This window comes from Melanerpes formicivorus, unplaced genomic scaffold, assembly GCF_026170545.1.
Source record: "Melanerpes formicivorus ecotype bairdi unplaced genomic scaffold, bMelFor1.0.p_v2 SCAF_57, whole genome shotgun sequence".
NCBI classification, from domain to species: Eukaryota; Metazoa; Chordata; class Aves; order Piciformes; family Picidae; genus Melanerpes; species Melanerpes formicivorus.
In genome coordinates, this window is record NW_027142409.1 from 2,219,269 (window position 1) to 2,291,357 (window position 72,089).

Below are 72,089 nucleotides of genomic sequence, written 5' to 3' on the forward strand. Positions count from 1 at the left end.
TGTTCTGACCATTGTGGGTTTTGAGTTGCAGTGAAGAACTGTGGTCGGTTGACGTTGCCCCCTTAAGAAAGGGAACATGGTGGACGGAAGTTGGTAAACGGAAGGAATAGTCTAAACTAATTTCATTGGACGAGTGGGAGGAAGCACCTTCTGAAGTGGGAGTGAAGTGGACATTTCCAGCACTTCTCAGTGAGTCTTGCTTCCGTCTTTGCTTCGTGCAGCAGCTTTGCCTGTGCTGGGCTTTCTGCCAAGGCCTCGGCCTTGAAAACCAGATAACAGGCCTGTATACTAACTCCCTTCCAATTAACACGAACTGCTTCTAACTTTTTTTTCCTCTCTTTCCTTTCTCTTTCTATCCCATTCTGGGGAAAGGGGGGGAGAGAGGGGAGAGCGGAGGTGGGGGACCCCTCTCTGCCGAGAGGGGTTACTCTCATTTCTGTGTTACTCTGTTGTATATCTTTGTATATATTGTAGATATTGTAAATTTGTAAATAATCCCCTGCAAACCCTACATCGCTTTGTAAATATAGCTCCACTGCTTTGCTAATTCAGCTTGCGAGTTTTTTTTCCTTTCCCTTCAATTTTTTTTCCCTTTTACTTTACAAAGGGGGAAGGGAGGAGGCTTCTTGGCCTTGCCCTTCCATCCCACCACATTTTTTTTTATTGGCGTACCCAACGTGCAGCAGATAATTAGTTCAATTTATTATTTGATTGATTTAGTGTTTTCTAGCTGAATTAGCAAACATGAAGGTATTGTGGTTTGTGGAGCGATTATTCTTTTCAATTTTTGGGGCTCTGATTTACAGATATTGTTTGGGTTTGATTTTGGATTACCTGGGCAAATATTTGGTGCGGACAATTTATATGTGGGTTATGTATAAAGTTAAATTATGGTATGGAAAATGTATTAATATCCTATGGCCAGTGAGATACAGGAATGTTACCTCCACCACTCTCCCAATTGAGATAAAGGGTTTTAAGATTCCGCCTGAGGAGAGAGTAACTTTAGGTGATGCCTGGGATCCAAAGGTGATTTATCTCATGTCTATAATTCTGCTGCTGGTGATAATTATCGTGTATCTCCTGATTTCTTTGCGGCGAGAGAGAAAGGTGTCCAGAGCTTGTTTTGTTATTAAAACTAGATCAAAAAGAAAACGCCGTGGCTCTCGATCAGTCCCAGAGTCATCTAGTGACGAGGACTGTGGAGAACCCGTGTCAGTTAAAAAGAAGGCTAAAAAGTTAATTGGTAAAGCAGCTCTAAATGACTTTGCTGATTCTGGCAAGCAGCCAAGGGCATCGGCTGGTATCAACATGGCACCTACTCCTTCTCCCACTCCTTCTTCTCCCTCTTCTTCTCCGTCGGCCATTAATGGAGCAACATCACTTCCACCCACTCCCTCGGTGGGACCGGAAGTCACTGCCCCAGCAGCTGATTTATCTCAGGACCTGTCAGCTTCTATTAAGGTGGCTGTAAATTCAAACACAGCTCCAGTTAAGGTGGCTCCTTTAAAGACTAGAAGTGGAAAGGCCCAAGATGGAGAAGAAGAGGTGGAGACTGATCCTGGTGAGGGGCCCTCTACTCTAAAAGATCCTGCTCAGGAGGAAGAGAAGGTTTGTTTTAAAGATCTAGCTAACCTAGTGAGATCAAAGCAGGATAGAGATGAAGCTAGGAAAGCAGCTGGCAAAGGTGGTTCTCAGCTTAAAGAGATCCTTAGGAGAATGACAGCAGGATTTTACGGGCAAAGAATTCAGGGAGATGAAGATCAAGATGATATTACAGACTGTTCGTCACCACGGGAGGAATTGCGAAATGTCCGTAAAGATTTCACCAGGGCAGATAAGGAGCCAGTTCTAGCTTGGCTTAGTAGGTGTTATGATACAGGTGCTCCAGCTCTAACAGTTGGAGACAAGTCAGCAGCTCAGTTAGGAACTCTCTCAAGGGACAATGGAATAGATAGACATCTAGGCGAAGCTCTCGGTAAGGTTAATCTGTGGATACGCCTTTTAATAGCGGTTGCCCTGAGATACCCTTCCCGAGACGATCTTCCCTGGAATCCTAAACCCTGGACTACCATAGATGAGGGAATTAAGCGCTTGAGAGAATTTGCTGTTAGAGAGCTACTCTATGCTGAACATGAAACTCTGAATCCTGATGATATTCCTGTGGGTATTGGTCTTGCTAAAAAGATCATCAAACTTGCTCCTTCTAATTATGCAAACATTCTGGCAAGCAGAATTGTGTCAAGAAGTTATGGTGGAGCTTCTCCTACGGTTGGCCAATTCAGTGATCAAATGAGACAATTGGAGGATAGCATGACACGTGGTTCTTTGATTTCGGCCATCAAAACTATGTCTGGTGATATTCAGAATTGCATAAGAGAGTTAAAAGATGAATTTAGAAATTCCATATCCCAATTGGCACAAGGGGATAGTTTCAATTCTTCCTCCAGGTGGGTACAAGTCTCATCTGTGAGGAATACACGTCCTCCAAGGAGGTCATTCCAAAACAGGACATTCCAGAACAGGTCATTCCAAAACAGGTCATTCCAAAACAGACCACCAAGGCAATCACGTAGAACTATTTGGATAACTCTGCGTGATCAGTTTGGTGAGAACATGAACCGCTGGGATGGCCAACCAACTTCTAATCTTTTCAGGAGACTGAGGGAATTGCAAAGTGGCAGAACCCAAGGTAGCAATACCAGAAGAGTAGCTGTTGCTTCCACAGTTCCCCAGAACAACTCTTATGGCTCCAACAGTGGCTCCAGTTATAACATGCAAAGTTATAACCCTGCACAATATGTGCAATGCACATGTGCGCATGTTCCCCATAACTAGGGGTGCCCTGCCTCCCGCCAGGGGGAGGAGAGGGATAACAGAGATAATAGAATCTATTGGGATGTGTACATCCAGTGGCCTGGCACTTCACAATTTCGGAAGTACAGGGCCTTGGTTGACACAGGAGCTCAGTGCACCATAATACCATCAAATTATCAGGGATCGGAGTCTATAACTATTCTGGGAATCACTGGTGGATCTCAAGAGTTAAGTAAGGTAGAGGTTAATATAAGTTTAACTGGTAAACAATGGAGGAAGCATACAGTTGTGACCGGACCTGATGCACCTTGTATTTTGGGAATTGATTTTCTGAGAGAAGGGCGTTTCAAAGACCCTAGAGGTTACAAATGGGCTTTTGGAGTAGCTTCAGTACTGCAAGAAGGGGGCCGCTTTAACGACCAATTTGATCAGCGGATTCCACTTTATTGAGCATCAGACACATCTTATATACAGTTTGCTATAATTATGCCCACTTGGCAACATACTATTGGTTGCTCTCTAACAGGTTACATCATTGTTTTCACAACTCTGTGGAATTCTTCTATCCGGCCTAATTGCTCTCTTTCCCAGATCTCGCCTCCTCCTTATCTTGCTTGCCTCCCATCTCAGGGGCAGCTGGACTTCAGCATACCAAGCAATCAGCACTTTCTCACATCTCCTCTCCGCCAGTATATTATCAACAGAGAATTCTTCAAGGCCTGAATTGCACAGGTGTTCCTGGGACCCATGTCCCCTCTTGTCCGACAACAATTCCCCCGTTTTTCTTTTGTGCAAGTAAGGCCTTGGAAGTTATTCTTTGAACACTTTGCATAATACAATTATAAACAAGTTTAACAATAATCAAAATGAGTACAATGATACCTAAGAACCTTAAAACTTACTACTATAATTAACAAACATATTTACATTAAGTCTGGGTATCCCTATCAGACATGTCTGAAAAAGTTCAATCAATTCATTATTACCTGTTATGTTGCATCTTTATTTTCTCTAGGATGGTCAAAAAGCATAATTTGTTTAATGGTAGCAAGATTTCTTTAATCTGTAAAGGTAGATCTGGCCAGGCTCTAGCTTCACAGACAGAAAACTTGCAGGCAATCAGCAAGAGCAAAAGAGCTTCATTGCTTTGCCCAATATAAAATTACCCATAATAATGTGTTTTTGGTCATCCTAGTAATACTAATCTCTTATTGGTACCAACTTCACCCAAAAAGCAACCTTACAATAGTTTTCTTCATCTTATATAGTTTCATCATCTATATAAGCAAACTTATGCTAAATAGAAGGGAGGCATATGATAGTCTTAGAATAGGTGGTCAAATCCCTTCTCCCTACATTCAGTGTGGTAAGGGTCAAAGCATCCACTTTCACACATGCTCAATTGTGCAGGCTTCTTATCTGAAGAAAACAAATTCCCAGTTCTGAATGTTTATCTTTAAGACAGCTCCTTCTCAGCCGTGATGTCTCCAATTAACCAGACAGTGTCCTTGCAAGTCTGCAAGAGAGGTTTCTTTCTCTTTATCCTCTAAACAGGCCTCACAAGATCCTGACCCTTAATCCCAGTGCACTCTAAGTCTTACAATTTTAACACAAATCACCAGTATATTCATCACAATTCCCCCTTTTTTTTTTTTTTTTTTTTTTTTTTTGGTCACCATTGATTTGTGTTAAAATTTCCAGATATTTCAGAACCTTCTTAATTGGATCATAATTAAGTTCATCTGTTCTGATCACATTCTGATCATAACCATTTGCTTGTAACTTATTGGCATAAACAATCTTACTTAAAGGTCTTAGTATTTTGTAACAACAATTGCAGAGTATTATGCATAGTAATATTACAATTATTCCAACAATATTACAAACAAATGTTTAAGCCAATTTAGATTTGGTAACCAGAAAGTTAACTTATCCCATATTTCTTTAAATCCACAAGAAGTATCATCTAAAGAAATCTGATGTAATATCTGATTGTGGTTTACAATCGCCTGTAAATCTGTTTTCACTCGCTTATCTAGATTAACATAACTACAACAACTTACATTTATGACTACACATACACCCTCTTCCTTAACATATAGAAAATCCAAAGCTAATCTATTCTGAGTAGATATTTTCGAGAGACTATTGATTTCAATTTGCTGCACTTTTATTGCATCTATGCTTGCATTCATCATGATTTCAACTGTAGCAGAAAAATTTACTATTGCTTTTTCAAGTCCAAGTCTTTTCTCTCCGGTCTGATCAAGATTCCACACATGGGAACATGGTTTTTGATTTCGATTGGACTACTTATGTACAAATAGGGTTAGGATCAAAATTAGGCTCCACCAAGTATATGTGAACTCTGCCTCCTCGGCCTGCTGGGGTGCAACCAGCAGCCGGGTGTATTTTCTTCTCGGCAGCAGTTACATTCTTCAGGAGCCCTACAGATTTTTTAACTCCTTAACCCACTTCAAAATTCCATTTGGAGTCTCTTCTCTATTTCCTTGGTTAGTTTGTTTACCATTTCCCATTGTGCTTTTGTTATTTCAATTCCTCTGCCTTCAAAATCTTATGTCTCTTACTTTTCCTTTTACTAATCCTTTTAATTATTCCTGAGATTTCCCAACTAAAATTTCTCTAGTCTTTATTTCCCACTTATGCCAATCCCTTTCAATAATTTTCCATGGGGATTTAAATCCTTTTTCTCACCACAAAATAGGTTTTCTGTATTTACCAGTCCAAACTGCCTATTTTCAAATTCAGCATTCAGGACAATTTTTTTTTTTTTTTTTTTTTTTTTTTTTTTTGATTGATGCTTTTGACCCCAGATTATCATAACAGTTATTGTGATCGATGTTCGACTTCATGGGAAATGCTGTTTCCTCTCAGTCTTGGTTCTTCTGCACATTAGTGAAGGAATAGTTGTTAAAATTAATACCTATTTACTACAAACCTTAACTTATGCTAATACCAAAAAATCCTTAAAACCTTAAAAAACTATGTTAAAATTAATCCATCAAATCAGTGTCTAAAAAGAAATAAAATTGTTACATTAACTAAAAAACACTTTCCAAAATTAAAACCTGTTTATACATTCCTTAACTATATTACATGGAGCTCCTTTGAAATGCCTAGGCAGACAACTAAGAAGGTTCGAACCAAAAGAAAATCTTACAATTTGAACTCTTAACTAAGTGCATACACCTTACTGCAATTACTATGTACTAAGTACTTATAAATACCAAATGCTTCCTTATTCATTATGCTTATTAGAAAGACTTAACAAAACTCTAAATAACAAATCTCTGAAAGACGTTACAATCAGAAATGACAAAATGAGTACTGTTGCTTTAAATCAAAACAGAGTAGTGCGGCTAAAGCCGCTGCGGGGGAAAGGGGTGGGGGCTGCTGCCGTGGCAGCTGCTCCGCTGCTACTGTCGGTGCTGTCGGTATCGGTGGTGCGTCAGCCGGTACCGCCTTGGTCGGAGCCGTCGGTATCCGCGGGGGCCGGCAGGGCTCGCGGGAGGAGAGCGGTGGCAGGAACGCTGTAACCGCGAGCCTCCAAGCGCTCCATTTTTTCTAAGAGGGGCCGTAAAGCAAAGTCGGCGCTGTTTGAATTCCTCGCTGCCGGTGTTATCTTCCGAGTCCGAGCCGTCGCTGGCGATGTCAGAGGAAGGTTCCCCGCTGTGTGCAAACGGCAGTGGTGACGGCTGGTAAACGCGGTGTGGTCGCCGCAAGATGTATCGGGGGCGGCCCCGGTCGATCGGTCGACAGTTCTCAGACACATCTTTCAGCTGCAACTCAGATACACCTGGCGCTGCATCTCGTCCTGACAAAGTTGCTCTAACTGCAGCAGCCATTCGCTGTTTCAGTTCGTAGGTTTTAACACAGTTCATGCATTCTCGCCACGACTCTTGCAGCTTTATAGCAGTTTTATCACCATCTATAACCAAGTCCCACAACTTGTTCCTGTATTCTCTCCAACAAGCTTCATCAAAATAACTATCTCCGCTAGGGAAATGCCCTAAAGCGGATCTATTGGCCAAAAGTCCAGGCATTACTTTAGATGATATCTCCGCCTTACGCTTTTCGATGACACTGTATTTCGTCTGATGACTGCTTATAGGGTCGGCCTTGCCCTTTCGAGTCTGTGCGCAAAGGTACTAAGGCTGCCATAACCTGTTGACTATGCTCAAGCTGTTTTGTCATTGTCATTGACAACACCTCAGCCTGTTTTTGTAATCCCTTATCAATCACCTCCGTCAGCATGGCCATCGGATTGCTTGGCAAGTCCTGAGCCCTCTGCAACAATTCGGCTACCGTCCATCAAGGATCTGCTGATGTAATAAGCTGCTGCGTCTGCTGGTTCCCATTCTGCATTAAACACTGCCTTAAAATTGCCTCTCGGATACCTTCTCCTACGCTTGCTGCTCTAAGTGTGGCAAGCAACTTATCCACAAATTCGCCAAGAGGTTCCTGTCTACCTTGCTTAATTCCCATATAGTGAGGATTTGCATTTCCATCCTTCTGCTTTTCAAAAGCCATCCTCACTATCTGGGCTGATGCTTGCAAAACAGGCAGCTGTAAAAGTGCCTGTAACTCTGGTCTCTCGTACTGTCCCGTTCCACACAACTGATCTACTGTTACATCAAATAGTGGGTCGTTTTGCTGTCTTTGTACTCCAGCTGATTGTCTAGCTAGGTGTTCCCACTCATTCAAAAATGTCATAAATTGAGATGCTGTTAGGATCAGCTTCATAACATTATAAGAATCTCTAGGTAACATATTATAGTTCATATAAATAAAATCAATCATCTGTCTACCTGGTTCAGATTGAACCCCAAATTGACTCGCAGTCTGTCTTAATTGAGATAACAATTTCCATGGCAATTGGGTTACATCAGCCTGAAAAACATTTTGCTCCCTAGGGACCTGTGTATACATTACTGGAAAAGCTTGATGTGAAACAGCCAGCTGGCTAAGCCCTTCCTGATCTCCTTCGGCGTTTAAGTGCTCTGCAACCTTTCGCCAATACTCTGTGTGCTTTCTTGCATGATCTTTAACAACACCTCCAGGATCTATCACCCTGTTTGTCTTCTCTCCCTCACCTACTTTCTTGTCCTGTACAATTTGCTCAGCTAAAAGAGACGGGGAAGGCTCCTCAGCAGAGTCCTGTGTTACAGATTGTAATTCAACTCTGCCACCTAACCCTTTTACACACGCAGCCTTCTCCTTTCTTAAATAATCCTGAACCTCTTCTGACAAAGGCAACCCAGCATGTGTAACACTTGCTCCATTTGGGTCCGTATAATCTAATCGTACCCTGGCTCGATAAGCTGTCATTTGCTCAGCACGATGCTGATCCAATGCTGTCATAACCATCTTCCACCATTTTCCACACTCCTTTGCTCGTTTTTCATCATCTAAGCCATGCAGCCACAAGTCTTGTCCAGACTTTTTCCACTGCAATTTTTCAAACACCTCATTTGGGTCCTTAAAATATCCTAACTCTTCTGCATAGCTTAACAGCGGCACCAACTCCTTTGTAAAATTTAACTTACACTGTCGCTTTTCTAAAAAGCATATAAATAAATCATACGCTGCCTGCCTATCCATGTCCGTATTTAAACGTTAATACCTGTGCGCACAGTCCTCGTTTAAGCAGTTTCCGGCTCTACAGCGTCTTCGGCTTCAAGGCTGTCTTCCCTTTTCTTGCAGCCTCCGGTACTGCTATCCCGGGCCGGCCGTCTTCTTGCCTCCCGGCTTACTGCGAATCTCCCAACGTCCCGAAGAACTTCTTAAACCCTAACGTTTGTCTTCATTAGGGTCCCTGTTCGGGCGCCACTTACTGCAAGAAGGGGGCCGCTTTAACGACCAATTTGATCAGCGGATTCCACTTTATTGAGCATCAGACACATCTTATATACAGTTTGCTATAATTATGCCCACTTGGCAACATACTATTGGTTGCTCTCTAACAGGTTACATCATTGTTTTCACAACTCTGTGGAATTCTTCTATCCGGCCTAATTGCTCTCTTTCCCAGATCTCGCCTCCTCCTTATCTTGCTTGCCTCCCATCTCAGGGGCAGCTGGACTTCAGCATACCAAGCAATCAGCACTTTCTCACATCTCCTCTCCGCCAGTATATTATCAACAGAGAATTCTTCAAGGCCTGAATTGCACAGGTGTTCCTGGGACCCATGTCCCCTCTTGTCCGACAACACTTCAGTAGAAATTGATGGACAAAAATTGAAGCTGTCTGCCAGACCTGAACTTTCTGATGAATCTGCAGTTGTGGGACAACATAAGATACAGGACATTAAATTGCCGGTTGCTTCTCAGACTGTGCATCACAGACAATACAGAACCAACCGTGACTCTTTGTTGCCCATTCAGAATCTGATTCGTCAGTTGGAGAGTCAGAAAGTCGTCAGCAAAACTCATTCACCTTTCAACAGTCCAGTGTGGCCTGTGCAGAAGCAGAATGGAGACTGGCGTCTGACAGTAGACTACCGAGCCCTAAATGAAGTGACACCACCTATGAGTGCAGCAGTACCAGACATGATGGAACTACAGTATGAGCTGGAATCCAAAGAGGCCAAATGGTATGCTACCATAGACATTGACAATGCATTTTTCTCTATTCCCATAGCAGAGGAATGCAGGCCTCAATTTGCTTTCACCAGGAGAGGAATCCAGTACACTTTCAACAGGCTGCCAATGGGCTGGATCCACAGCTCAAGCATCTGTCATGCAGTGATCCACGATGCTCTGGAGAAAGGAGGTGCTCCAGAACACATCCAGTTCATCGATGACATCATCGTCTGGGGCAAAACTGCTGAGGAAGTCTTCGAGAAAGGTAACAAAATCATTGACATTCTTCTGAATGCAGGTTTTGCCATCAAACGAGACAAAGTGAAAGGACCTACCACAGAGATTCAGTTTCTGGGAGTGCGGTGGCAGGATGGACGCCGACACATTCCAGTGGATGTGGTAAATAGACTCTCTACCATGGCAAGTCCCACCAACAAGCAAGAGACCCTACGTTTCTTGGGGATAGTGGGATTTTGGAGACTACACATTCCTGGATACAGTCAGATTGTGAAACCTCTGTATGATGTGACTCGAAAGAGAAACCATTTCCACTGGGGACCTGAACAACAAGCAGCCTTTGACCAGATAAAGCAAGAGGTAATTCAAGCAATGGGTCTGGGACCTGTCCGAGATAGTCCAGACATTAAGAACATTTTGTACACGGCTGCAAGTGACAATGGTCCAACCTGGTGCTTGTGGCAAAAAGCTCCAGGTGAGACACGTGGACGACCTCTTGGTTACAGAGGTTCAGAGGCTAATTATACTCCAACAGAGAAAGAAATCTTAGCTGCCTATGAAGGAGTGAAAGCATCTTCTGAAGTAATTGGAACTGAATCACAACTTCTTCTAGCTCCCAGATTACCAGTTTTGAATTGGATGTTCAAAAGCAAAGGATCCACACCACATCATGCCACAGACTCAACCTGGTCTAAGTGGATGGCTCTGATAACACAGAGAGCTCGAATGGGAAATCTTGAAAGACCTGGTCTAGTGGAGGTGATCGCAAGTTGGCCTGAAGGTATCGACTGTGCTAAACCTCCAGAGGAGAAAGTAACTCATGCTGAGGAAGCTCCTCCTTACAATGACCTTTCTGATGATGAAAAGAAATATGCTTTGTTCACAGACGGTTCCTGTCGTCTTGTTGGAAACAAGCGAAGGTGGAAGTCTGCAGTGTGGAGTCCAACACGCCGAGTTGCAGAGGCGAAAGATGGAGAAGGAGAATCCAGTCAGTTCGCAGAGGTAAAAGCTGTCCAGCTAGCTCTCGACGTGGCTGAACGTGAGAGATGGCCAAAGCTTTATCTCTACACCGACTCATGGATGGTAGCCAATGCTCTATGGGGTTGGCTAAAGAACTGGAAAAAGAGTGGTTGGCAGAGAAAAGGAAAACCCATTTGGGCAGCCAACCTATGGCAGGACATTGCTGATCGAATCGAGAGAATTCCAGTGAAAGTGAGACACATCGATGCTCACATTCCTAAGAGCAAAGCTACTGAGGAACAGCAACACAACCATCAGGCAGATCTAGCTGCAAGAGTTTCTCAAGTAGACATGGACTCTAATCTTGATCTCGACTGGAAACACCGAGGTGAGATATTCTTAGCTCGGTGGGCTCATGATTCGTCAGGACATCAAGGCAGAGATGCAACATACCAATGGGCTCGTGACAGATCCATGGACATTTCCATGGATGCTATCAAGCACGTCATCCATGACTGTGACATTTGTGCTGCTATTAAGCAGGCAAAACGACTTAAGCCCTTGTGGTATGGTGACAGATGGTCCAAGTACAAGTATGGTGAAGCTTGGCAGATTGACTACATCACTCTACCACGTTCTCGTTCTGGTAAGCAATACGTGCTTACTATGGTAGAGGCAAACACTGGATGGTTGGAAACTTATCCAGTTCCACATGCAACTGCACGCAACACCATTCTTGGTCTGGAGAGACAGATCCTGTGGAGACACGGAACTCCAGAAAGGATTGAGTCAGACAACGGAACTCATTTCAAGAACAACCTTGTAAAGAACTGGGCAAAAGAGCACGGTATTGAGTGGATATTCCACATTCCCTACTATGCACCAGCTTCAGGGAAGATTGAACGCTACAACGGTTTGTTGAAGACCACTCTCAAAGCCATGGGAGGTGGATCTTTGAAAAACTGGGAAAGACATTTAGCACAAGCAACCTGGCTGGTAAATAGTAGAGGTTCAGTGAACCGAGCTGGACCTGCACATTCAGATTTGCTACGGAAAGTAGAAGGCGATAGAGTTCCTGTTGTTAGAGAAAAGAATCTGTTAGGTAAAACTGTTTGGGTATTTTCACCCTCAGGAGAGGCTAAACCTGTCCGAGGGGTGGTTTCAGCTGAAGGTCCGGGTCACACTTATTGGGTAATGCAAGAGAATGGTGAAATTCAGTGTATTCAACAAAGAAATTTAACTTTAGCTGAAAGAGGTTAACTTTGAACTGTTGTACAGCTACATCGCGTCCAAAGGAAGAATCAACGAGGAATCTACGGTGCACGAACCCTGAGATCCCTGAGAGCTCTGAGTCAACTAAGAGACCCTGAGAATCCCTGTTTCCCTTTTTCTTCGCTTCGTCGGCGAAGAAATGAACTGTTTTCCATTTTTCTCATTTTCTGATTTTCTTGGACTTTTGAATCATCTACATCTGAGCATAGCCGGAATGGACTATGAACTTTACTCACGAACTGTAAATATCGTTTTGGATTGGATGGACAGTATGAACAGCCAATGAAATTGTTTAGAAGGGGTGGACTGTGGCCGGTTGACGTTGCCCCCTTAAGAAAGGGAACATGGTGGACGGAAGTTGGTAAACGGAAGGAATAGTCTAAACTAATTTCATTGGACGAGTGGGAGGAAGCACCTTCTGAAGTGGGAGTGAAGTGGACATTTCCCGCACTTCTCAGTGAGTCTTGCTTCCGTCTTTGCTTCGTGCAGCAGCTATGCCTGTGCTGGGCTTTCTGCCAAGGCCTCGGCCTTGAAAACCAGATAACAGGCCTGTATACTAACTCCCTTCCAATTAACACGAACTGCTTCTAACTTTTTTTTCCTCTCTTTCCTTTCTCTTTCTATCCCATTCTGGGGAAAGGGGGGGAGAGAGGGGAGAGCGGAGGTGGGGGACCCCTCTCTGCCGAGAGGGGTTGCTCTCATTTCTGTGTTACTCTGTTGTATATCTTTGTATATATTGTAGATATTGTAAATTTGTAAATAATCTCCTGCAAACCCTGCATCGCTTTGTAAATATAGCTCCACTGCTTTGCTAATTCAGCTTGCGAGTTTTTTTTCCTTTCCCTTCAATTTTTTTTCCCTTTTACTTTACAAAGGGGGAAGGGAGGAGGCTTCTTGGCCTTGCCCTTCCATCCCACGACAAGAACGAATGGGCTTACTGTGGCATTAAGTTTAGGGTTTCAGTTTTGTAATATTTTTTATTTTTTTAATTGTAGTATGGAGATTAAACTGGATATGAGGACCTCTTACAGGGTGTATTTGTTGTGCAGAAGAATGTAGAGAGGTGGTACAAGAAATGAATGTACAGATACTTTCCTCATTATTTTTTTTCTGTCATTTTTCCTTCTAGAGATGCTGAGTTGTTGATAAGAGGGCTGAGGTGTGGTCTGAATGAATCCGTCCATACTGGTATATAGGTGAGTAAAAAGCAAACCCGGTTGTTCAATAGATTGTGCAGTTGTGGCTTTGTCAGCGTAATGCTGTTATTTGGGCTGTGAGAACAGGCAAGCAAATGATGATGCACAGATTGTTTTTTATTTCTTACGTGTTTCTGCAACCAGGGCTCTGAGACTGATTTTATTTAGATTTTGGGGTTTTTTTGAGTGGCTGGTGGTTTTTTTTGGTGGTGGTGTTTTGTTTTGTTTTCATTTGGTGTTGCTTGGGCTCTTTGTTTGACTTTGTTTTGTTTTTGAGAACTCGCATAGTCTTCATTCTCTACCTTTCCTCTTTCTTGTGTAACATCTCCTCCTGAGATGTTCTGGTAAGCTTTACAGTTTAAGTGCAGGGTTTTTTTTTTCTGTTTGTTTTGTGGAACTGGAGTAATCAGGATCAATATTTATCTGCTCACTGCTTCACAGTTTTTTTTTTATCACAAGCATGTATTATGCCACTTCAGTTGAAGATTTTTATTTTTGCAGGCTGAGGAAGATCTTGCTTTAATAACTTTCAATTTCAGCTGTAAACTGAACTTTTAGCTTTATACATTTACATGTTTATGAAATTGTAATAATAAATCAGGCATATGCTTTGTCCAGTCTATCCTTTATATCCTCTGTCTTTGCATTTTACAGATATTGTCTGTTTCTAATTGCTGTGGTAGAACAGAAGTTTATTTCATAGAATTGCTTGATTAAGTTATGGGCATGTACAGCCTTTTAAAAGATGCGAAATCATAGAGCCTTTGACAAATCTGAATGAAACTGGAAGCTGATCTTGAACACCAGAATATAGATGAAGGTCAGAGAAGTATCTGAAGGGTTTGAAGATACTTCAACTGTCAGAATTGATGTGTTGAGACAATACAAAGCACCTAGCAGCATCATTAGCTGATGAGCAGTACAGGAATGTTGAAGGTAGATAATATGTTCTTATAAAAAACTTAGTGTGCTACATCTACACATTATAGTGTATGGACAGCCAAGTTAAGTAAACAGTAAAACAAAGAGCTATAACATGTCACTGATTTGAAGTGATGTACACAGAAAAATCAGGATGAGTAAGGGGAGAGTCCTTGGTCTTTCTCATAGCAAAAAGGAGAGAAACAGACTGGAAATAAGTCTGCAGGTAAACTCTCCTTCTAAGTACCAGGTCTGGTGCAATGAGTCACTGGATTGGATATCCTTTGGAGAGATTTGCAGTTAAATTTACTGGATGCCAGTATGTGCTGGGTTGAGGCAGCCCCCTTCCCCACCCCTGGCAACAATAAACACTCAGACAAACGGATTGCAAAAGTGATGGAAAGTTTAAATAGAAAGCAGTGAACTTTTACAGAAAAGCAAAAGCAGAGTGACAAAGAAAAATCCCAAAGCAGACCCAGAGAGACCCCATCCCCACCTGAGGGTACATCCGAGACCCCCAGGGCTCCTTCTTCCCCCTCCCACTGCTAGGCTAGTCTCAGCTGGCCAGATCTGAGACTGCCCATCCCCCCGTGGCCTTGGGCCTAGCCAGGCCCAAAGCCAGGAGACATCTCCCCAGTTACCGGCTGACGGAGGAGGAAGAAAAGAGATAGTGCTAGACTCCGCACTGGATCTTATAGTGGTGCAAAGGATTGTGGTATGAAATACTACATAATTTCCTGTGTCCACCCCTGGGCTGGATTTCTGGACACAGGAAGTAAACACTGCAGGGGGGCACCCAGCTCAAACTGTAACATACCACCCCTTATTTCATACCATAATCTTTGCACCCAAACACATCATTAAATCAGAAATCTTCCGATGATATGTTCGGCGAAGTCCCTATCTTCATCTGGGCGTCCACCCAAACGGTCTGTCATTCAGGCTCTAGTGTCCGTCCATTCCAGTTCTTCTTCCCTCATCTAGTAGAACCTCTCAGCGATGCAGAGTTCACTCTTCTGCGGTGCAAGCTCTTCTTGGATCCGTTGGACATCCTGGTCACCTGGAAGGAACCTCACAACTTCTCAACCAAACCTTTATTCCCATCTCTATTTACTCAGCGGCATGTTTCCACCCCTGGGGCAAGCCAGTCAGAACAATCAGGCTCTAACTGCTTCTCCACCCCTCCAGGAAAACAGCACGCTGAGCCTTTCACAACCCTGCACGGACCTATCCCAAACCCAGTGCTGACCGCTTCCAGCCGCGGCCCGAGGCTCTACAGATGCTTATCACAGTACACCGCCTTCCCGCTAGGCGTTCGCGTACCGAGACGTGACAGCATCCAAAACACAACCCTCCCCTGGCGGAGGGAGGGGCTGCACCACAACCTAGTGAGAAGAAGGGAGGTGGAGCCAGGTGCTCGGCGCCATTTTCGGAACTCGTCCGAAAAAGTCGGGGAAGAGACTAGGGCCGGCCCCGCCGCCGCTCCGAGCGCACGGCTGTGCTCACCGCCGCCGCAGCCCGAGCGAACGGCAGGTCCCGCCGCCACCGCAGTTCAAGTGGACGGCCGGGGACCGCCGCCGCCGCTCCGAGCGCACGGCCGGTCCCGCCGCCACCGCAGCTCAAGCGGACGGCCGGGGACCGCCGCCGCCGCTCCGAGCGCACAGCAGGGCTCCGCCCACCTCTGCCGCCGCGGTACAGAATCAAAATCGCCTCCACCCCTCGGGCATTCAAACGCCTCATCCAGCAAAAGCCATGAGCACGTCCTCAGGGCCCTTGAGAACAGCTTTCAGCTGGAGTCCCCGTTCGCCCATAGGGAGTCGAGCTCGCCCGCTCGCCGCGGCTGGCCCTACCCCGCAGCGAGAACGGACCTGACTTTGATCTGCTCGCCACTGCTCCTCCCCCCCTTCACTCCCTGCCGCTTTTACCGCTCCGCAAAGAATAAAGGTGGGGGAAGGCAGGTCCCGCATTCTCAAGCGGTGCCCCCATTCCGGTGGTTAAGAACCACCCCTGCTTGGAATAGCAGGAGAGACTCTCTGCCACCGGTCACGCACCAGGAGTCCCACTGCAATCCACAAGAACTTAACACAGTCGCCCCAACAACAACACGAGCCCCCAACTGCCAAAAAACCAAACCGACGCCCAGAACTAAATTTAAACTCTCTTATCTTTTGCAATCTGATCTGCAGAGTAGCCACAATAACCAACTCCTTCTCCTGGCTGGCTCGCCAAGAATGTAAAGGGGTTGGGGGGCAGATACTCTGCCCACCTCAACCATCCTCTGCTACCAAGAATGTGCTGGGTTGAGGCAGCCCCCTTCCCCACCCCTGGCAACAATAAACACTCAGACAAACGGATTGCAAAAGTGATGGAAAGTTTAAATAGAAAGCAGTGAACTTTTACAGAAAAGCAAAAGCAGAGTGACAAAGAAAAATCCCAAAGCAGACCCAGAGAGACCCCATCCCCACCTGAGGGTACATCCGAGACCCCCAGGGCTCCTTCTTCCCCCTCCCACTGCTAGGCTAGTCTCAGCTGGCCAGATCTGAGACTGCCCATCCCCCCGTGGCCTTGGGCCTAGCCAGGCCCAAAGCCAGGAGACATCTCCCCAGTTACCGGCTGACGGAGGAGGAAGAAAAGAGATAGTGCTAGACTCCGCACTGGATCTTATAGTGGTGCAAAGGATTGTGGTATGAAATACTACATAATTTCCTGTGTCCACCCCTGGGCTGGATTTCTGGACACAGGAAGTAAACACTGCAGGGGGGCACCCAGCTCAAACTGTAACACAGTAACTTTTGTGAGATGAGCAGTGATTGTATAAATTACATCAATTTGAAAAGAGTTACATTTGTCTTCCTGGTTGTCTGGCCTGTCCTGTTTAACATCCCTGCTTGTCTAACCCTCTGTCTTTTGTCTACCTTCTATCTGTTGTCTTCCCCATGTCATCTCTTTCATTATGTGTGTTACTCTGGGAATAGCTTTGTGATAATGAATCATTGTCAAGTGATAAAAATAGTCTGTAGCCACAAGAGCAAGTCTAAAGGTGGTTTGTTGTGTGGTTTTGTCCCCCCCACCACCCCAGACGTTACCTGAACGTGTCTTTACAAACAGTTGTGGAGTGTTATTCCACTTGCATAAAATAAGACATTGTTCAATGTTTGGTATGCATTTTATATAAGTGTAATTGTGTTTATTACAGCATTTTGAGAACAATTTTTATATATGGAATTAGTTCACAAAAACCATGGAAAATTATTAGGTTGATCTTGCTTCTTTTCATTGCAGACAGGATGGATTCTCTGACTTTCTCACCAAACAGAGTAAATACAAATCTGAAGATAACTGGTGTAGAATGCCATCCTGAATCTTTGGTTATAGTATTTCAGGGTCAATACAAGGCAAGATGTGAACTTGACTATTACATACTACAAAATTAAATACAACGTGTGTTCAGTCAGGGGTAATGTTTACATTGGTGAATCTTGTTTGGTGGAAGATGCAGAAGGAACATGGCATAGTTCTGGAAAAGAGTAAGAATGGCTATGAGGTTTATCTTATAGATACTGGACAAGCACTACTTGTTGAAGAAACACATCTTGCTTCTGCTAGTGATGAATTCTTTCAGCTGCCTCCAAAGGCGGTTCTGGGTGTTTTTGCAAGTGTACTTCCTCTTGGAGAAAAATGGGATCCAAAAGCTGTTAACTACTTTTCATCTCTGGTAGGATTACAGATTAGAGGTCATGTGAAAACTGTTATGTCATGCCAACTGTTTATTCTAGAAGTGCCAAAGATCATTAGTGACATTGTTGAACTGAAGCTAGGAAAGCATATTGATGGAGATTCATTTTGTCTTATTGTAGATATGTTAAGAGCATTTCCTCAATAAATGCTTTGTAAGAGAGTGCCACAGGTGTTGCAACAGAAGTATCCAGTCAAAAGATTGCTTGCTTTCAGAAATTTTGAGAAACCAACAGATTTTTGGCTAGTTCCACATAATCTCTTTCCACGTCTGCCTGTTGGCAGTGAAGAAAATGTAAAAATAACTGTTGAAATAAGCCAGAACAGATTTTACTGTCAGATTCAGAAATGGCAGAAAGAGCTGAAAGATTTGACAGGAGCTATGCATTTGTACTATGAAGCAATCAATACCAAAGATAAAAAATCTGTTGATAGTTTAGGGCTACTGTGTGCTGCCAAAAGGCAGACTGGACAATGGCACAGGGGAGTGATAAAAAAAGTTTTCTCTGATTATATGGAAGTCTGGTTCATGGATTTTGGCAGTAGTGAAGTTGTGCCATCTAGTTGTGTTCAGAAACTTAAAGCAGAGTTCACGGCATTACCGATTACTTCCTTTCCATGTTCACTGTCTTGCTTCAGTAGGTGAGATGAAAAAGTGATTAAAATTCAGCTGAAAGAACTCACACAGGCTTTGATAAGACAAACTTCTGTTTGTATCCGTATTGACATATTCAGTGATGTTAAGCATTTGTATTACATTACGCTGCAAAATCAAAAACTTGCAATTAAAGCTGAACATCCAAAAAACCTGGATGAGGTAGCTGTACCATGTGTCTCTCTTTCAGACAAAAAAATCACAAGTATTGCTGAAAGCAACAAACCCTGTCCTGAGCAGTGCAGTTCACTTAAGAATTGTAATGGAAATAAACATGTAGGAAACCGCTTACCTAAGCAGGATATTCCTTTGTCAAACTGTTGCAGAAGAGCTGAAATGCGAATGAATTCTTGATATACTGCTTCTGTGGTACATGTCATAAATCCGTCTGACTTCTTCATTCAAACATGCGAATATCAGAATGAATTTCAAGCTTTGATGAGAAATATTGCAGACACGTATACCCAATGTGGAGCTGATGAAATGATCCTTAAAAACCCCAAACCTGGAGTTCTGTGCTGTGCCAGGTATACCAAAGATATACTTTATTATTGAGCTGTTGTTATTGAAGTGCTTCATGTAAACATTATTGTTTATTTTTTGGATTTTGGAAATAGAGATAGAGTACCCTGTTACAAAGTGAAAACATTGCTTCCAGAGTTTTCTTGTTTACCAGCTTTAGCTACGCTATGTGTTGTACGCTTGCTCATGTATTTCCTGGTGATCATTGTTGTGGGTTTGGGAGGAAGGCCAAGCCTTCTCCCCCCCACAAAGTGAAGGAAAAAAATTACCACAGCTAACCACAGCCAGAGGAGCAAAAGAATACTGTATTTACAAGCAGTTTTAGGGACCGCAGGGTATATATACACAATTTACAGTATTTACAATATATACACAGAAATACAGAGCAAAGCAATACAGGAACGAAATTCCCCTCCCCCTGCTGGAAGAGGGTTCCCCCCCTGTACCCCCTTCTCTCCCCTTTTTCCCCAGAGAGGGTTAGAAAGAGAGGAAAGGAGCAGTTGTTAATTAAAAGTAGTTATAAATTAGAGCAAAATGTTAGTAGGTTTGCAGACCTCACGCTTATCAGTCCAAGGTCAGTCTGGCAGAGAGCCTAGAAGCGGGCAAGGAGGAGGAAAAGTGAGCTGAGGAAAGTCTCAGCTGGACTCAAAACTTAAAGTTGCTTTCTACCAATCTACAAATGAAATTCATTTAGACCTGTCTTTTGTTGATAAAACATTCAGCCATAGTGTCCCTTTCTTAAAGGAACAGCCTCAAACGGTCACAGTCCAGCCCTTCTAAACAATTTCATTGGCTGTTCATACTGTCCATCCAATCCAAGACAATATTTACAGTTTGTAAGTAAAGTTCATAGTCCATTCCGGCTATACTCAGATGTAGATGATTCAGAAGTCCAAGAAAATCAGAAAATGAGAAAAATGGAAAACAGTTTATCTCTTCGCCGACGAAGCGAAGAAAAGGGAAACAGGGATTCTCAGGGTCTCTTAGTTGACTCAGGGCTCTCAGGGATCACAGGGTTCGTGCACCGCAGATTCCTCGTACATTCTTCCTTTGGACGCGATGTAGCTGTACAACAGTTTGAAATTAGACTCTCTCGGCTAAAGTTAAATTTCTTTGTTGAATACACTGAATTTCACCATTCTCTTGCATTACCCAATAAGTGTGACCCGGACCTTCAGCTGAAACCACCCCTCGGACAGGTTTAAGCCTCTGCTGAGGGTGAAAATACCCAAACAGTTTTACCTAACAGATTCTTTTCTCTAACAACAGGAACTCTATCACCTTCTCCTTTCTGTAGCAGATCTGAATGTGCAGGTCCAGCTCGGTTCACTGAACCTCTGCTATTTACCAGCCAGGTTGCTTGTGCTAAATGTTTTTCCCAGTTTTTCAAAGATCTACCCCCCATGGCTTTAAGAGTGGTCTTCAACAAACCGTTGTAGCGTTCAATCTTCCCTGAAGCTGGTGCATAGTAAGGAATGTGGAATATCCACTCAATACTGTGCTCTTTTGCCCAGTTCTTTACAAGGTTGTTCTTGAAATGAGTCCCATTGTCTGACTCAATCCTCTCTGGAGTTCCGTGTCTCCACAGGATTTGTCTCTCCAGACCGAGAATGGTGTTGCGTGCAGTTGCATGTGGAACTGGATAAGTTTCTAACAATCCAGTGTTTGCCTCTACCATAGTAAGCACGTATTGCTTATCACAACGAGAACATGGTAGAGTGATGTAGTCAATCTGCCAAGCTTCACCATACTTGTACTTGGACCATCTATCACCATACCACAAGGGCTTAAGTCGTTTTGCCTGCTTAATAGCAGCACAAATGTCACAGTCATGGATGACTTGTGTGATAGCATCCATGGAAATGTCTATGGATCTGTCACAAGCCCATTGGTATGTTGCATCTCTGCCTTGATGTCCTGACGAATCATGAGCCCACCGAGCTAAGAATATCTCACCTCTGTGTTTCCAGTCGAGTCCATGTCTACTTGAGAAACTCTTGCAGCTAGATCGGCCTGATGGTTGTGTTGCTGTTCCTCAGTAGCTTTGCTCTTAGGAATGTGAGCATCAATGTGTCTCACTTTCACTGTGTGGCCGGTTGACGTTGCCCCCTTAAGAAAGGGAATATGGTGGACGGAAGTTGGTAAACGGAAGGAATAGTCTAAACTAATTTCATTGGACGAGTGGGAGGAAGCACTTTATGAGCTGGGACTATACTGAGTTTCTCCAGCACCTTATCTTCAGTCTTGCTTCCGCCTCTTCTTCAGGCAACAGCTTTCTGTCCTGGGCTTTCTGCCAAGGCTTCGGCCTAGAGGCTGATAAGATACCAGGCCTGTATATTAACTCCTTTCCAATTAACACAAAACTGCTTTTAACTTCTTTCTTTCGCTCTCTCTCTTCTAACCTAATCTGGGGAAAGGGGGGAAAGAGGGGAAAGAGGAGGTGGGGAACCCCCCTCTCTGCCGAGGGGGTCACTCTCATTTCTGTGTTACTCTGTTGTATATCTTTGTATATATTGTAGATATTGTAAATTTGTAAATATCTCCCTGCAAACCCTACATCGCTTTGTAAATATAGCTCCACTGCTTTGCTAATTCAGCTTGCGAGTTTTTTTTCTTTCCCTTCAATTTTTTTTTCCCTTTTACTTTACAAAGGGGGAAGGGAGGAGGCTTCTTGGCCTTACCCCTTCCATCCCACGACATTTTTTATTGGCGTACCCAACGTGCAGCAGATAATTAGTTTAATTTATTATTTGATTGATTTAGTGTTTTCTAGCTGAATTAGCAAACATGAAGGTATTGTGGTTTGTGGAGCGATTATTCTTTTCAATTTTTGGGGCTCTGATTTACAGGTATTGCTTGGGTTTGATTTTGGATTACCTGGGTAAATATTTGGTGCGGACAATTTATATGTGGGTTATGTATAGAGTTAAATTATGGTACGGAAAATGTATTAATTTCCTATGGCCAGTGAGATACAGGAATGTTACCTCCACCACTCTCCCAATTGAGATAAAGGGTTTTAAGATTCCGCCTGAGGAGAGAGTAACTTTAGGTGATGCCTGGGATCCAAAGGTGATTTATGTGATGTGTATAATTCTGCTGCTGGTGATAACTAATGTGTTTTCTCTGTATTCCTTGTGGCGAGAGAAAAAGGTGTCCAGAGCTTGTTTTGTTATTAAAACTAGATCAAAAAGAAAACGCCGTGGCTCTCGATCAGTCCCAGAGTCATCTAGTGACGAGGACTGTGGAGAGCCCGTGTCAGTTAAAAAGAAGGCTAAAAAGTTAATTGGTAAAGCAGCTCTAAATGACTTTGCTGATTCTGGCAAGCAGCCAAGGGCATCGGCTGGTATCAACATGGCACCTACTCCTTCTCCCACTCCTTCTCCTCCTTCTTCTTCTCCGTCGGCCATTAACGGAGCAACGTCACTTCCACCCACTCCCTCGGTGGGACCGGAAGTCACTGCCCCAGCAGCTGATTTATCTCAGGACCTGTCAGCTTCCATTAAGGTGGCTGTAAATTCAAACACAGCTCCAGTTAAGGTGGCTCCTTTAAAGACTAGAGCTGGAAAGGGCAAAGATGGAGAAGAAGAGGAGGAGACTGATCCTGGTGAGGGGCCCTCTACTCTAAAAGATCCTGCTCAGGAGGAAGAGAAGGTTTGTTTTAAAGATCTAGCTAACCTAGTGAGATCAAAGCAGGATAGAGATGAAGCTAGGAAAGCAGCTGGCAAAGGTGGTTCTCAGCTTAAAGAGATCCTTAGGAGAATGACAGCAGGATTATACGGGCAAAGAATTCAGGGAGATGAGGAGGAAGATGATATTACGGACTGTTCTTCTCCAAGGGAGGAATTGCGAAATGTCCGTAAAGATTTCACCAGGGCAGATAAGGAGCCAGTTCTAGCTTGGCTTAGTAGGTGTTATGATACAGGTGCTTCAGCTCTAACAGTTGGAGACAAGTCAGCAGCTCAGTTAGGAACTCTCTCAAGGGACAATGGAATAGATAGACATCTAGGCGAAGCTCTCGGTAAGGTTAATCTGTGGATACGCCTTTTAATAGCGGTTGCCCTGAGATACCCTTCCCGAGATGATCTTCCATGGAATCCTAAACCCTGGACTACCATAGATGAGGGAATTAAGCGCTTGAGAGAATTTGCTGTTAGAGAGCTACTCTATGGTGAACATGAAACTTTGAATCCTGATGACATTCCTGTGGGTATTGGTCTTGCTAAAAAGATCATCAAACTTGCTCCTTCCAATTATGCAAACATTCTGGCAAGCAGAATTGTGTCAAGAAGTTATGGTGGAGCTTCTCCTACGGTTGGCCAATTCAGTGATCAAATGAGACAATTGGAGGATAGCATGACACGTGGTTCTTTGGTTTCAGCCATTGAAACTCTGTCTGGAAAGATTGAGAATTGCATGAAGGATCTGAAAGATTCCATATACCAATTGGCACAGAGGGATAATTTCAATTCTTCCTCCAGGTGGGTACAAGTCTCATCTGTGAGGAATACACGTCCTCCAAGGAGGTCATTCCAAAACAGGACATTCCAAAACAGGTCATTCCAAAACAGACCACCAAGGCAATCACGTAGAACTATTTGGATAACTCTGCGTGATCAGTTTGGTGAGAATATGAACCGCTGGGATGGCCAACCAACTTCTAATCTTTTCAGGAGACTGAGGGAATTGCAAAGTGGCAGAACCCAAGGTAGCAATACCAGAAGGGTAGCTGTTACTTCCACAGTTCCCCAGAATGACTCTTATGGCTCCAACAGTGGCTCCAGTTATAACATGCAAAGTTATAACCCTGCACAATATGTGCAATGCACATGTGCGCATGTTCCCCATAACTAGGGGTGCCCTGCCTCCCGCCAGGGGGAGGAGAGGGATAACAGAGATAACAGAATCTATTGGGATGTGTACATCCAGTGGCCTGGCACTTCACAATTTCGGAAGTACAGGGCCTTGGTTGACACAGGAGCTCAGTGCACCATAATACCATCAAATTATCAGGGATCAGAGTCTATAACTATTCTGGGAGTCACTGGTGGATCTCAAGAATTAAGTAAGGTAGAGGTTAATATAAGTTTAACTGGTAAACAAAGGAGAAAGCATACAGTTGTGACCGGACCTGACGCACCTTGTATTTTGGGAATTGATTTTTTGAGAGAAGGGCGTTTCAAGGACCCTAGAGGTTACAAATGGGCTTTTGGAGTAGCTTCAATAGAAATTGATGGACAAAAATTGAAGCTATCTGCTAGACCTGAGCTTTCTGATGAATCTGCAGTTGTGGGACAACATAAGATACAGGACATTAAATTGCCAGTTGCTTCTCAGACTGTGCATCACAGACAATACAGAACCAACCGTGACTCTTTGTTGCCCATTCAGAATCTGATTCGTCAGTTGGAGAGTCAGAAAGTCGTCAGCAAAACTCATTCACCTTTCAACAGTCCAGTGTGGCCTGTGCGGAAGCAGAATGGAGACTGGCGTCTGACGGTAGACTACCGAGCCCTAAACGAAGTGACACCACCTATGAGTGCAGCAGTACCAGACATGATGGAACTGCAGTATGAGCTGGAATCCAAAGAGGCCAAATGGTATGCTACCATAGACATTGCTAATGCATTTTTCTCTATTCCCATAGCAGAGGAATGCAGGCCTCAGTTTGCTTTCACCTGGAGAGGAATCCAGTACACTTTCAACAGGCTGCCAATGGGCTGGATCCACAGCTCAAGCATCTCTAATGCGGTGATCCACGATGCTCTGGAGAAAGGCGGTGCTCCAGAAGACATCCAGTTCATCGATGATATCATCGTCTGGGGTAAAACTGCTGAGGAAGTCTTCGAGAAAGGTAACAAAATCATTGACATTCTTCTGAATGCAGGTTTTGCCATCAAACGAGACAAGGTGAAAGGACCTACCACAGAGATTCAATTTCTGGGAGTGCGATGGCAGGATGGACGCCGACACATTCCAGTGGATGTGGTAAATAGAGTCTCTACCATGGCAAGTCCCACAAACAAGCAAGAGACCCTACGTTTCTTGGGGATAGTGGGATTTTGGAGACTTCACATTCCTGGATACAGTCAGATTGTGAAACCTCTGTATGATGTGACTAGAAAGAGAAACCATTTCCACTGGGGACCTGAACAACAAGCAGCCTTTGACCAGATAAAGCAAGAGGTAGTTCAAGCAATGGGTCTGGGACCTGTCCGAGATGGTCCAGACATTAAGAACATTTTGTACACGGCTGCAAGTGACAATGGTCCAACCTGGTGCTTGTGGCAAAAAGCTTCAGGTGAGACACGTGGACGACCTCTTGGTTTCTGGAGCCGAGGTTACAGAGGTTCAGAGGCTAACTATACTCCAACAGAGAAAGAAATCTTAGCTGCCTATGAAGGAGTAAAAGCATCTTCTGAAGTGATTGGAACTGAATCACAACTTCTTCTAGCTCCCAGATTACCAGTTTTGAATTGGATGTTCAAAGGCAAGGGCTCCACACCACATCATGCCACAGACTCAACATGGTCTAAGTGGATGGCTCTGATAACACAGAGAGCTCGAATGGGAAATCTTGAAAGACCTGGTCTAGTGGAGGTGATCTCAAGTTGGCCTGAAGGCATCAACTGTGCCAAACCTCCAGAGGAGAAAGTAACTCGTGCTGAGGAAGCTCCTCCTTACAATGACCTTTCTGATGATGAAAAGAAATACGCTTTGTTCACAGACGGTTCCTGTCGTCTTGTTGGAAACAAGCGAAGATGGAAGTCTGCAGTGTGGAGTCCAACACGCCGAGTTGCAGAGGCGAAAGATGGAGAAGGAGAATCCAGTCAGTTTGCAGAGGTAAAAGCTGTCCAGCTAGCTCTCGACGTGGCTGAACGTGAGAGATGGCCAAAGCTTTATCTCTACACCGACTCATGGATGGTAGCCAATGCTCTATGGGGTTGACTAAAGAACTGGAAGAAGAGTGGTTGGCAGAGAAAAGGAAAACCCATTTGGGCAGCCAACCTGTGGCAGGACATTGCTGATCGAATCGAGAGAATTCCAGTGAAAGTGAGACACATCGATGCTCACATTCCTAAGAGCAAAGCTACTGAGGAACAACAACACAACCATCAGGCAGATCTAGCTGCAAGAGTTTCTCAAGTAGACATGGACTCTAATCTTGATCTCGACTGGAAACACCGAGGTGAGATATTCTTAGCTCGGTGGGCTCATGATTCGTCAGGACATCAAGGCAGAGATGCAACATACCAATGGGCTCGTGACAGATCCATAGACATTTCCATGGATGCTATCACACAAGTCATCCATGACTGTGACATTTGTGCTGCTATTAAGCAGGCAAAACGACTTAAGCCCTTGTGGTATGGTGACAGATGGTCCAAGTACAAGTATGGTGAAGCTTGGCAGATTGACTACATCACTCTACCACGTTCTCGTTCTGGTAAGCAATACGTGCTTACTATGGTAGAGGCAAACACTGGATGGTTGGAAACTTATCCAGTTCCACATGCAACTGCACGCAACACCATTCTCGGTCTGGAGAGACAGATCCTGTGGAGACACGGAACTCCGGAGAGGATCGAGTCAGACAACGGAACTCATTTTAAGAACAACCTTGTAAAGAACTGGGCAAAAGAGCACGGTATTGAGTGGATATTCCACATTCCCTACTATGCACCAGCTTCAGGGAAGATTGAACGCTACAACGGTTTGTTGAAGACCACTCTCAAAGCCATGGGAGGTGGATCTTTGAAAAACTGGGAAAAACATTTAGCACAAGCAACCTGGCTGGTAAATAGTAGAGGTTCAGTGAACCGAGCTGGACCTGCACATTCAGATCTGCTACGGAAAGTGGAAGGTGATAGAGTTCCTGTTGTTAGAGAAAAGAATCTGTTAGGTAAAACTGTTTGGGTATTTTCACCCTCAGGAGAGGCTAAACCTGTCCGAGGGGTGGTTTCAGCTGAAGGTCCGGGTCACACTTATTGGGTAATGCAAGAGAATGGTGAAATTCAGTGTATTCCACAAAGAAATTTAACTTTAGCTGAAAGAGGTTAATTTCAAACTGTTGTATAGCTACATCGCGTCCAAAGGAAGAATCAACGAGGAGTCTACGGTGCACGAACCCTGAGATCCCTGAGAGCCCTGAGTCAACTAAGAGACCCTGAGATTTCCCTGTTTCCCTTTTTCTTCGCTTCGTCAGCGAAGGAATGAACTGTTTTCCATTTTTCTCATTTTCTGATTTTCTTGGACTTTTGAATCATCTACATCTGAGCATAGCCGGAATGGACTATGAACTTTACTCACGAACTGTAAATATCGTTTTGGATTGGATGGACAGTATGAACAGCCAATGAAATTGTTTAGAAGGGGTGGACTGTGGCCGGTTGACGTTGCCCCCTTAAGAAAGGGAATATGGTGGACGGAAGTTGGTAAACGGAAGGAATAGTCTAAACTAATTTCATTGGACGAGTGGGAGGAAGCACTTTATGAGCTGGGACTATACTGAGTTTCTCCAGCACCTTATCTTCAGTCTTGCTTCCGCCTCTTCTTCAGGCAACAGCTTTCTGTCCTGGGCTTTCTGCCAAGGCTTCGGCCTTGAGGCCGATAAGATACCAGGCCTGTATATTAACTCCTTTCCAATTAACACAAAACTGCTTTTAACTTCTTTCTTTCGCTCTCTCTCTTCTAACCTAATCTGGGGAAAGGGGGGAAAGAGGGGAAAGAGGAGGTGGGGAACCCCCCTCTCTGCCGAGGGGGTCACTCTCATTTCTGTGTTACTCTGTTGTATATCTTTGTATATATTGTAGATATTGTAAATTTGTAAATATCTCCCTGCAAACCCTACATCGCTTTGTAAATATAGCTCCACTGCTTTGCTAATTCAGCTTGCGAGTTTTTTTTCTTTCCCTTCAATTTTTTTTTCCCTTTTACTTTACAAAGGGGGAAGGGAGGAGGCTTCTTGGCCTTACCCCTTCCATCCCACGACACACTGGAATTCTCTCGATTCGATCAGTAATGTCCTGCCACAGGTCGGCTGCCCCAATGGGCTTTCCTTACCTCTGCCAACCACCCTTCTTCCAGTTCTTTAGCCAACCCCATAGAGCATTGACTACCATCCATGAGTTGGTGTAGAGATAAAGCTTTGGCCATCTCTCACGTTCAGCTGCATTGAGAGCTAACTGGACAGCTTTTACCTTTGTGAACTGACTGGATTCTCCTTCTCCATCCTTTGCCTCTGCAACTCGGCATGTTGGACTCCACACTGCAGACTTCCACCTTCGCTTGTTCCCAACAAGAAGACAGGAACCGTCTGTGAACAAAGCATATTTCTTTTCATCATCAGAAAGGTCATTGTAAGGAGGAGCTTCCTCGGCACGAGTTACTTTCTCCTCTGGAGGTTTGGCACAGTTGATACCTTCAGGCCAACTTGAGATCACCTCCACTAGACCAGGCCTTTCAAGATTTCCCATTCGAGCTCTCTGTGTTATCGGAGCCATCCACTTAGACCAGGTTGAGTCTGTGGCATGATGTGGTGTGGAGCCTTTGCCTTTGAACATCCAATTCAAAACTGGTAATCTGGGAGCTAAGAGAAGTTGTGATTCAGTTCCAATTACTTCAGAAGATGCTTTTACTCCTTCATAGGCAGCTAGAAACTCTTTCTCTGTTGGAGTATAATTAGCCTCTGAACCTCTGTTACCTTGACTCCAGAAACCAAGAGGTCGTCCACATGTCTCACCTGGAGCTTTTTGCCACAGGCGCCAGGTTGGAGCATCGTCACTTGCAGCCATGTACAAAATGTTCTTAATGTCTGGACCATCTCGGACAGGTCCCAGACCCATTGCTTGAACTACCTCTTGCTTTATTTGGTCAAAGGCTGCTTGTTGTTCAGGTCCCCAGTGGAAATGGTTTCTCTTTCAAGTCACATCATACAGAGGTTTCACAATGTGACTATATCCAGGAATGTGCAGTCTCCAAATTCCCACTATCCCCAAGAAACGTAGGGTCTCTTGCTTGTTGGTGGGATTTGCCATGGTAGAGACTCTGTTTACCACATCCACTGGAATGTGTCAGCGTCCATCCTGCCACCGCACTCCCAGAAACTGAATCTCAGTGGTAGGTCCTTTCACCTTGTCTCGTTTGATGGCAAAACCTGCATCCAGAAGAATGTCAATGATTTTGTTACCTTTCTCGAAGACTTCTTTAGCAGTTTTACCCCAGACAATGATATCATCGATGAAATGGATGTGTTCTGGAGCACCACCTTTCTCCAGAGCATCGTGGATTACTGCATGACAGATGCTTGAGCTGTGGATCCAGCCCATTGGCAATCTGTTGAAGGTGTACTGGATTCCTCTCCAGGTGAAAGCAAACTGAGGCCTGCATTCCTCTGCTATGGGAATAGAGAAAAATGCATTAGCAATGTCTATGGTAGCATACCATTTGGCCTCGTTGGATTCCAGCTCATACTGTAGCTCCATCATGTCTGGTACTGCTGCACTCATAGGTGGTGTCACTTCATTTAGGGCTCGGTAGTCTACTGTCAGACGCCAGTCTCCATTCTGCTTTCGCACAGGCCACACTGGACTGTTGAAAGGTGAATGAGTTCTGCTGACGACTTTCTGACTCTCCAACTGACAAATCAGATTCTGAATGGGCAACAAAGAGTCACGGTTGGTTCTGTATTGTCTGTGATGCACAGTCTGAGAAGCAACCGGCACTTTAATGTCCTGTATCTTGTGTTGTCCCACAACTGCAGATTCATCAGAAAATTCAGGTCTAACAGACAGCTTCAATCTTTGTCCATCAATTTCTACAGAAGCTACTCCAAAAGCCCATTTGTAACCTTTAGGGTCTTTGAAACGCCCTTCTCTTAGAAAATCAATTCCCAAAATACAAGGTGCGTCAGGTCCGGTCACAACTGCATGCTTCCTCCATTGTTTACCAGTTAAATTTATATTAACCTCTACCTTACTTAACTTTTGAGATCCACCAGTGACTCCCAAACTAGTTATAGACTCTGATCCCTGATAATTTGGTGGTATTATGGTGCACTGAGCTCCTGTGTCAACCAAGGCCCTGTACTTCCAAAATTGTGAAGTGCCAGGCCACTGGATGTACACATCCCAATAGATTCTGTTATCTCTATTATCCCTTTCCTCCCCCTGGTGGGAGGCAGGGCACCCCTAGTTATGGGGAATATGCCCACATGTGCGTTGCGCACAGTGTGCAGTGTTCTAGCTGGAGCCATTGTTGGAGCTACCAGAGTTGTTCTGGGGAACTGTGGAAGTAACAGCTACGCTTCTGGTATTGCTACCTCGGGTTCTGCCACTTTGCAATTCCCTCAGTCTCCTGAAAAGATTAGAAGTTGGTTGGCCATCCCACCGGTTCATGTTCTCACCAAACTGATCACGCAGAGTTATCCAAATAGCCCTACGTGATTGTCTTGGTGGTCTGTTTTGGTTTGATCTGTTTTGGAATGACCTCCTTGGAGGACGTGTATTCCTCACAGATGAAACTTGTATCCACCTGGAGGAAGAATTAGAATTATCATTTTGTGCCAATTGGTATATGGAATCTTTCAGGTCCTTCATGCAAACTCTCAATTTTTCCGGACAGAGTTTCAATGGCTGCAACCAAAGAAACATGTGTCATGCTATCCTCCAATTGTCTCATTTGATCACTGAATTGGCCAACCATAGGAGGAGCTCCACCATAATTTCTTGACACAATTTTGCTTGCCAGAATGTTTGCATAATTAGAAGGAGCAAGCTTGATGAGCTTTTTAGCAAGAAATTCCCACAGGAATGTCATCAGGATTCAGAGTTTCATGTTCACCATAGAGTAGCTCTCTAACAGCAAATTCTCTCAGGCACTTAATTCCCTCCTCTATGGTAGCCCAGGGTTTAGGATTCCATGGAAGATCATCTCGGGAAGGGTATCTCAGGGCAACCGCCATTAAAAGGCATATCCACAGGTTAACCTTACCGAGAACCTTGCCTAGATTTCTATCTATTCCATTATCCCTTGAGAGAGTTCCTAGCTGAGCTGCTGACTTGTCTGCAACCATTAGAGCTGGAGCACCTGTATCATTACATGTACTAAGCCAAGCTAGAACTGGCTCCTTATCTGCTCTGGTGTAATGTTTACAGACATTTCTTAACTCTTCGTGTGGTGAAGGACATTTGGAAATGTCATCTGACTCCTTTTTTGCCTCCTCTTCCTCAACTGGTTGTCCAAATTATCCTGTTGCCTCTCTCCTAAGGATCTCTTTAAGTTGAGAAACACCACTGCTAGCTCCTGTCCTAGCTGCATCTTTATCCTGTTTTGATCTCACTAACTCAGCTACATCTTTAAAACAAACCTTCTCTTCATCCTCAGCAGGATCTTTTCTAGTAGAGGGTCCCTCACCAGGATCAGTCTCCTGCTCATCTCCTCCATTAGCTCTTGGATCCTCTTTTGCCTTTCCACTTCCTTAACTGGAGCTGTGTTTGAATTTACAGCCACCTTAACAGAAGCTGACAGGTTCTGAAACAGATCAGCTGCTGTTGGAGTGGCTTCCAGTCCCGTCGTGGAAGAAGGCGGAAATGACCTTGCCCCGTTAATGGCCAAAGAAGAAATAGGAGGAGGAGAAGGAGGAGCCGCCATGTTGGCAGGTGCTGCTGCCCCTGGTAGCTTGCCAGTATCAGCGGCAAAACTGTTCAAAGCAGCTTTTCCTATAGACTTTTTAGCTTTCTCTTTAACTGACACAGATTCTCCACACTCCTCATCACTGGACGTCTCTGGGACTGTCCCAGTGGTATGCGGCTTCTGTTTTAATCTATTCTTAGTAATAAAACATGCTCTGGACACCTTTCTGTCCCGAGGCAAGGAAAACAGCAGATACACATTAATTATCACCGAGAGCAGGATTACACACATCAAATAAATCACCTTTGGATCCCAGCCATCACTTAAAGTTACTCTTTCCCCTACTGGGATCTTAAACTCCTTTATCTCAATTGGGAGAGTGCTAGAGGTCACATTTCTGTATCTCGCTGGCCAGAAAAAATCCATGCAGCGTTCATACAGGAGCCTGACCCTGTACATAAACCACAAATAAATTTTGTGCATCAAATGTTTACCCAGATGATCGATAAGGAGTCCCAGACAATATTTGTAGACCAGAACCGAACATATTGAGAATAGCAATTGCTTAAAAATCCAAAGCATCTTCATGTTTGCTAGTCCGGCTAGAGCAAGCAATAAAGCAATAAAGCAATAAATCAAGCTAATTGTCTGCCCCACTTTGGGCGCCAAGAAAAAAAAATGTTGTGAGTTTGGGAGGAAGGCCAAGCCTTCTCCCCCCCGAAAGTGAAGAAAAAAAATGACCACAGCTAACCACAGCCAGAGGAGCAAAAAGGGAAAATGCTGTATTTACAAGCAGTTTTAGGGTATGCAGGGTATATATACACAATTTACAGTATTTGCAATATATACACAGAAATATACAGCAAAGTAATACAGGAACGAAACTCCCTTCCCCCTGCTGGAGGAGGGTTCCCCCCCTGTACCCCCTTCTCTCCCCTTTTTCCCCAGAGAGGGTTAGAAAGAGAGGAAAGGAGCAGTTGTTAATTAAAAGCAGTTATTAATTAGAGCAAAATGTTAGTAGGTTTGCAGACCTCACGCTTATCAGTCCAAGGTCAGTCTGGCAGAGAGCCTAGAAGCGGGCAAGGAGGAGGAAAAGTGAACTGAGGAAAGTCTCAGCTGGACTCAAAACTTAAAGTTGCTTTCTACCAATCTACCAATGAAATTCATTTAGACCTGTCTTTTGTTTATAAAACATTCAGCCATAGTGTCCCTTTCTTAAAGGCACAGCCTCAAACGGTCACAATCATGTGTGGGTTAAAAAGGCGATTGATTTCTTCAAAGAAATTGTGTTTAATAACCTTCTGCTACTTCATGTCATTGGAAAGGAAAACGGCAAGCATATTGTTAATGTATTATATAGGGATGGTTTACAGCAAGTGAATGTTGTTAAATGTATGGTTCAAGCTGGATATGCTGAATACTTGGGAGAGACACCAGACTGTGTTCTAAATTTAGGGGAAAAAAGGCAAAATCTTAATACCCACAAATATTAAAAAAAGAAAAAAGTAAATGTACAGAGCATATCTAATGTTCATAAAAATAAGATGCCTGGAAATACAGAAGTATTTCAGAAGCAAAAAACATTAAGCATGTCTTCAGTGCTGAAAGAACCTGTTGTACTGTCTTGTTTTGGCAAAGGTAGTATCTCTACAAGGCATAAATTGGTACCTGAGGAAAAATTATTTTACAAAGAGTTTGTTTTTAAACCAGGAGCAGTTCTTGAAGTGGTATGTTCTTGCTTTGTTTCTCCAGCAGATTTTTCACGTCAGTTGCAAAGCAAACTGCCAGAGCTAAATAACTTAATGGAACAAATTCAGACTTACTATAAAGAACATACCAGTCCTTATAAAAGTGGACAGGTTGCTTGTGTGGTTAAATATGCCAAAGATGGGAAGTGGTACAGTATCGGGACGGAGATTGGAGTCAATACAGCTGACCAATATGATCGAGTATTGTTACTTTATTGTTCCAGTATTGCAGGCCTATGGTGTAGGCCTATGGTGCGAGTATAGCACAGTAAAGCATAGAAGAAGAGAAAGGAAAGGCAGAAGTGCATAGCAAGGGAACTTCTACAATTTATATAAATTCAGAGTGCCTCGTTGGCATGGCTCCATTGGATCCCTATGAGTGACCACACATTGCACTATTACAGATTATTGGTCCAACTACTAACGACACGCAAGGTTTGTTGATGCAGGTGCATGTCCTGTTGTTCCAAGATAACTTTTTATGTTTATAGCTACCAGTGCCTTGTTTTAGTTACATGCTGCAGGCACAGCACTGTTTTGCTACACTGCTAGCTGGCTCTGCATTTATGCTGAGCATGGCCTACCACCATGTCAGGCTCTAGGCCTACACTGCCAGATTGCTCACACTGCTCATTGCTGGCATTGCCACAGTACAGAGCAACTGTTATGCAGCAAGTATCCACAGATGAAGCTGATGTGGTTTTTGTAGGCTATGGTTATCGAGAAAGAGTTTATCTCAAAGATCTTCAAGATTTCCTAACTCTGGAAAGTCAAGCATTTTGGTGTGGACTTAAAAATGTACACTTACAGACTAAGTAATTTCAGTGGTCTGAAGAAGCATGTAGAAATTTTGAAGACTTAATTTCTGCTTCCAGGGTACCACTGACTTGCATCATTTATGCTGTTGTTCGTGTGAACCCCAACTGTTTATGCTATATTGTTGACTTACAGACTCCCTCTGTTACAGCTGAGGAATTCCTTGAAGAATGTGGTCTCACGCAGTCTGTTTCTGTTGATCTGAGAAACCTTGCATCTTTGGGTTCTCTGTACAGTTTTTGCTACTCATCTTTTAATACAAAAATTGGAAGAGAAGAGGTGGTTTATATAACTCACCTATATAGTCCGTCAAAATTCTATTGTCAGCTGAATTGAAACAGTGAAACAATAGAGGCCTTGGTGAAAAAGGTTAATGTCGTATGTGAAATGTCAAAGAATGCAAAATATGATACCAGCAGTACATGGTTATGTATAGCCAGATATTTTGAAGATGGTCTCTTCTATAGAGCTTTGGCTTTTCCTGTGAAATCAACATCCTATCTATGTGTGTGGTGGGTGGAAGGGTAAGGCCAAGAAGCCTCCTCCCTTCCCCCTTGTAAAGTAAAGGGAAAGAAAAATTGAAGGGAAAGAAAAAAAAAACTCACAAGCTGAATTAGCAAAGCAGTGGAGCTATATTTACAAAGCAATGTAGGGTATGCAGGGGAATATTTACAAATTTACAATATCTACAATATATACAAAGATATACAACAGAGTAACACAGAAATGAGAGTAACCCCCCTCGGACAGAGAGGGGTTCCCCACCTCCGCTCTCCCCTCTCTTCCCCCCCTTTTCCCAGAATGGGATAGAAAGAGAAAGAAAAGAGAGGAAAAAAAAATTAGAAGCAGTTCGTGTTAATTGGAAAGGAGTCAATACAGGCCTTCTATCTTATCGGTTTCAAGGCCGAAGTCTTGGCAGAAAGCCCAGCACAGAGACAGAGCTGCACTGTGGAGGAGCGGAAGCAAGACTGAAGATAGGGTGCCGGAGTGCCCAGGATAGTCCCAGCTCACTCCCAGTTCAGAAGGTGCTTCCTCCCACTTTACCAATGAAATAGTTTAGATTATTCTTTTCCGTTTACCAACTTCCGTCCACCATATTCCCTTTCTTAAGGGGACAACGTCAACCGGCCACAATGTGCTAACTTTGTGGATTTTGGAAGTAAGAGTATGGCAGAGAGAGACCAGTTGATACCTATTCCTGACATTACCACTGACCTATTATTCACACCCATGCAGGCTATTAAGTGCTGTCAGTCAGGTCTTAGAGAGACAGAAATTTCAGCAAAAGTTACTAAATGGTTTGAGAAAACATTTCATGATAAACTGCTGAAGGCTGTAATTATAGTTTCATAGTTTCATAGTTTCATTCAGGGTTGGAAGGGACCACAAGGATCATCTAGTTCCAACCCCCCTGCCATGGGCAGGGAAAAGAAGGTGGTGGGGGCATTTGTCCATGGCATCTGTCCTCCTAAGGAGCCATCATGCTTAGACAGCCCTGCTTCCCAAGACTGGTCATCATCCTGCTGATGGGAAGTAAAGACTAACATCTCTCTCTCTGTGCTTTTGCTTCCATGAGGTTTATTGCTTTTACTTATTATTGTTATTAAATTGCTTTTATCTTATCGCTGGGTTTTGTTATATTTCTCCCCTCTCCCTTGTCCATTTAAGAAGGGGAGTGATAGAGCAGCTTTGGTGGGCATTTGGCCCCTAGGTCAGGGCCAAACCACCACAACATGGAAGACCCTTTCAAGCCTTTGACAAATTTAAATAGACCAGCTACAGCTACTCTAACAGAAGTTAATGGCATGATGAGGACTTCTGAGAGACATAGGCAAGACCAGAATATCTCCTTCTACTTGGTGAACTGAAAATTCTGAAGCTAGTAAGCTGCCCTTGCTACTTGTCAACGATGACAAAGTCCACTGACAACATTTGATTTGTAGATCAATAACTTGGAAGACTTTTACTACTCAGAATCTGATGCAGTCAGTGGATCAATAGAAGTATTGTTTACTGATAGGTTATAATAGTTAGACAATAGATATTTTTATCTGTTGTGACAGAGGAGATTGTACCACTGACTTCATAAAATCCTCTGAATTGTAACAAGTCAATGACAACTGAATCAGAATGTTGCTGTTATCCATATTTACATGCATCTTGCACAGAGTAAATAGTGTGCATTTTAAAGTCCTGATGTTACCCTGTGCTCCAGACAGTAGTATATATGCAAGTGCTTCCCAATGGGCTCTCTTTCTATTACTTTGCTCATTTTGACAGTATCCATTTGTATCCAAACATTTGTATCCAAAGAATCAGATGGACAGCTTGTTGTGGACTTGTATGATGGACAGGTCAGTGTAAGTCAGAAAACTGAAGAAAAAATATTGGAAGAATTTCCACTGAAGAAATATACAGGAAAACGTACTAGAAGTAACAAAGGAGTGATACGTCACATGAAAGATGACAAAGACCTTAGTAAAGTAGTTGAATTGAATGTAGCTGAAATAGTCCAATTGAAAACTGAAGTGAAATCCCAAGTGTATAAGTATTGTGAGACAAATTTTGAGCAGAATTTTGGAGGTGAAAAGCAAACTGCACTTAGTACACAAAATTTGTGTTGTGGGTTCTCAAAACTACTTACTTTACAGAACAGTGAAGAACCATGTTTTAGAAATACTGTCAATGTTCTACTGGAGCACAGAAAGGAATCTCCAGTTGGAAAGCCTGATTCATACTCACTCTGTCATCCTGCTTTGAAATCAAAGGAAGTAATTGGAAGGAAAATGAGTAACAAGACAGTGACTGGCAAGTTCTTACAGCAACATATAGAACAATTGGAAATAGATGTATATTGTGATGGAAAGTCTGTTTCTGATGACCTGCAGAAAAAAAGGCAGGACAAGGTGGCAAAACACACCAATGCATAATCGGAAAAATAGGCCCAAACAAATTCTGGTTAAAAATTATAATCCCCAAGTTAGGAAGTTTAGGAGTGTGTTAGGTGGTTGGAGTAAAACAGAGCTTATTGGGATGAAAACTACCTCCAAAATGCCCTTAAATGGCTTTCCTCGGGATATAAATTCTGGACAGGTAGAAGGAACAAAAGTAACCAGTATTTCAGAAAGTGGAGAATTTCATATACAGTTACATAGGAATTTGCAGATACTACAGGAGTTGTGATGCTTATTGAAGAAGCACAAAGAAGTGATTGTCTTAGAGTGGATGACATCAAAGAAGGGTTGGAATGCATGACAAAATCCGAAATGGGCTTGAAGTGGTACCGAACAAAAGTCCTGAAGACATTTATCAGGGAGGAGTTAATGCTAGTTTTTTTAGTGGATTACGGAAACTGTGAGATGGTGTGCTTAAATAATGCAAAGATGCTCAGCAATGAGATAAAAAATATTCCTAAACAAGCTGTGTTTTGCAGATGGGTTTGGTTTAAAAACCTGAAGAAAATTCAGTTTGTTCATGTGGTGAATGCACTCCAGAATTGTGAAATAAGGATCTTGTTTTTGAGATACTTGGAATCCTCTTGTATCTGGGAAGTAGATATTTTAATAGAGGAAATTCTGCTTCAGGAGTATTTGAACCAGCTCTTAAATGACTTTCAGACTATTGGGCCAGAAAAATCCAGTAATACAGACTGTAAGGAGTTTAATCCATCATTCAAGATAAATTCAATCGTGTGGATGCTACTGCACAATGACAGAAGGCATCCTGGGTTTCCGACTGCAGTTACTGATCCTTCAAACTTTTGCATCCAGTTTGAAATCTTATTTAATGTAATGCAAAACTTGTCTTTGCTGCTCTCTCACCTTCCTGACAATTTGCCAGCTTTGCCAAAAGACCTTATATCTCCCGGTACTAGCTGCTTGATCAAATTTGGACGGGAAGCAGAGCGGAAGGAACAAGTCAGTCTGTTGTTCTTAAATTTATTGATTATGGCTTTCTGAAGAGTATCCCTTACTCTGATATCCATAAACTTAAAGTTATTCCAGACAGTCTGTCTTATTTACCACACTTAGCACACCCTTGCTCTTTACATGGTATAGTTCCTGCCACAGGGGAATGCTGGAGTGATGAAGCTAAGGTGCTGTTTCACAGGCTTCTTAGTAAACCGGGTCTGATAATTAATTTTAAACACTATGGTCCTGGAATGAAATTAGATGTGGATGTTCTGTATGAGGAGTACAATGTAGCTCATGATTTAATTGCTGCTGGCCATGCAGTCTGCCCTAAAATTGGGTGCTGTCTCATTCTGCCTTTCAGAATGATATCCTAAAAACCCGATTTGCAGGTTAAGTGTCCAAATTATAGTTTCAGTCCTTCCCTTTATGAACCAGATTATAATTGTGACAGAAACTCTTTCTTGACTCCTCTGTCATTTTACTGACAGGAAAAAAGAAGTAAAACAGTATCTGAAGCATAGTACTATCTGTGATAAAGTTTCAACTAAGTCTGGTAAAGTGGCTTCTGGAATATCAGTAATAAAGCATCTGATTTCATATAGCACTGTAAGAAAAGTTGCAAAAGATGGACAATATTGTGAAGAAGTTGGTTTCTTCCAGCATTGTGCTAATATGAAAAGTAAAAGTGACTTAGAGTGAATCTCCTACCAGAAGCAGTGTAATCTCGTTGAAATAAATGGTGATTTAGAATGTGGAAATTTAGTGTGAGGGGTTGTATTTATTTTTTGGCAAACATAGTTCTGAGCAGTTTGATTTGGTAAAAGTTCATTGGAAACTAGTAGCTTTCATTTGGTTGTATTTCCAAAGTGTATTTCTGAATTTGTTTATACTGTGTCATCAGTTACTTTATAGAGAACCAGTTGCATCTGTTTGGAATGAAAGATGTTCCCATGTATGCTGATGTATTCAGTAATCTGCCTTTTTGTTATGAGCAATGAAATGCTTATCTTTTGTAACTTGCCTAAGTAATTCTGAATATTTTGAAGGTTTCTATAATCCTAAATAATTTTCACCACCATCCCAGTTCCCACCAAAAGCCTAGTTAAGAGTCTTCATTGTCTGCCAGGACCTTTTGCTTGTATCTGGTGATCCAGGTGACAGTCCTGATGATGGGAGAGAAGAGAATAAACGAGGAGCACTTTGGTCCTGCGCACTAATACCTGGTTACACAGCTGATCTTATCATCAGATATTTTGCTTCTATGACAGCAGGAACCTTCTTTTGAAAATTGAGAACTGCTGGGCAGAGACAGGGTCCACCTGACATAGTGATAAAAGAGCATCTATGCCAACAAGCTAGTTCATGCGATAAGGAAATATTAAAACCGGCAACAATTGCAGTAAGGCATGAGACTCAAGTTATGGGACAATAAGTTAATGTCACTAGCTATGGTAACTTCTGGACATGCCTTGTAACTCTGTTCCTGATCAAGGAACAGTAACAGCTTGGATGTGATAGGCTCTAACCAGGGTGTAGTATTTCAAGACTCCCACCTAATAGTGACAGTGCTGCACAAGATGATTTGCCTGCTTTCTAAACCCCACACAAGATTAATGGCTTCTGTATTTAAAAGTCAAGAAACTCTCTTTTGCTGCTCCTTCAGAAGGGAATACAGTCTATTCTTTCTCTAGTCTATGCTAAATCGGAATTTTGCCACCATTGCTAACCAATACCACAGATGAGAAACACTGGCTGAACAAAGTACAATATAGCAATAAATTTCAGAACTCCAGTTCTCAGTAAAAACAAGAATTGGAGTTTATTTTCAAATATTTTGAATAGCAACCAAACCTCACTCATTTTGACTTGGTTTTTAACATTGTGATCTAAAGTCTTTATACTTGAAGTGTAGACACACACATGCCACCTGTATTAGAGATACAGGAAAACAGCTTGCAATATGGGCATTTCATAGTTTTCTACTTTGTCTCCCCATCACTTTGGCAAACAGCAGTTGGAAGACCACGTATGAGTTGGGGTTTCTCACCATGAAAAGATCCTACATATCTTCCTCATATGCAGGGGAAGCTATCAAGCAGCTCAGCCAAAAGAGGCATTTCTAAAATTGTCATCTTCTGCCCCAAGTTAGTTTGAGATGCATTTAAATATCAGAACTGAAATAATCAAAATAAATAAATAATTGAGTTCAGTGATTCCCACAAAGCACGACTTTGCTGAATTACTTGAAAGGGAGCATGAATGGTGAGAGTGGAAACATAATCAGATGCTGCTTTTAAAAGCTGAGAAGCTCGCAGGAACAAGCTTCACTCGCTTCTGAGGCATTGTTTGAGCTGCACTGACACCTGGTGGCTTTGCACACCAGGCATGGCTCCTGGCAGGTGTTTGCAGGGTACTTACCCCTTTATTTCCTTTAAGTGATGGTCTTTCTGCTTTTGTTCTGAGAAAAGATGAAACGTCAGAATAAGCAGAGTAGCAGACAATGTTTGGGGATACTATTTTAGGACAGGCCTCACGTAAGCAGAAGTTTGGTGGCAGTAGATACAGTATTTGCAGATTAGGTTTTCAAAAGCACTCAGAAATGTACATTCCCATTAATGCTCAATAAACATCTATTATTTAGTTACGTTTGAAAATCACGGGTTTTTTTCTTTTTATCTTCCAGAATCATATTTTTTTTTAAATATAATTAACACTGTGAAAAAAAATCATGCAAATATTCAGCTCTGAACTGACTTTAGGGATAGCTTCCTTGATTCCTCTAGATTTAATAAGAATGTTTCTAGGATTATCACACCTAGGTCTGCATATTGGAGGAATTAAAACTGTGACTGCAGAATAATTTTCATTGAGTTTGAACATTAGGAATTCAGCTGGGTGTCACTGAACTATAAATAGACTTAGTTCTGTGAAATTTTTTTCGTACTTTAAATGAATACTAAGGTGTTAAGAGAGAAGACTCTTATTTGACAGACTTTGATTCTGATTAATTCTTTATCATTTAATCACCCTGATTTCTTAGGAGTTTGAACTTAGCACATGATATATGATTAAGCTATTTAATTATGTTCATTTTCTTTTAAGCTATGGAGCCACTTATCTGTGATCTGACATTCCATATAATGTGGAATTTCACTTAGTTTTACATTAAGCCAGTATTCCCCCTTCTGCCTCCAAGGGTTCAGGCCTTCATCTCTCACTCATTTCCCACCTTCAAGGTATAAGATTGCTACTTGTCCCCTTGAAGTTGTTTTACTGTACAAAAAGTATTAAAGAGCTGTGATATGTTTCTTTTTCTAGCCACAGGGGTCAAGTCAGTTTCTTAGGCATGAGGAAACCTATGCTCCAATTTCTCCTCCAAGGAATTGTTAAACATTTTTATATGAAACATCTCCTAATTAAACAACTTTGGGAGCAGACTTTCGGACTTTTGTCATCTAATCACGTTCCCTGCATTTTACACTTCTTATTTTCCCTCATTAATCTTGAGTCCTTTTCTGCAGGACACCTTCATCATGAGCGATCACATGACTGATAGCTCTGGCATTAAAGCACAGACCTAAAAGAAAAGAAAACAGAAATAAGAGAAAAAACCCCACCCAAACAATCTTGGTCTGAAAGAGAGAATTAGCTTTGTATTTTCTTCTCTTGGGTTGAATACACCAGTGTATTTCATAAAAGAGTGTATCCTCCTTTTGTGTTTTAAAGGATAAAGCACATAAGAGCATGAGGCAAATGAGGCTTCTAATTTTATGAGGAGCTACCGGGCTGTAAGTGAATGGATGGGAGAACATACCTGCTACATAAGTTGACTAAAGAAGGGTGGCACCTTGGGTACCTGTACTCGATGTTTGTGGCTTAGACATTTTTACCTTCAGACTTATGAGACATTTAGAGCTTATGCTGAAACATCTGCCTTGTGCTGTAGTGTGGGCTGTCGAGTTTGCTCTGATAGTCAGACTGGAAAGCTGACTGAAACTTTGTGCCTGATTTAAAGAGAAGTGATTCCCTACAAAACGTTTATGGCACTAGATCCAGCAAAGGCCTTGGGACACATACAGTCACTGGGTTTCCAGTGGGGAGTGCCAAGGCTTCCTGTAGATTGTATGGGGAATTGTCTTGCCTTCAGTGTGGGATTTAAAAATATCTATAGTTAATTCATAAAACAAATCCACCACTTCAGAACATAATGCTGATTTTTCATACACTATACACTGTTTAAATCACTTACTCAGCTTCTAGGAATTCCAGGAAAAAGTTTCTACTAAACCATAGCCACAACCCAGGGAAAGCATGCACAGGCTGTATGGCATTTTGAGAAAAGAGTTTCCCTTCTTTCCAAAGCCATGCAACAGTGCAGTAAGGCACTTGGGATTCCTTGTGCAAACGAGGAAATAGTACAATTTTGCAGCCTAATTGTTAGGGTACAGAACAAGAGGGATTAGGATATCTGTTCTAAAATCTTGCTTCAGTGACCTGTCCACTGTTTCATCCACAGTAGAACAGTTTCAAGAGGAGGGAATGAAAAGGTTCCTTGTGCTGTTGTAGCTTGGTGATAGCAGGAATTTTTTTTTACTCTCTCAAGTTGTAAACATCTCTCATTTTCTAGGTGAATGACTTAACCATTAACCTGTTTAGTAGTAAGTATCTGCTGTTGTCTTCTCTGGCAACTCATAAACAAAAACCAAAAAAAGCTAATAACATTGTCCCATGATTTATATAAAGTAGTCTCTCAGAGTAGCCTTTTCATAACGGGGGACCCTGAAGGGCTAGAAAATAGCAACATCTGCTTTTTTGGATTCATACTCCCTAAAAGATGTAGGCTGATAAAAGCCCATACTTGGATTTGAAGTGGGTTTATGTGAGAGAGAAGCCCTGATGTATTGAGACTGAAGTAGCTCAGGGTGTGCTCAGGAGCACAGTTCCTGGTGCCTGCGGAATCGGGAAATCAGACAGGGAGGCATCTAGTAATTGCAGGTGCCTGCAGGTACAGCAGCTGCTGAACAAGGTGTTTTCAATAAGTTTGAACCTGGACAGTAAAATTCTGCATAATGCTTGCTCTAGGATTTCATTACCTTTAGTCCATGCACTGTAATTCATGCTGTTAGTTTTTTTCAGAAATAATTTAATGTATTGGTAAAAAAGTTAATGCTGGTGTTTTGTTTTGTTTCTACTGAAAACTGACACTTTCTTATTTGAGGATGGATTAAGAAGAGTGAATTAGGGACCATTTTTGAGCAAACTGGACACGAAAGTCCAAGAGACAGATGCCTGGGGTGGAACAACCCTATACACATTTTCTGGTGTAACAGCTTTTTCCCAGCAAGTACCCTATGTGGGTATATATGACTAGGAGTGTAAATTTGGCTGAGCTAAAAGGGCATATTAATAAGTAGGTAGGTTATTTTGTTAATCCTGGCAGTAAGAATTTATGGTGATTTTTTTCCCACTTCCCTCTTACTCTTCCATTCCAAGTATATTTCAGAAAGGAGGTTTTTGATTTCAGGGAGTGGACACTTGCCTAAGTCCATGGTACTGGTAACCCTAATTTTGGAATGGCCTGCATTTGTAGGATATCTTAAAACATTACTATAGCTATAAGCAAGAAGAATTTTTACTCAGGTTTTTATTTACAACCTTCTAACAGAAATAAATTAATTTGTGTCGTAGTTTGGGCTGGGTGCCCTCTGCTACAGGGGTGTTTCCTGTGTCCAGAAGTCCAGCCCAGTGGGTGGACACAGGAAATTAGGTTATTTCCTACCATGATCCCTTGCACCACTATAAGTCTCATGGCGGGGTCTGGCACTTGCTCTTTCCTTCCTCCTCGCCACCTGGTAATTGGGGGGGGAGATCTCCCGGCCATGGGCCTGGTTAGGCCCAAGGCCACGGGGGGATGGGCAGTCTCAGATCTGGCCAGCTGAGACTAGCCTAGCAGTGGGGGGGGGAAGGAGGAGCCCTGGGGGTTTGGGTGCACCCCCAGGTGGGGATGGGATTTCTCTGGGTCTGTTTTTGGGTCTCTCTCTCTCATCACTGTATTTCTAGGTTTTTTTTTCTGCACGCACTCACCGTTCTATTTAAACTTTCCATCACCTTTGCAATCCGTTTGTTTGAGTCATTATTTCTGCGCGTGGTGGGGAGGGGGTCTGCCCCAACCCATTACATTTTGGCGCACCAACGTGGGGCTGGCTGTTGTGCCCACTCTGCAGATCGATTGCAAAGGATGGAGAGTTTAAATTCAGTTCTGGGCGTCGGTTTGGGTTTGGCAGTTGGGGGCTCAAGTGATGTTGCCGGGGCGACCGTGTGAGTTCTTGTGGACTGTGGGGGGATAACTGGTGCGCTGCCGGTGGCGCGGACCCTCTTCTGCTATTTCAGGCAGGGGTGGTTCTCAACCATCGGCATCGGGGTACCGCTTGAGAACGCGGAACCTGCCCCTCCTCCGCGGCGGGCAGTGAAGTGGGGGAGGGGCAGCGGCGAGCAGATCAGAGTCAGGTCCGTTCTCGCTGTGGGGATAGAGCCAGCCGCTGCGAGCGGGCGAGCCAGCTCCCGAAGCCCCGGGGGGCCGACGGGGACTCCAGCTGGAAAGCCGTTTTCAAGGGCTCTGAGAACGCGTGTATGGCTTTCGCTGGAGAAGCCGTTTGAGTGTCCGAGGGGTGGAGGTGATTTTGATTCTGTGCCGCGGCGGCAGAGGTGGGCGGAGCCCTGCTGCATGGCGAGCGGCGGCGGCAGACCCGGCCATGCGCTCGGGCTGCGGCAGGGCCGGCCCTAGTCTCTTCCCCGACTTTTTCGGACGAGTTCCGAAAATGGCGCCGAGCACCTGGCTCCACCTCCCTTCTTCTCAGTGAGCTGTGGTGCAGCCCCTCCCTTTCCGGGGGCGGGGTGTGCAGCCGGATGCTGTCTTGCTTTGGTACGGGTACGCCTAGTGGGGGGGCGGAGTACCTCGGACAAGCATCCGTGTAGTTGGACCACAGTTGGAAGCGGTTGATTGCGGCACCCTGGATGGATTGAAAAAGGCAGTCGTGGGTTGGATGGTTTCGACTGGCCTGCCTCAGGGGTGGAGAATATGCCGCCGAGTGATTATCTGTGAAAAGTAGAGGCTTGGCTGAGAAGTCGTGAGGCTGTTCCAGGTGACCAGGATGCCCAACGGATCCATGGAGAACTTGCACCGCAGGAGAATGAGCTCTGCATCGCCGGGAGGTTCCACTGGATGAAGGAGGAAGAACTGGAATGGACAGACACTTGAGCATGACTGAGAGACTGAGTGGACGCCCAGATGAAGACACGGACTTCGCCGGACATGTCATCAGTTTTCTGATTTGATGATGTGTTTGGGTGCAGGCATCATGATATGAAATCAGGGGTGGATCCTGTCCTAGTTTGGGCTGGGTGCCCTCTGCTACAGGGGTGTTTCCTGTGTCCAGAAGTCCAGCCCAGTGGGTGGACACAGGAAATTAGGTTATTTCCTACCATGATCCCTTGCACCACTATAAGTCTCACGGCGGGGTCTGGCACTTCCTCTTTCCTTCCTCCTCGCCACCTGGTAATTGGGGGGGGAGATCTCCCGGCCATGGGCCTGGTTAGGCCCAAGGCCACGGGGGGATGGGCAGTCTCAGATCTGGCCAGCTGAGACTAGCCTAGCAGTCAGGGGGGGAAGGAGGAGCCCTGGGGGTTTGGGTGCACCCCCAGGTGGGGATGGGATTTCTCTGGGTCTGTTTTTGGGTCTCTCTCTCTCGTCACTGTATTTCTAGTTTTTTTTTTCTGCACGCACTCACCGTTCTATTTAAACTTTCCATCACCTTTGCAATCCATTTGTTTGAGTCATTATTTCTGCGCGTGGTGGGGAGGGGGTCTGCCCCAACCCATTACAATTTGCAAAAGAAAGCCTTCTTGAAATTAGGAATCTTAATGATAGCAAGGGTTACTTTTTTACAAAGAGAAATTGCTATTTACTGTTTTTCAAAAAAGCTTATATATATATATAAAAAACTAGAAGTGATCAGAGAAAATTAAAAATAATTTAAACTTCCTGAAAATTACTTCTATTAGACTGTAGAATAACTTCCCAGAGGAAGCTGTAGAAGCCTCATTATGTGACTTATTTAAAACTAAATTAGATGAAGTGCCTGAAGGGAGCAAGTTTGGGCTGTTTCTTGTAAGGCTGAAGGATATGACCTCAGAGGTAGTTTTTTTCTTCTGAAATATTCTGTGATGTGGTGCATCTGGAAAGCTCTTGTTTATTCTTACATGGGAATGTTTTGTAGATTCTCCTCTTTCTACAATAGCTCTGTGTGATTTTTTTAAATTATTTTTTTCCATAGTAGGACTTTATAGGTCTTTGTATTGATCATGCTGAATGTGAGTAAAAGTAATCTCTTTTTTTACTACAACATCAGGAGCAACTTCACAGAAATTCTCTGTCCCATTCCCATGAAAACGTCAGTCACTGCTAAATCTTTATACTGCACTGGGGGTGCAGGCCGCATATTTGGGGAGGAGTGGACAGTTCAGATGACCCTAAACTGAACAGCAAGGTATTGCTGTTCAGTATAAAACTGAGGGATCACAAGAGCCTCTCTTCTTCAGTGGTTGGTATCCAAGGAGGAATTTGTTCATTCTGCCTTGAATCCTGATGCATGAGTTCCTGAATTTGATCATTAGATTCAAAGCTGTCCTGGTGATTATGACATGCTATTATTTTTGTTTGTGTCAAAATCAATGAACAGTTGTAATTGTGATGGGCTTAGCTGACCAGAGATGCTCAAAACAGAAGATTAATGAAGAGCTGGATCATGCACAATAATGTTTCAAGGGAGATTTAGAGAGAGGGGAAATTAAGTTGTTGTTTGAAATATATTTATGTAGTGTTTGCATTACCCTTGCAATATAGTTCCAATACTTTCATCAAGAAAAAACAAAACCAAAAAACCTATAGTTTCTGTATGTCTAAACAATTACTATAATTGCCAAAATTTTTATTGACAATTTTTTTTTGGCCAATAATTAGACAAGTTCAGTGTTACAGAAATATCTTCATCATCAGATGTTATATTGTTATCCACTGCAGCACTGCTAAGTGACCATTTAACCATCATGCATGGCAAGTGCACAAACATATTTTTTAAAAACTGTGATTAAATTTCACCACTGCCAGTGATACTGCATTTGTGTGTCAAAGTTTGGGTAGTGGTGGGGCTGTAGAAGTGGCTTCCCAAGGCTTCCCCTGTGTCTGATAGATCCAGTGCCAGCTCCAAGACAGATCTGCCACTGGCCAAGGCTGAGCTCATCAGCAAAGGTGGTAGCACCTCTGGAGTACCTGTGCAACAGCAGTTGCACATGGAGAGGAGAGAGGAGTGAGAGAACTCTGCAGACAAAAAGTCATTGAAGAAATGGGGAGAAGGTGATTCAGGTGCCAGGGCAGAGATTCCTCTGCAGCCTGTGGTGAAGACCATAGTGCCCTTGCAGCCCACAGAGGTTAAAGGGGGAGCATATATCCACCTGCAGCCTGTGGGTGACCCCATGCCAGAGCAGATAGATGCCCAAAGGAGGCTGTGACCCTGTGGGAAGCCTGCAGGGGAGCCTATGCTGGAGGTAGTTTGCTGATAGGACTTGTGGCCCAGTGGGGGATCCACGCTAGAGCAGTCTAATCCCTTCAAAGGGATTCCCTTCAAAGGGGGCAGGTGTTGATCTGCTAGAGGGTAGAGAGGCTCTGCAGAGAGACCTCGACAGGCTGGACAGATGGGCAGAGTCCAACGGCATGAGATTTAACGCATCCAAGTGCCGGGTTCTGCACATTGGCCACAACAACCCCATGCAGTGCTACAGGCTGGGGTCAGAGTGGCTGGAGAGCAGCCAGGCAGAGAGGGACCTGGGGGTGCTGGTTGATGGTAGGATGAACATGAGCCTGCAGTGTGCCCAGGCAGCCAAGAGGGCCAATGGCATCCTGGCCTGCATTAAGAACAGTGTGGCCAGCAGGAGCAGGGAGGTCATTCTGCCCCTGTACACTGCACTGGTTAGGCCACACCTCGAGTACTGTGTCCAGTTCTGGGCCCCTCAGTTTAGGAAGGATGTTGACTTGCTGGAGCGAGTCCAGAGAAGGGCAACGAAGTTAGTGAGGGGCTTGGAACACAAGCCCTATGAGGAGAGACTGAGGGAGCTGGGGCTGCTTAGCCTGGAGAGGAGGAGACTCAGGGGTGACCTTATTGCTCTCTACAACTACCTGAAGGGAGGTTGTAAACAGGCAGAGGTTGGTCTCTTCTCCCAGGCAGCCAGCACCAGAACAAGAGGACACAGTCTCAGGCTGTGCCAGGGGAAGTTCAGGCTGGAGGTCAGGAGGAAGTTTTACACGGAGAGAGTGATTGCCCATTGGAATGGGCTGCCTGGGGAGGTGGTGGAGTCGCCGTCACTGGAGGTGTTCAGGAGGAGACTTGACAGGGTGCTTGGTTACATGGGTTAGTTGATTGGGTGGTGTTGGGTGATAGGTTGGACGCGATGATCTTGAAGGTCTCTTCCAACCTGGTTTATTCTATTCTATTCTACCCTGTGGAAGGGACCCACAAGTTGAGCTCAAGAAGAAGGAAGAAATGGGTAGAAGGTGTTTTTAAGATTCAGTTTTACTTCTCGTTATCTTACTCTGATTAGTAATGAAATTAATTTTCCCCAAGCCCTGTTTTGCCCACAGCAGTAATTAGTGAGTGATCTTCCTGTTCATGTCTCAACCCACAAGCCTTTTATATTTTGTCTTCCATGTCCAGATGAGGGGGAATGGTAGAGCAGCTTTGGAGGGCACCTGGCTTCCAGACAGGGTCAACCCACCACAATGAACTGTGTTCTTTGACCAACTGTCTTCTTCCTCTAATTATCTTTCTGTTTGCTCAGTTTCCTTTAACTCAGAAAGTGTTCCATTCCTTATCTCCAAATCTGCCATGAAATTTTCAATTTCTGATAAGAAATACTTATAGAGGTTTTCAGTCAAACTCATCCCCACTTTTTTCTCCACCTGCCTGGGCTTCTTAGGGATTGTGTTTACCAGAACTGACTAATATGGGCTTGAAAGAGGTAGTTCTGCCACTCTGCTCTGCTCTGGTGAGGCCTCACCTAGAGTACTGTGTCCAGCTCTGGGGCTCCCAACGCAAGAGAGACAGGGACCTGTTGGAGCGGGTCCAGAAGAGGGCTACCGAGATGATCACAGGTCTGGAGCACCTTTGCTGTGAAGACAGGCTGAAAGAATTGGGGCTTTTCAGCCTGGAGGAGAGTAGGCTCTGGGGAGACCTTATAGGTCCATTTCAGTATCTGAAGGGGACCTACATGAAGGCTGGGAAGAGACTATTTTAGAAGGCCTTGTAGGGATAGGATGAAAAGGAACAGGGTAGATTTAGCTTGGCCATAAGGAAGAAGTTCTTTACAATGAGAGTGGTACAATACTGGAAAAGGTTGCCTAGGGATGTGGTTGAGACTTGATGTGGCCCAGGCAGCCTGTTCTAATTGGAAGTTTCCCTGCTGACTGCAGGTGGGTTGGTCAGGATGCATTAACTTTTCCTAAACTGCAGCTGCAAAAGACAAAAGAAGATATCAGCATAAGAAACCAACTGCACAAAAAAATGAAATAATCCCATTTATTTTTCAGGTCTTATTGTAGATAATCCTTGCAATGAAAAGTTTCCCAAACTGATCTGAGGACACAAAATCTTAATTATTTGGAAAAAGTGAAGCAAAGATTTTAGCCACACAATGCTGAATTGTTTCATGAAATGATAAAATTTGTTAAATCTGTTCCATCTGCTTGATTTTCCTTTTCAAATGGCAGAGAATTGACCAATCTTGAATTGTCATTAAAAATGACCTAGTTATGAAAACTCTTTTGCCTTTAGAATTTGCAGAAGGTTTAAATAATATTTATCTTTGTATAGCATGGTTAATAACAAAGACATAATTGCATGCTGTCGTAGGGTTGGAAGGGTAAGGTCAAAAAGCCTCCTCCCTCCCCCCTGTAAAGTAAAGGGAAGGAAAAGTTGAAGGGAAAGGAAAAAAAAAGACCTCACAGCTGAATTAGCAAAGCAATGGGTGCTGTATATTTACAAAGCAGGGAAACGCAGGGGAATTTACAGAATTTAAAATATTTACAATATATACAAAGATATACAATAAAGTAGCACAGAAATGAGAGTTCCCCCCTCTGCTGAGGGGGTTCCCCTCCTCCGCTCCCCCCTCTCTCCCCCTTTCCCCAGAGCGGGTTAGAAAGAGAGAGAAAGAGAAAAAAGTTAGAAGCAGTTATGTGTTAATTGGAAAGCAGATAATACAGGCCTTGCAGTTTATCAGTTTCAAGGTCAAGCCTTGGCCGAAAGCCCAGAACAGAGAGCTGCTGCTACCGAAGGTGCGTAAGACAAAAAATGACTGGAAAAGTGCAGGAATGCCCAGGAAACTCTGCTGCACTCCCAGTTCAGAAGGTGCTTCCTCCCAATCTATCAACGAAATTAGTTTTGATCCTTCTTTTCGTTTACAAACATCCGACCGCCATATTTCCTTTCTTAAGGGGACAGCCTCAAACGGTCACATTCCACCCCTTCTAAACAATTTCATTGGCTGTTCATACTGTCCATCCAATCCAAAATGATATTTACAGATTGTAAGTAAAGTTCATAGTCCACTCCGGCTATGCTCAGATGTAGATGATTCAAAAGTCCAAGAAAATCAGAAAATGAGAAAAATGGAAAACAGTTTGTCTCTTTGCCGACGAAGCAAAGAAAAGGGAAACAGGGATTCTCAGGGTCTCTTAGTTGACTCAGGGCTCTCAGGGATCTCAGGGTTCGTGCACCGTAGATTCCTCGTTGATTCTTCCTTTGGACGCGATGTAGCTGTACAACAGTTCGAAATTAACCTCTCTCAGCTAAAGTTAAATTTCTTTGTGGAATACACTGAATTTCACCATTCTCTTGCATTACCCAATAAGTGTGACCCGGACCTTCAGCTGAAACCACCCCTCGGACAGGCTTAGCCTCTCCTGAGGGTGAAAATACTCAGTTTTACCTAACAGATTCTTTTCTCTAACAACAGGAACTCTATCACCTTCTACTTTCTGTAGCAAATCTGAATGTGCAGGTCCAGCTCGGTTCACTGAATCTCTACTATTTACCAGCCAGGTTGCTTGTGCTAAATGTTTTTCTCAGTTTTTCAAAGATCCACCCCCCAGGGCTTTAAGAGTGGTCTTCAACAAACCGTTGTAGCGTTCAATTTTCCCTGAAGCTGGTGCATAGTAGGGAATGTGGAATATCCACTCAATACCGTGCTCTTTTGCCCAGTTTTTTACAAGGTTGTTCTTGAAATGAGTTCCGTTGTCTGATTCAATCCTCTCTGGAGTTCCGTGTCTCCACAGGATCTGTCTCTCCAGACCGAGAATGGTGTTGCGTGCAGTTGCATGTGGAACTGGATAAGTTTCCAACCATCCAGTGTTTGCCTCTACCATAGTAAGCACATATTGCTTACCAGAACGAGAACGTGGTAGAGTGATGTAGTCAATCTGCCAAGCTTCACCATACTTGTACTTGGACCACCTGTCACCATACCACAAGGCCTTAAGTTATTTTGCCTGCTTAATAGCAGCGCAAATGTCACAGTCATGGATGACTTGTGTGATAGCATCCATGGAAATGTCTATGGATCTGTCATGAGCCCATTGGTATGTTGCATCTCTGCCTTGATGTCCTGACGAATCATGAGCCCACCGAGCTAAGAATATCTCACCTCGGTGTTTCCAGTCGAGATCAAGATTAGAGTCCATGTCTACTTGAGAAACTCTTGCAGCTAGATCTGCCTGATGGTTGTGTTGCTGTTCCTCAGTAGCTTTGCTCTTAGGAATGTGAGCATCGATGTGTCTCACTTTCACTGGAATTCTCTTGATTCGATCAGCAATATCCTGCCACAGGTTGGCTACCCAAATGGGTTTTCCTTTCCTCTGCCAACCACTCTTCTTCCAGTTCTTTAGCCAACCCCAAAGAGCAGTGGCTACCATCCATGAGTCGGTGTAGAGATAAAGCTTTGGCCATCTCTCACGTTCAGCCACGTCGAGAGCCAGCTGGACAGCTTTTACCTCTGCGAACTGACTGGATTCTCCTTCTCCATCCTTCACCTCTGTAACTCGGCGTGTTGGACTCCACACTGCAGACTTCCACCTTCGCTTGTTCCCAACAAGACGACAGGAACCGTCTGTGAACAAAGCATATTTCTTTTCATCATCTGAGAGGTCATTGTAAGGAGGAGCTTCCTCAGCACGAGTTACTTTCTCCTCTGGAGGTTTGGCACAGTTGATACCTTCAGGCCAACTTGAGATCACCTCCACTAGACCAGGCCTTTCAAGATTTCCCATTTGAGCTCTCTTGTTATCAGAGCCATCCACTTAGACCATGTTGAGTCTGTGGCATGATGTGGTGTGGAGCCTTTGCCTTTGAACATCCAATTCAAAACTGGTAATCTGGGAGCTAAGAGAAGTTGTGATTCAGTTCCAATCACTTCAGAAGATGCTTTTACTCCTTCATAGGCAGCTAAAATTTCTTTCTCTGTTGGAGTATAGTTAGCCTCTGAACCTCTGTAACCTCGACTCCAGAAACCAAGAGGTCATCCACATGTCTCACCTGGAGCTTTTTGCCACAAGCACCAGGTTGGAGCATTGTCACTTGCAGCCGTGTACAAAATGTTCTTAAAATCTGGACCCTCTCGGACAGGTCCCAGACCCATTCCTTGAACTACCTCTTGTTTTATCTGGTCAAAGGCTGCTTGTTGTTCAGGTCCCCAGTGGAAATGGTTTCTTGTAGGACGACGGAGGTTGGGAATCAATACGGCTGACCAATGTGATCGAGTATTGTTCCTTTATTGTTCCAGTGTTGCAGGCCGATGGTGCAGGCCTGAGGTGCAGGCCTATGGAGCAGGCCTGTAGTGCAAGTATAGCACTGTAAAGTGTAGAAGAAACAGGAGACAGGAAAGGCAGAAGAAGAAGTGCGTAGCAGGGAACTAGTACGACTTATATAGACTCGGAGAGCCTCATTGGCATAGCTCCATTGGTTCCCTATGAGTGACCACACATTGCACTATTACAGATTATTGGTCCAACTACTAATGACACAACGAGGTTGTTGATGCAGGTGCATGTCCTGTTGTCCCAAGATAACTGTCCATGTTTATAGCTACCAGTGTCTTGTTTTAGTTACATGCTGCAGGCGCAGCACTGTTTTGCTGCACTGCTAGCTAACTCTGCATTTATGGACTACCACCATATCCGGCTCTAGGCCTGCACTGACAGATTGCTCACACTGCTCGTCGCTGGCATTGCCACAGTTTCACCTTCGAGTCACATCATGCAGAGGTTTCACAATCTGACTGTATCCAGGAATGTGCAGTCTCCAAAATCCCACTATCCCAAAGAAAGGAAGGGTCTCTTGCTTGTTTGTGGGATTTGCCATGGTAGAGACTCTATTTACCACATCCACTGGAATGTGTCGGCGTCCATCCTGCCACTGCACTCCCAGAAACTGAATTTCTGTGGTAGGTCCTTTCACCTTGTCTTGTTTGATGGCAAAACCTGCATTCAGAAGAATGTCAATGATTTTGTTACCTTTCTCAAAGACTTCCTTGGCAGTTTTACCCCAGATGATGATATCATCGATGAACTGGATGTGTTCTGGAGCACCACCTTTCTCCAGAGCATCGTGGATCACTTCATGACAGATGCTTGAGCTGTGGATCCAGCCCATTGGCAATCTGTTGAAAGTGTACTGGATTCCTCTCCAGGTGAAAGCGAACTGAGGCCTGCATTTCTCTGCTATGGGAATAGAGAAAAATGCATTAGCAATGTCTATGGTAGCATACCATTTGGCCTCTTTGGATTCCAGCTCATATTGTAGTTCCATCATGTCTGGTACTGCTGCACTCATAGGTGGTGTCACTTCGTTCAGGGCTCGGTAGTCTACCGTCAGATGCCAGTCTCCATTCTGCTTCCGCACAGGCCACACTGGACTGTTGAAAGGTGAATGAGTTTTGCTGACAACTTTCTGACTCTCCAACTGACGAATCGGATTCTGAATGGGCAACAAAGAGTCACAGTTGCTTCTGTATTGTCTGTGATGCACAGTCTGAGAAGCAACCGGCAATTTAATGTCCTGTATCTTATGTTGTCCCACAACTGCAGATTCATCAGAAAGCTCAGGTCTAGCAGACAGCTTCAATTTTTGTCCATCAATTTCTATAGAAGCTACTCCAAAAGCCCATTTGTAACCTCTAGGGTCTTTGAAACGCCCTTCTCTCAGAAAATCAATTCCCAAAATACAAGGTGCATCAGGTCCGGTCACAACTGTATGCTTCCTCCATTGTTTTCCAGTTAAACTTATATTAACCTCCACCTTACTTAACTTTTGAGATCCACCAGTGACTCCCAGAATAGTTATAGACTCCGATCCCTGATAATTTGATGGCATTATGGTGCACTGAGCTCCTGTGTCAACCAAGGCCCTGTACTTCCAAAATTGTGAAGTGCCAGGCCACCGGATGTACACATCCCAATAGATTCTGTTATCTCTGTTATCCTTCTCCTCCCCCTGGTGGGAGGCAGGGCACCCCTAGTTATGGGGAACATGCGCACATGTGCATTGCGCACAGTGTGCAGTGTTATGACTTTGCATGTTATAACTGGAGCCACTGTTGGAGCTACCAGAGTTGTTCTGGGGAACTGTGGAAGTAACAGCTACCCTTCTGGTATTGCTACCTCAGGTTCTGGCACTTTGCAGTTCTCACAGTCTCCTGAAAAGATTAGAAGTTGGTTGGCCATCCCAGCGGTTCATGTTCTCACCAAACTGACCACGCAGAGTTATCCAAATAGTTCTACGTGATTGCCTTGGTGGTCTGTTATGATTTGATCTGTTTTGGAATGACCTCCTTGGAGGACGTGTATTCCTCACAGATGAAACTTGTATCCACCTGGAGGGAGAATTGAAATAATCCCTTTGTGCCAATTGGGATATGGAATTTCTAAATTCATCCTTTAACTCTCTTATGCAATTCTGTATATCACCAGACATGGTTTCAATGGCTGAAACCAAAGAAACACATGTTATGCTATCCTCCAGTTGTCTCATTTGATCAGTGAATTGGCCAACCATAGGAGAAGCTCCACCATAATTTCTTGACACGATTCTGCTTGCCAGAATGTTTGCATAATTAGAAGGAGCAAGTTTGATGATCTTTATAGCAAGACCAATACCCACAGGAATGTCATCAGGATTCAGAGTTTCATGTTCACCATAGAGTAGCTCTCTAACAGCAAATTCTCTCAGGCGCTTAATTCCCTCATCTATGGTAGTCCAGGGTTTAGGGTTCCATGGAGGATGATCTCGGGAAGGGTATCTCAGGGCAACCGCCATTAAAAGGCGTATCCAGAGATTAACCTTACCGAGAACCCTGCCTAGATGTCTATCTATTCCATTATCCCTTGAGAGAGTTCCTAACTGAGCTGCTGACTTGTCTCCAACTGTTAGAGCTGGAGCACCTGTATCATAACACCTACTAAGCCAAGCTAGAACTGGCTCCTTATCTGCCCTGGTGATATCTTTATGGACATGTCTTAGCTCCTCCCTCGGAGACGAACAGTCAGTTATGACATCTTCCTCTTGTTCTCCCTGAACTTTTTGTCCTAATAATCCTCCTGTCATTTTCTCAAGGATCTCTTTAAGCTGAGAACCACCTTTGCCAGCTCCTTTCCTAGCTTCATGTCTATCCTGCTTTGCTCTCACTAGGTTAGCTAGATCTTTAAAACAAATCTTCTCTTCCTCCTCAGCAGGATTTCTTAGAGTGGAGGGCCCCTCACAAGAATCAGTCTCTAGCTCTTCTTCTCCGTCTTTGGTCTTTCCACCTCTAGTCTTTAAAACAGACACCTTAACTGGAGCTGTGTTTGAATTTACAGCCACCTTAATGGAAGCTGACAGGTCCTGAGATAAATCAGCTACTGGGGCAGTGGCTTCCGGTCCCACCGAGAGAGTGGGCAGATATGACGTTGCTCTGTTAATGGCCGACAGATAAGAAGGAGGAGGAGAAGGAGTAGGCACCATGTTGATACCCTTGGCAGCTTGCCAGAATCAGCAGCAAAGTCATTTAGAGCAGCCTTTCCAATTAACTTCTTAGCTTTCTTTTTAACTGACCGAGATTCTCCACACTCCTCATCACTAGATGACTCTGGGACTAATCCAGAGCCACGGCGTTTTCTTTTTGATCTAGTTTTAATAACAAAACATGGTCTGGACACCTTTCTCTCTCGCCGCAAAGAAATCAGGAGATATACGTTAATTATCACCGAGAGCCGGATCACAGACACCAAATAAATCACCTTTGGATCCCAGCCATCACCTAAAGTTACTCTCTCTTCAGGCGGAATCTTAAAACCCTTTATCTCAATTGGGAGAGTGGTGGAGGTAACATTTCTGTATCTCGCTGGCCATAATAAATCAATGCATTTTCCATACCATAATCTAACTCTATACATAACCCACATATAAATTGTCCGCTCCAAATATTTACCCAGGTAATCCAAAATCAAACCCAAACAATATCTGCAAACCAGAGCCCCAAAAATTGAAAAGAATAATTGCTCTACAAACCCCAACACCTTCATGTTTGCTAATTCAGCTAGAAATCACTAAATCAATCAAGTAATAAATTAAACTAATTATATGCCGCACGTTGTGTAAGCCAAGAAAAAAAATGTTGTAGGGTTGGAAGGATAAGTTCAAAAAGCCTCCTTCCTCCCCCCTGTAAAGTAAAGGGAAGGAAAAGTTGAAGGGAAAGGAAAAAAGAAAACTCACTGCTGAATTAGCAAAGCAATGGGTGCTGTATATTTACAAAGCAGGGAAACGCAGGGGAATTTACAGAATTTAAAATATTTACAATATATGCAAAGATATACAATAAAGTAGCACAGAAATGAGAGTTCCCCCCTCTGCTGAGGGGGTTCCCCACCTCCACTCCCCCCTCTCTCCCCCTTTCCCCAGAGCGGGTTAGAAAGAGAGAGAAAGAGAAAAAAGTTAGAAGCAGTTATTTGTTAATTGGAAAGCAGTTAATACAGGCCTTGCAGTTTATCAGTTTCAAGGTCAAGCCTTGGCCAAAAGCCCAGAACAGAGAGCTGCTGCTACCGAAGGTGCGTAAGGCAAAAACTGACTGGAAAAGTGCCGGAATGCCCAGGATACCCTCCTGCACTCCCAGTTCGGAAGGTGCTTCCTCCCAATCTACCAATGAAATTAGTTTAGATCCATCGTTTCATTTACAAACATCTGACTACCATATTCCATTTCTTAAGGGCACAGCCTCAAACGGTCACACATGCTTTTCTGTGAGTCAGAGTCCCTAAGTGCAAATACTAATAGGCAATATCATCTATAATAATCTTCACATTTATGGAGGAAATTTGTTTTCCAGGCTAGCTATTTATTTATATGGAGGAAAATAATGTTAAATTGTAGTGCCATCATCTTCCTTTGGATTTTTATGTAATGAAGGCGATGCAGATGGAGGTGAAGATGCAATGTAACTAGCCTGGCTGCAGAATTTCAATAATGGAGGAGAAAACATAAAACCAATTCTGTTCCTCTCTGATCAGCAATAATACCATTTTTCAGCTACAGACTAGTTAGTCATAAAGGGATGATAAGTAGGTAAATGTGGGTGCTGAGTTGCAAGTGAATAAAGGGAATTAAAGGCTGAAACAGTGAATCAGATAATTGAGTTTGTGCAGAAGCTTAGCCAAAAAAATCCTAAAGGTGAGCTGATCTTGGATGCGTAAAAAATCCATATAGACATGGTTTAAAAGGCCACGTGTGAGAGTATTGGGTGACAGTGATGAAAGCTGCAGGCAGGTGAGAAATGAGGGTGCAATGGAAATGAGGAGCAGAGAGCTCTCATAGGGGTTTGTAGTGAAGGCACATTATGCCCTGATACTGAATCTTGTCCCAGCATGTGGACAAGTTCCCCCTCCTCCAGGAGGAAGACAAAAGCCAAGGCATTAGCCAGGCTTGCACGCACCCAGCGCATGCAGTGCTCGTGCTGACACCAAGTATGGGCATAATTCTAGCTTCACACTTTCTATAGGCTGAAGCCAGTTGTTTATGAGAGTGCCCATTGGTCAAGCCTAGCCTTGAGGAATCTATAAAGTATCACCCCAGTTGGTAAACAAGTTGCCCCCTCATTCACTTTGTCTCTGTGCTTGCTCGAGAGAGCAACTCCCGAGCAACAGCCTTTGCCATTGAGCTTATTGTCGTTAGCTTCTGTTATACATGCACGCATACTGGAAGCCTCTGCATCATGAAGAAGCCCAGAGGGAGGATCTTAGCGACGCCTGAGCTCAGCGTCGCTACAGCCAGTCGTACCGACCGGGAGAGCCCACCGTGCCACCGGAGGAGTGGACCAACCCCCGAGGGTAAGATCTGCCCAGTTACCGGGGAGAAGGGACCGGATCGATACCGAGTCCACATATGCCTAGCCCCGCCGTAGTGGGAGAGGAACCACCACGTGTGCCGCTCTGAGCCCTGTGAATCTCAGGGAAGACTAAGGCATTGTTCATGCCTATACTGCAACGAACCCGGGACCACTCCGAGAGTCCTGCTGTTCCTTTAAGCTCACTAACGAGGATCGCCGTGGTTGGGCCAACCCCGTAGCTTTGCCTGCTGCCGCGTCCTCCGAGCCCACCTACCGGCAACTGTTGCCCCGCCCTGTCGTGCGAGCCGACTCTGAGGGCCGACCCCACGGGCTGACCCCGACCAGGACCAATCCCTGTTGTCTGGAGGGAATCGACCGAGTCTTGAAGGGAACCTGCTTCCGTGCTAAGCCCAGGTTCCATTATTCCCTCTTCCCTGCTGTGAAGAGAGAAGACAGTAACCCAATGCCACCGTCCAACTTGACTAGGAACCAGTCCAGCAGCAGTCGTCTGCAGGGTCCCCCACCTTGCTACAAACAACGGTTACAGAATATCTTCCACGTGCTTTCCATCCACTAGCACTCAGTTCAAAGTATCCGCGTCTAGCAGAGTAAGTGCTGACACATAGAAAGATTATAATATTGCTGTGTATAGCCAGAAGCCACCCGTGTCCCACCGAGTCGCTATCTATTGGCCAAGCGGCGGAACTGCACCCTTTGTTATGTAAATATAGAAAGGGTCCATAGATAGTTCAGTTAAGTCCTAATCATAACATTAAGCCACTTGTGGAATGTATTTCACGAACGTGCACTAGAACATGTATATAAGTTGGTGATTCATCGGTTATTAATAGTTTGATACTTAATAAAAATAATATTTTCATAATTCATATTTCATATTCATAAATTTAATAGCCTCTTGACCACAGTAGAACATATTAGAGTTTTCATATGTAGAGTGATGTATGATATAGTATTTCTTGCTATACACATCCATTAAAAATTGGAAAGGTAAGCAATTCTGTGACATATGATAGTTTTGAAAGACTGTGTTCTGACTTCCTGTAGAGATCTTGATTTGAATGGAGAGGAAGGAAATAGAGCTGCAGCATGGCCATTTAAATTTGTCACTGAGATAAAGTCATGTGCATCTGTGGCCGGTTGACGTTGTCCCCTTAAGAAAGGGAATATGGTGGATGGAAGTTGGTAAACGGAAAGAATAATCTAAACTAATTTCACTGGTGAAGTGGGAGGAAGCACCTTCTGAACTAGGAGTGAGCTGGGAGTGAACTGGGCACTCCGGCACTCTATTTTCAGTCTTGCTTCCGCCTCTCCACAGTGCAGCAGCTCTGTCTGTGCTGGGCTTTCTGCCAAGGCTTCGGCCTTCAAACTGACAAACTTGATAAGGCCTGTATTAACTGCTTTCCAATTAACACAAAACTGCTTTTAACTTCTTTCTTTCTCTCTCTCTCTCTTCTAACCTATTCTGGGGAAAGGGGGGAGAGAGGGGAGAGAGGAGGTGGGGAACCCCCTCGGCAAGGGGGGCTACTCTCATTTCTGTGTTACTTTATTGTATATCTTTGTATATATTGTAGATATTGTAAATTTGTAAATATTCCCCTGCATATCCTACATTGCTTTGTAAATATAAAGCTCCACTGCTTTGCTAATTCAGCCTGTGAGTTTTTTTTTCCTTTCCCTTCAATTTTTTTTTTCTTTCCCTTTACCTCACAAGGGGGAAGGGAGGAGGCTTTTTGGCCTTACCCTTCCAACCCACCACATTTTTTTTATTGGCGTACCCAACATGTGGCAGATAATTAGTTTAATTTATTACTTGATTGATTTAGTGATTTCTAGCTGAATTAGCAAACATGAAGGTATTGTGGCTTGTGGAGCGATTATTCTTTTCAATTTTTGGGGCTCTGGTTTACAGATATTGTTTGGGTTTGATTTTGGATTACCTGGGTAAATATTTGGTGCGGACAATTTACATGTGGGTTATGTATAGAGTTAAATTATGGTATGAAAAATGTATTAATTTATTATGGCCAGTGAGATACAGGAATGTTACCTCCACCACTCTCCCAATTGAGATAAAGGGTTTTAAGATTCCACCTGAGGAGAGAGTAACTTTAGGTGATGCCTGGGATCCAAAGGTGATTTATTTCATGTCTATAATTCTGCTGCTGGTGATAATTATCGTGTATCTCCTGATTTCTTTACGGCGAGAGAGAAAGGTGTCCAGAGCTTGTTTTGTTATTAAAACTAGATCAAAAAGAAAACGCCGTGGCTCTAGGTCAGTCCCAGAGTCATCTAGTGATGAGGAAGGTGCAGAATCTGTGTCAGTCAAAAAGAAGGCTAAAAAGTTAATTGGTAAGGCAGCTCTAAATGTCTTTGCTGATTCTGGCAAGCAGCCAAGGGCATCGGCTGGTATCAACATGGTGCCTACTCCTTCTCCCACTCCTTCTCCTTCTTCTTCTTCTCCGTCGGCCATTAACGGAGCAACGTCACTTCCACCCACTCCCTCAGTGGGACCGGAAGTCACTGCCCCAGCAGCTGATTTATCTCAGGACCTGTCAGCTTCCATTAAGGTGGCTGTAAATTCAAACACAGCTCCAGTTAAGGTGGCTCCTTTGAAGACTAGAAGTGGAAAGGCCAAAGATGGAGAAGAAGAGGTGGAGACTGATCCTGGTGAGGGGCCCTCTACTCTAAAAGATCCTGCTCAGGAGGAAGAGAAGGTTTGTTTTAAAGATCTAGCTAACCTAGTGATATCAAAGCAGGATGGAGATGAAGTTAGGAAAGGAGCTGGCAAAGGTGGTTCTCAGCTTAAAGAGATCCTTAGGAGAATGACAGCAGGATTATATGGACAAAGAATTCAGGGAGACGAGGAACAAGATGATGTTTCAGAATGCTCGTCACCACGGGAGGAATTGTGAAATGTCCGTAAAGATTTCACCAGGGCAGATAAGGAGCCAGTTCTAGCTTGGCTTAGTAGGTGTTATGATACAGGTGCTCCAGCTCTAACAGTTGGAGACAAGTCAGCAGCTCAGTTAGGAACTCTCTCAAGGGATAATGGAATAGATAGACATCTAGGCAGAGCTCTCGGTAAGGTTAATCTGTGGATACGCCTTTTAATGGCGGTTGCCCTGAGATACCCTTCCCGAGATGATCTTCCATGGAATCCTAAACCCTTGATGCCGAATTTTGCCCCAAAAGGCAAGAATAACTGCCTAAGAGACTCAGTTTAAGTCAGATAGACAGGAGGTATTTTATTAGCAACGCGTTGGAGAAATCACTAAATGGATTTCTGCCTTTCCCGTAACAAAAGCATGTCTTTTATACAGTTTTGGATGTGGTATTGCATCACATAATCATATCTCTGCATACATATTCATAAGAGGCGTGGTGTAGGCGGAGCGTGGGCGGGGACATCTCTTTTGAGGATCCTCTTGGTGGTCATTCCGGTGGCCTTCATCATGGGCAGGGGTCTTCTGATGAGTCTTCCTCTCTTGAACTTTTGAACCCTTTCCTAATTTGGTCAATTCCCGGTGTGCCTGGCTTAGTTTTACTGTCTGGACAAGGCTGTTAGGGTCAGTTTGACCTTTCTGGTTCTGAATCATGCTCACTTCGTCAGCCCTTATCACTTATCTCCTTTTTCTGTCACAGTGTCCCAGGCCTCAGCTGATTTATTACTCTATGTGGTTTGTGCTCCCTTCCATTGCTTCACATTCTCGAAAGCTATCTGTTTTGGGGCTTCATTTCCCCCCTTTTTTTCTTATAACTTACGAATTCTTTCGTCAAATTCTAATCCTATAGGGCTCTGATATGCTCGTACCATAGCCCAAACCATTTGGGTCCTTTTCATTATGATTCTTAGTCTCCACCACATACAAATATTTGTGAGAGTTAATAGTAACAGAACTACAATTACTATTAGTATTGGGTGTACCAGATAGTTGAAGACCTGTGTAGCTGTTGGGGAGTATCCTGTAAAGATGTCCCACCAATGATGCTGGCCTACTTGTTCTACTTTGGTCAGGACATCTGTTATTTTTTCTGAATTATGTTCTACCTGCCATACCATTCGTTTAGTCGTTTGATTCACCTGTTGCACCAATTTCTTCACTTTAGGATATGCGAGCATCGCTTTAAGAATTTTGACGTCCATCCCTATTTGTAATTTCGGTATCTTTTGATATAGATTAAAATCTGCGTGTAGTGGGTTTGGAAGGGGTAAGGCCAAGAAGCCTCCTCCCTTCCCCCTTGTAAAGTAAAAGGGAAAAAAAAAAAAATTGAAGGGAAAGGAAAAAAAACTCGCAAGCTGAATTAGCAAAGCAGTGGAGCTATATTTACAAAGCAATGTAGGGTTTGCAGGGAAATATTTACAAATTTACAATATCTACAATATATACAAAGATATACAGCAGAGTAACACAGAAATGAGAGTGACCCCCTCGGCAGAGAGGGGGTTCCCCACCTCCTCTTTCCCCTCTCTCCCCCCTTTCCCCAGATTAGGTTAGGAGAGAGAGAGAGAGCGAAAGAAAGAAGTTAAGAGCAGTTTTGTGTTAATTGGAAAGGAGTCAATACAGGCCTGGTATCTTATCGGCCTCAAGGCCGAAGCCTTGGCAGAAAGCCCAGCACAGAAAGCTGTTGCCTGAAGAAGAGGCGGAAGCAAGACTGAAGATAGGGTGCTGGAAAAACCCAGTATAGTCCCAGCTCAGAAGGTGCTTCCTCCCACTTCACCAATGAAATTAGTTTAGACTATTCCTTCCGTTTACCAACTTCCGTCCACCATATTCCCTTTCTTAAGGGGACAACGTCAACCGGCCACACTGCGTTAATTAGCTGTTGAGTAGTTATTGGGACAGTATAGTGAAAATCACAACCCACTATCTTGGTGAAGTTGCACACACAGAAGTTAGTATTGTTAGTCTCCTCTTGGCAATTATCTATAGTGACGTTGTCACAAGCTGTCCTCACGCAAGCACACCCATTCCCTATATAGTAAACTTGTGATTGTGTTCTATTATGTGAAAGCATTTCAAAGGTACATACACTATTTTCGACATCTAAGCATAAATCTTCTGCTTCTACTACAGCGTTTTCGCAAACATAGCCTAATTGTCCTCTAGGAATACATGCCTCTGTGCTAACTGATTGCCATCTATTTTTGGTATAATCATAACTGGCCCAGACATTGTGGTCTATTGGTCTGACAATGACATGTTGATGTATTGTCCCTAGAGTGAGGATAGGAAAGATAGCTCTTTCTTCTGCCGTACTGATGGTGAGGACATAGGCTTCAATGTGATCTCGTTGAGGCTCATAAGTGAAATTTACTAATTGCCACCAGGCTTGGTGGTCCTTCTCAAATTGTGTAGTATGATTGTCCTTTAATATTGTTTCCCTTATTTCTTGAGGTTATGTACTTGACATTCCCTCTAGGTGTAAAATTATAGCGAACTGGTGAGATAACATATAAATCCCTTCTCCCTACATTCAGTGTGGTAAGGGTCAAAGCATCCACTTTCACACATTCTCAATTGTGCAGGCTTCTTATCTGAAGAAAACAAATTCCTAGTTCTGAATGTTTATCTTTAAGACAGCTCCTTCTCAGCCGTGATGTCTCCAATTAACCAGACAGTGTCCTTGCAAGTCTGCAAGATAGGTTTCTTTCTCTTTACCCTCTAAACAGGCCTCACAAGATCCTGACCCTTAATCCCAATGCACTCTAAGTCTTACACAAATCACCAGTATATTCATCACAATTCCCCCCCTTTTTTTTTTTGTCACCATTGATTTACGTTAAAATTTCCAGATATTTCAGAACCTTCTTAATTGGATCATAATTAAGTTCCTCTGTTTTGATCACCTTCTGATCATAATCATTTGCTTGTAACTTATTGGCATAAACTATTTTACCTAAAGGTCTCACCATTTTAAAACAACAATTACAATGAATTACACAGATCAGTATTACAATTATTCCAACAGGTATTGCAAACAAATTTTTTTTTAAAGCAACTTATAGTCGATAAGCAAGAAGTTAACTTATCCCATATTTCCTTAAATCCACAAGAAGTATCATCCAAAGAAATCTGATGTAATATCTGATTGTGGTTTACAATCGCCTGTAAATCTGTTTCCACCCGTTTATCTAGATTAACATAACTACAATAACTTACATGTATGGCTACACATACACCCCCTTCCTTAACATATATAAAAAAATCCAATGCTAATCTATTCTGAGTAGATGTTTTCGAGAGACTATTGATTTCAATTTGCTGCGCTTTTATTGCATCTATGCTTGCATTCATCATGATTTCAACTGTAGCAGAAAAATTTACCACTGCTTTTTTTTTTTTTTTTTTTTTTTTTTTTTTTTCTCAAGTTCAAGTCTTTTCTCTCCAGTCTGATCAAGATTCCACACATGGGAACGTGGTTTTTTATTTCAATTGGACTACTTATGTACAAATAGGGTTAGGATCAAAATTAGGCTCCACTAGTATATGTGAACTCTGCCTCCTCAGCCTGCTGGGGTGCAACCAGCAGCCGGGTGTATTTTCTTCTCGGCAGCAGTTACATTCTTCAGGAGCCCTACAGATTTTTTTAACTCCTTAACCCACTTCAAAATTCCATTTGGAGTCTCTTCTTGTTAGCTTGAGACACTGCTGTCCAATACTACATGCATCACAGCAACGTTCTTTAGGCTTTGGACCATATTTAAGGAGTGTCTTTTTACTTATGCTTCCCCCTGGAATTCCTCCCAAGTCCTTCCAGTGCTTCAAGATACATCCTAATGGACTTTTTATATTTACGTCCTTACTCTGTCGCCCTCCCATGGCTGTTCCCGGAATAGTCTCTTTCTCCCACAAGCACTATATACCAATATATATATATCCTACCTTACCCGAGTACACTGCTTTACCACGAGATGTCGCTGGCCAACTGTATAGTACCGATACTAGTCAGCTTCAGGCTGTTGCAGATGATATCACAATAAATTCTTACACACAAAAGAGATTACAGTTAACACAAAATACCGAGTACCAAATTACGAGATTCTTGCAGACAACATAATAATGTTAGACAAACGTATAACACAAATGTATTCTCTCAGAAGCACAGTAACAACATTAAGATGAAAGAGAAACATACACCCGATTAACAAACACCCAGTGGGGACTCCAACCCCTATTTCCAGTGGGGACTCTGTGGTGAAGGCACATTATGCCCCGATACTGAATCTTGTCCCAGCATGTGGGCAAGTTCCCCCTCCCTCTAGGAGGGAGACAAAAGCCAAGGCATTAGCCAGGCTTGCACGCACCCAGCGCATGCAGTGCTTGTGCTGACACCAAGTATGGGCATAATTCTAGCTTCACGCTTTCTATAGGCTGAAGCCAGTTGCTTATGAGAGTGCCCATTGGTCAAGCCCAGCCTCGAGGAATCTATAAGTATCACCCCAGCTGGTGAACACGTTGCCCCCTCATTTACTTTGTCTCTGTGCTTGCTCGAGAGAGTAACTCTCGAGCTGCAGCCTTTGCCATTGAGCTTATTGTTGTTAGCTTCTGTTATACATGCACGCATACTGGAAGCCTCTGCATTGTTGAAGAAGCCCAGAGGGAGGACCTTCGCTGAGCCTGAGGAGCTCAGCATTACTACAACCAGTCGTGCCGATCGGAAGAGCCCATCGTGCCACCGGAGGACTGGACCAACCCCCGCGGGTAAGATCTGCCCAGTTGCCGGGGAGAAGGGACTTGATCAATACCGAGTGCCGCTCTCTCAAAGCCGCCGAGTGCCGCTCTGAGCCCTGTGAATTCCAGGGAAAACCAGAGCATTGTTCGTGCTTGTATTGCACCGGACCCGGGACCACTACGAGAGTCCTGTTGCTCCTTTAACCTCGGTAAAGAGAATCCGCCGCCTAACGCAGCCGCATTCTCCCCCGAGGCTGTTTGCATCAGCCCCGAGGACCGCCGTGGTTGGGCCGACCCCCGTAGCTTCGCTTGCTTCCGTCGTTCGAGCCCACCTACCGGCCACCGTCGTCCCGCCCTGCCGTGCGAGCCGACTGCTGAGGGCCGATCCCACGGACCGACCCCGACCAGGACCGATCCCTATTGTCTGAAGGGGATTGAATATTTTCCACGTGCTTTCCACCCACTAGCACTCAGTTCAAAGTATCCGCGTCTAGCAGAGTAAGCGCTGACGCATAGAAAGATTATAATATTGCTGTATATAGCCAGAAGCCGCCCGCGTCCCGCCGAGTCTCCATCTAGTGGCCAAGCGGCGGAACTGCACCCTTCGTTATATAAATATAGAAAGGGTTTATAGATAGTTCAATTACGTTATAATCATAACACTAAGCCAGTTGTGGAATGTATTTCACGAACGTGCACTAGAACATGTATATAAGTTGGTGATTCATCGGTTATTAATAGTTTGATAATTAATAAAATAATATTTTTTCATAATTCATATTTCATATTCAGAAATTTAATAACCTCTTCACCACAATATGGCGCAGCGAGCAGGGTGCACAGCTGTGAAATATTTCCATAACTTGGGATACAAAATTACAGCCCCAGACTTGGAATGGGCAAAATTAAATTGTAAAAATATAGATGGTATTTTCGCAAAGCTAAGCGAACCCAGCAGCGAACACGCTGTCCTGATGGCATCTTGTATTATACAGATGCAGGAGGAAATTAAATTCTTTGACAAAAAGGTTTCCCAATTGGAAAGGGAACTGGCGAAGTCAGAGGCACAAAGCCAGAGACTTCATGATTTATTTGAGCTGCACATAAAAGAGACCATGTCTGTTTTCAAGTCTCAATGGCAATCACAGTCTACCTATGAAGTAGCCAGGGCACATGACCCACGAGAGCCAGGCTCTCCTATTCTGTCTGTTCCAGCTGACAGGCAGAAGCTAGCTGATTTTGATTCAGCAGCTGCTCAGCATCAGCACATGAGCAATGTTAGCTCACCCACACCAGACAGGTCAGCAGCTACAGCACCGGTGCAGCAAGCCAATCCAGGCCCCACATCACCGGATGATGACAATGAAGCCACCAGCTTCAATCAGCAACGAATCCCCAAGAAGAAGGTGCGATTCAACTTAGCATCACTAGATGACCCCAAAGCCAGCAGCGGACCAAGTTTCCCACAGCATGGCAGACCAAGAGATAACCAGGGAAATAGAAGCTCCTGCAATAAGGTAGCCAAGCTGACTCGACAACAGCTTGCACAGTATCCCAGCAAGAGAGCTTACTGCGATCCCAGAGACACACTGAGCACCACATCAGACTCAGATTCTGGATGTGAGTCTAGCCCACAGCATCACCGCAAACTGTGGAAGAGCCAAGTTGCTGTAGAAGCCAATAAGGCTGAACCCCGCAGCATCCTGAAAGCTAAGCTCCAGGAAATGACCTCCGAAAGGGAGAGTTCCAGAAGGGACCACAGACCCAGCAAGGAGGGACACCGGCAAAAGGTATATACTGCCAGCCATAGAGCGATACCGCATGGCCAGAGAAGGGAAGAACAACGCTCTCAAGCATCCTCTTCCACCAACCCAGGCAGACATAAATACTGCACTGGAAAACAACACTCACGAGGTTCCTGCAACCCCAGTAGAGGGAAAGAAAACATGCAGGGTGACAGGGAATACTCTAATTCACGAGATTCACCTGACTCACTAGATCCATGGTGTTGGGTACTCCTCAAAATGGAATGTCCCGAGGAAGTTGTATTTGGCTTGGAACCAAGGATGAGAAAGAAAGTAGCAAAAACGGTACTCACTAAATTGATAAAAGAAGCAGTGGAAAGAGATTATTCCTCATTTCAATACTGAGGAAGTCCTGTCATAGTGACAGAGCCCATCCTATCAAGGGGGTGGGAAATTGACAAACTCCATAGACACTTTGATAGCTTCAGTGTCATATGGGAATCAAACCCCATCACTCAGTCAAGGGGGTGGTGGGAGATAATCGAGAGTACCAATATTGGTTTTGGAGCAAACATTTGTTCCACACTGCTAAGGCAGCACGCTCTGTTAAGAGTACAGTTTAAAGTTTGTATACTGTTCATATAGTGCTAAGGTATTGTAAGTCACTATGTTTGAAAGTGTAATCTACCAAACAGGTATGATATAGTTTAACCTATATGGGATAAACCTTGTTAAGGGTAATCCATACTCGAGGCTTATACATGCCCATGGGCAAGGGGGTGGTAATGTGGTGAAGGCACATTATGCCCCGATACTGAATCTTGTCCCAGCATGTGGGCAAGTTCCCCCTCCCTCTAGGAGGGAGACAAAAGCCAAGGCATTAGCCAGGCTTGCACGCACCCAGCGCATGCAGTGCTTGTGCTGACACCAAGTATGGGCATAATTCTAGCTTCACGCTTTCTATAGGCTGAAGCCAGTTGCTTATGAGAGTGCCCATTGGTCAAGCCCAGCCTCGAGGAATCTATAAGTATCACCCCAGCTGGTGAACACGTTGCCCCCTCATTTACTTTGTCTCTGTGCTTGCTCGAGAGAGTAACTCTCGAGCTGCAGCCTTTGCCATTGAGCTTATTGTTGTTAGCTTCTGTTATACATGCACGCATACTGGAAGCCTCTGCATTGTTGAAGAAGCCCAGAGGGAGGACCTTCGCTGAGCCTGAGGAGCTCAGCATTGCTACAACCAGTCGTGCCGATCGGAAGAGCCCATCGTGCCACCGGAGGACTGGACCAACCCCCGCGGGTAAGATCTGCCCAGTTGCCGGGGAGAAGGGACTTGATCAATACCGAGTGCCACTCTCTCAAAGCCGCCGAGTGCCGCTCTGAGCCCTGTGAATTCCAGGGAAAACCAGAGCATTGTTCGTGCTTGTATTGCACCGGACCCGGGACCACTACGAGAGTCCTGTTGCTCCTTTAACCTCGGTAAAGAGAATCCGCCGCCTAACGCAGCCGCATTCTCCCCCGAGGCTGTTTGCATCAGCCCCGAGGACCGCCGTGGTTGGGCCGACCCCCGTAGCTTCGCTTGCTTCCATCGTTCGAGCCCACCTACCGGCCACCGTCGTCCCGCCCTGCCGTGCGAGCTGACTGCTGAGGGCCGATCCCACGGACCGACCCCGACCAGGACCGATCCTATTGTCTGAAGGGGATTGAATATTTTCCACGTGCTTTCCACCCACTAGCACTCAGTTCAAAGTATCCGCGTCTAGCAGAGTAAGCGCTGACGCATAGAAAGATTATAATATTGCTGTATATAGCCAGAAGCCGCCCGCGTCCCGCCGAGTCTCCATCTAGTGGCCAAGCGGCGGAACTGCACCCTTCGTTATATAAATATAGAAAGGGTTTATAGATAGTTCAATTACGTTATAATCATAACACTAAGCCAGTTGTGGAATGTATTTCACGAACGTGCACTAGAACATGTATATAAGTTGGTGATTCATCGGTTATTAATAGTTTGATAATTAATAAAATAATATTTTTTCATAATTCATATTTCGTATTCAGAAATTTAATAACCTCTTCACCACAGACTCCAACCCCTGTTTCCAGTGGGGACTCCAACCCCTATTTCCAGTGGGGACTCCAACCCCAATTTCCAGTGGGGACTCCAACCCCTATATACGGGATTATGCCAGGGCGTCCCCGGGCCTTCCCATCAGGTGACAACGTCTGGTCCCCGTTTCCCAGTCAAAGCGCTTTTATCCCCAAACAAATAAACAGTTAAAATACCTCTTGATTGGAGCAGGAGATGCAGGTAACCCTTTGTCCACCAACGAGCGCTGGTCCGGGGGGGGTCTCTTCTGACAAAAAAGTCGTCAGGGGCGCCCAGAGGGTCCCGGCCCCGGACCCGGCTCGGGAGGACCCTTTAAGGTCTGCATCTCCTGTCTGCCCCCTGGCTGGCTCGCCAGAAAATGATGCCAAATTTTGCCCCAAAAGGCAAGAATAACTGCCTAAGAGACTCAGTTTAAGTCAGATAGACAGGAGGTATTTTATTAGCAACGCGTTGGAGAAATCACTAAATGGATTTCTGCCTTTCCCGTAACAAAAGCATGTCTTTTATACAGTTTTGGATGTGGTATTGCATCACATAATCATATCTCTGCATACATATTCATAAGAGGCGTGGTGTAGGCGGAGCGTGGGCGGGGACATCTCTTTTGAGGATCCTCTTGGTGGTCATTCCGGTGGCCTTCATCATGAACAGGGGTCTTCTGATGAGTCTTCCTCTCTTGAACTTTTGAACCCTTTCCTAATTTGGTCAATTCCCAGTGTGCCTGGCTTAGTTTTACTGACTGGACAAGGCTGTTAGGGTCAGTTTGACCTTTCTGGTTCTGAATCATGCTCACTTCGTCAGCCCTTATCACTTATCTCCTTTTTCTGTCACAGTGTCCCAGGCCTCAGCTGATTTATTACTCTATGTGGTTTGTGCTCCCTTCCATTGCTTCACATTCTCGAAAGCTATCTGTTTTGGGGCTTCACCCTGGACTACCATAGATAAGGGAATTAAGCGCTTGAGAGAATTTGCTGTTAGAGAGCTACTCTATGGTGAACATGAAACTCTGAATCCTGATGACATTCCTGTGGGTACTGGTCTTGCTAAAAAGCAAATCAAACTTGCTCCTTCTAATTATGAAAAAATTCTGGCAAGCAGAATTGTGTCAAGAAATTATGGTGGAGCTTCTCCTACGGTTGGCCAATTCAGTGATCAAATGAGACAATTGGAGGATAGCATGACACGTTTTTCTTTGGTTTCGGCCATTAAAACTATGTCTGATGATATACAGAATTGCATAAGAGAATTGAAGGATGAATTTAGAAATTCCATATCCCAATTGGCACAAAGGGATAATTTCAATTCTTCCTCCAGGTGGATACAAGTTTCATCTGTGAGGAATACACGTCCTCCAAGGAGGTCATTGCAAAACAGGACATTCCAAGACTGGTCATTCCAAAACAGACCACCAAGGCAATCACGTAGAACTATTTGGATAACTCTGCGTGCTCAGTTTGGTGAGAACATGAACTGCTGGGATGGCCAAGCAACCTCTGATCATTTCAGGAGACTTAGGGAATTGCAAAGTGGCAGGACCCAAGGTAGCAATACCAGAAGGGTAGCTGTTACTTCCACAGTTCCCCAGAACGACTCTTATGGCTCCAACAGTGGCTCCAGTTATAACATGCAAAGTTATAACCCTGCAAACTATGTGCAATGCACATGTGCGCATGTTCCCCATAACTAGGGGTGCCCTGCCTCCCGCCAGGGGGAGGAGAGGGATAACAGAGATAATAGAATCTATTGGGATGTGTACATCCAGTGGCCTGGCACTTCACAATTTCGGAAGTACAGGGCCTTGGTTGACACAGGAGCTCAGTGCACCATAATACCATCAAATTATCAGGGATCAGAGTCTATAACTATTCTGGGAGTCACTGGTGGATCTCAAGAGTTAAGTAAGGTGGAGGTTAATATAAGCTTAACTGGTAAACAATGGAGGAAGCATACAGTTGTGACCGGACCTGACGCACCTTGTGTTTTGGGAATTGATTTTCTGAGAGAAGGGCGTTTCAAGGACCCTAGAGGTTACAAATGGGCTTTTGGAGTAGCTTCTAT

General features: G+C 44.0%; 2 protein-coding genes across 2 annotated transcripts; both read left to right on the plus strand.

Annotated features, from left to right (window-relative positions):
* Positions 1–17,292: 17,292 nt before the first annotated feature.
* On the plus strand, positions 17,293–36,773 carry TDRD15 (tudor domain containing 15). Its single transcript, XM_068161300.1, is given in 10 exon segments — positions 17,293–17,453; positions 17,455–17,517; positions 17,519–19,076; positions 19,079–19,115; positions 32,778–32,942; positions 33,306–33,499; positions 33,950–34,619; positions 35,226–35,459; positions 36,422–36,697; positions 36,766–36,773. Coding segments are annotated over 10 exon segments (3,366 nt in total).
* A 316-nt stretch (positions 36,774–37,089) lies between these two features.
* LOC137452673 (tudor domain-containing protein 15-like) lies at positions 37,090–38,402 on the plus strand. The gene is given in 3 exon segments (XM_068161301.1): positions 37,090–37,286; positions 37,289–38,017; positions 38,020–38,402. Coding segments are annotated over 3 exon segments (1,251 nt in total). The 5' UTR covers positions 37,090–37,147.
* The last annotated feature ends 33,687 nt before the right edge of the window (positions 38,403–72,089 follow it).